The sequence below is a fragment of the Capricornis sumatraensis genome, chromosome 14 (genome assembly GCF_032405125.1).
Source record: "Capricornis sumatraensis isolate serow.1 chromosome 14, serow.2, whole genome shotgun sequence".
Lineage (NCBI taxonomy): Eukaryota > Metazoa > Chordata > Mammalia > Artiodactyla > Bovidae > Capricornis > Capricornis sumatraensis.
Window position 1 is genome coordinate 70,959,327 of NC_091082.1, and position 72,089 is coordinate 71,031,415.

The window sequence follows — 72,089 nt, forward strand, 5'->3', positions numbered from 1 at the left end:
TGTTTGCTCCTTGGAAGAAAAGTTATGACCAATCTAGACAACTAGTAGAGGTGATGGAATTCCAGTTGAACTATTTCAAATCCTAAAAGATGGTGCTGTTAAAGTGCTGCACTCAATATGCCAGCAAATTTGGAAAAAGCAGCAGCGGCCATAGGACTGGAAAAGGTCAGTTTTCATTCCAATCCCAAAGAAAGGCAATGCCAAAGAATGCTCAAACTACTGCACAATTGCACTCACACACTAGCAAAGTAATGCTCAAAATTCTCCCAGCCAGTCTTCAACAAAACGTGAACTGTGAACTTCCAGATGTTCAAGCCGGTTTTAGAAAAGGCAGAGGAACCAGAGATCAAATTGCCAACATCTGTTGGATCATCGAGAAAGCAAGAGAATTTTGAAAAAACAAAACCAAAAAACCATTTACTTCTGCTTTATTGACTATGCCAAAGCCTTTGACTGTGTGGATCACCACAAATTGTGGAAAATTCTGAAAGAGATGGGAATACCAGACCACCTGACCTGCCTTTTGAGAAATCTGTATGCAGATCAGGAAGCAACATGCCCCATTAGAACAGGGCACACATGGAACAACAGATTGGTTCCAAATAGGAAAAGGAGTACATCAAAGCCGTATATTGTCACCCTGCTTGTTTAATTTATATGCAGCGTACATCATGAGAAACACTGGGCTGGATGAAGCACAAGCTGGAATCAAGATTTCCAGGAGAAATATCAATAACCTCACATATGCAGATGACACCACCCTTATGGCAGAAAGCGAAGAAGAACTTGAGAGCCTCTTGATGAAAGTGAAAGAGGAGACTGAAAAAATTGGCTTAAAGCTCAACATTCAGAAAACTAAAATCATGGCATCTGGTCCCATCACCTCACAGCAAATAGATGGGGAAATAGTGGAAACAGTGTCAGACTTTATTCTGGGGGGCTCCAAAATCACCACAGATGGTGACTGCAGCCATGAAATTAAGACACTTACTCCTTGGAAGAAAAGTTATGACCAACCTAGACAGCAATATTAAAAAGCAGAGATATTACTTTGCCAACAAATGTCTGTCTAGTCAAGGATATGGTTTTTCCAGTAGTCATGTATGGATGTGACAGTTGGACTATAAAGAAAGCTGAGCACTGAAGAATAGATGCTTTTGAAGTGTAGTATTGGAGAAGACTCTTAAGAGTCCCTTGGACTGCAAGGAGATCCAACCAGTCCATCCTAAAGGAAATCAGTCCTGAATATTCATTGGAAGAACTGACATTGAAGCTGAAGCTCCAAAAGTTTGGCCACCTGATGGGAAGAACTGACTGATTAGGAAAGATGCTGATACTGGCAAAGACTGAAGGTAAGAGCAGAAGGGGACATCAGAGGATGAGACGGTTGGCATCACTGACTCAAAGGACAAGAGTTGGAGCTAGCTCCAGGAGTTGGTGATGGACAGAGAGGCCTGGCATCCTGCAGTCCATGGAGTCACAAAGAGTTGGACACGACTGAGCGACTGAACTGAATGAACTCCCTCCCCCACCATTCAGTTCAGTTCAGTCGCTCAGTCGTGTCCGACTCTTTGCGACCCCATGAATCACATTCCAATCCCAAAGAAAGGCAATGCCAAAGAATGCTCAAACTACTGCACAACTGCACTCATCTCACACGCTAGTAAAGTAATGCTCAAAATTCTCCAAGCCAGGGTTCAGCAATACGTGAACCATGAACTTCCTGATATTCAAGCTGGTTTTCGAAAAGGTAGAGGAACAAGAGATCAAATTGCCAACATCCGCTGGATCATGGAAAAAGCAAGAGAATTCCAGAAAAACATCTATTTCTGCTTTATTGACTATGCCAAAGCCTTTGACTGTGTGGATCATAACAAACTGTGGAAAACTCTTAAAGAGATGGGAATACCAGACCACCTGACCTGCCTCTTGAGAAATCTGTATGCAGGTCAGGAAGCAACAGTTAAAACTGGACATGGAACAACAGACTGGTTTCAAATAGGAAAAGGAGTACATCAAGGCTGTATATTGTCACTCTGCTTATTTAACTTATACGCAGCATACATCATGAAAAACGCTGGGCTGGAAGAAACATAAGTTGGAATCAAGATTGCCAGGAGAAATATCAATAACCTCAGATATGCAGATGACACCACCCTTATGGCAGAAAGTGAAGAAGAACTAAAAAGCCTCTTGATGAAAGTGAAAGAGGAGAGTGAACAGTTGGCTTAAAGCTCAACATTCAGAAAACTAAGATCATGGCATCTCGTCCCATCACTTCATGGGAAATGGATGGGGAGATAGTGGAAACAGTGTCAGACTTTATTTTGGGAGGCTCCAAAATCACTGCAGATGGTGACTGCAGCCGTGAAATTAAAAGACGCTTACTCCTTGGAAGGAAAGTTATGACCAACCTAGATAGCATATTCAAAAGCAGAGACATTACTTTGCTGACTAAAGTCCGTCTAGTCAAGGCTATGGTTTTTCCAGTAGTCATGTATGGATGTGAGAGTTGGACTGTGAAGAAGGCTGAGTGCCAAAGAATTGATACTTTTGAACTGTGGTGTTGGAGAACTCTTGAGAGTTCCTTGGACTGCAAGGAGATCCAACCAGTCCATTGTGAAGGAGATTAGCCCTGGGATTTCTTTGGAAGGAATGATGCCAAAGCTGAAACTCCAGTACTTTGGCCACCTCATGCGTGGAGTTGACTCATTGGAAAAGACTTTGATGCTGGGAGGGATTGGGGGCAGGAGGAGAAAGGGACGACAGAGGATGAGATGGCTGGATGGCATCACTGACTCAATGGACGCGAGTCTAGGTGAATTCTGGGAGTTGGTGATGGACAGGGAGGCCTGGCATGCTGCAATTCATGGGGTCGCAAAGAGTCGGACACGACTGAGCAAATGAACTGAACTGAACTGAACTGAACTGAATCTGTGTGATCAATAGGGCACCCTCTGACCCACTACTGCTGCTCCTTGCCCACCTGCAAACCCCCACCATTGCATCTGCTCAATTCCCCACCCCTATCCCCCCCATCCCCACATACCCCTCTGGTCCATTAGCATAGCAGGGGTTCTGGATTTATAAGGTTCTAAATCCCCATTCTGCCATCTGCAAGTTGTGTGACATTGGTTGTGTGCCTTAAACTGTTTTCTTATCTGTAAATGAAGATAATAACAGAATACACTATCTATCTGTATGGGATGAATTATACACCCCCCCCCCCCACCAAAATTCACATGTGACTACATTTTGAGATAGGTAGTTAGAGGAGTGAGTAAGTTAAAATCAGGCTGTTAGGGTGGGCCCTCATCCAATCTGACTTGTGTCCTTATAAGAAGGGACACCAAGGGCATAGGCACAGAGGAATGGCCACGTGAGGACACAGTACAAAGGTGCCCCTTGCGAGCCAGGGAAAGAGGCCTTGGAAGATGTTAACCATGACTGCACCTTGATCTTGGACTTCCAAACTCCAGGACCATGAGAAAATTGATTTCTGTTGTTTAGAGATCCCTCAGCCTGTAGTATTTTGTTATTGCAGCCCTAGTAAACCAATACACTACCTCATAGAATTATTGCTGTGATTCAACTAGATGAAGCATCTAAATTGCTCTTCAAAGTTCTTGGCTCCTAGGTGGTTTCTATTAGTACTGTCACAGTGACTATGCAGCCACTTACTTCCTTTACTATCCATTTGTTAAGTCCTTTGGTATCTAAGATCTGTCTTCTAGGCCTTGGGAAGGGTTGAGTTCAAGCTCTTTGATGGCCCAAGTTGTGCATTTCTTGCCTCCATCTCCAAACAGTCTGGGTGCCTAACCTGTAAGCACCTAACTTAAAGGAAATCAACCCTGATTGTTCACTGGAAGAATTGATGCTGAAGTTGAAGCTCTACTTTGGCTATTGGATGTGAAGAACTGACTCATTGGAAAAGACTCTGATGCAGGGAAAGATTGAGTGCAGGAGGAGAAGGGGATGACAGAGGATGACAGGGTATTTAGCATCACCGACTCAGTGAACATGAATCTGAGCAAACTCTGGAAGATAGTGAAGGACAGGGAAGCCAGGTGTGCTGCAGTCCATGGGGTCACAAAGTGTTAACAACAACCAGTAAGAGGTGCTCAGAAAACACTTATAGGTACAATATTCTTTCAATAAATATTTAAGGACTAGAGTGGGGGACAGGGCTGATATAGTCTCTACCCTCAGGGAGTTTATGGTTTAGCAGGGAGGGAAGAGATATTGACAGCTTCCCAGGGGGCGCAGTGGTAAAGAATCTACCTGTCAATGCAGGAGACACGGGTTTGATCCCTGGGTTGGGAAGACCCCCAGGAGTAGGAAATGTCAACCCACTCCAGTATTTTACCTGGGAAATCCCATGGACAGAGGAGCCAGTGAGCTACAGTTAATGAAGTTGCAAAGAGTCACACTACTGTGCAACTGAGCACACTCACAAGAGCTACTGAATTTGTATCATTTGGTTTTTCAATCAAGAAGGGGGTGCTGGCTAGGGCCTTGGTGTTCCCAGTGTGAGAGAAGATGACAGCACATATTGTGTGCCTACTATGTGCCAGGCATCATAATAAACACTCTTCTATGTTAACTTACATGATGTTCACAGCAGCCCCGTAGTCGGCTCTGTTAGGTACATTTTACAGATGAGGAAACAGAGCCATAACTTTCCTAGGCTCATACAACTTCTAAGAGTTAAAGCTGGGATTCAAACTCAGAATCTGCATCAGAGCCCCAAATATGACAAAGAGTGTATGATGACACCCTGATCAAAGAAAGCTCTCCCAGACTTGTGACTTTGTTTCACCCCCTGCAGCCTCAGGGTCATGGTGGTCCCCGTGACTCATTCCCTCTCTGCTGTAGAATGAGTCATAGATGGGGAGGCAGAACCCGTGATGGATCTCCACCCTTCCCCACCAGCTTTCATGGGGGCTTTGTCCCACAGCTTCTGGGCAGGGGACCAGGAAAGACTCCAAACAAGAAATGTATCTGTGGGAGGCTATTATCTCAAGGACCTCTGCTCTGTCTCCCTCTGACTATGGCTCTCACTTTGTCGATGTAGACAACTGGACCAGAAGAGCTTTGTTTTTTTTCCCCCACACTTACTGTGTGTAATGAGATGCCCGGCATAGATTTAAGTGTTTCCCATCTGTAAGAGACTTCTTTCAAGATCTAGGAGATAGATCTGAGATCCAAAGTGTTGCAGATCAAGCAAACACTGCAGGGAGGGAGTGGCGAACCAGTGGCAGGCACTCAAAACCTGTCTCCAAGGGAAAACGGTCAGGGCTAGAGAGAATCTGTGAAGGTTTTTGCAGAGAGCTGTGGGTGTACTCTAAGTACTACCCCACGCACATGGGGCTAAATGCCCGTCTGTCTCACCTTGCCCCCAAGAACAGTGGTTCCCTTGGAGAGCCTGATATGTGGCTCCTAATGTTTGGGGACCTGACTCCCACCTGGAAAATAGAAAACTTGAGCAGGGGGCTGGATGGAGGCTTTGGCTGCAGAGCACAGACAGAGTAACTGCTGCCTTGTAATTCTCGGGCCACATAAGGGCCTGGTGCTTCCAATGGGCCAGGTGTGTGCCAGGAGCCAGCACGAGGAGTCCTGCCCGTGGCAAAGGTTGTGAGGTTAAGGGGCCCGACAGGCAAAGGCAAGTCTGGCTTTAAGGGAGCCTCGTTGGATTTTCTCGAGCATCTTCCCCCAAAACCAGAGTCTGCCTGCCTTACTGCATTGTGCTTTTTGCCTACTTTTCTAACATCAACAGGGGGCTGTCCCCCCACCACCTTTTTCTGGAAAAAGTTTATTTAGAGCTTTTAGATAATAAGTCTCCTGGGCATAATAAGAGTGTTTCAACCCAAAAACCCCTCTCATGGCTTTCTAGCCTGCCTACAGGACTCTTACAGCTGCGCATGATTGTTTGAGGCCTCCCTACCACGAGAGGCACAGGAAGCTTAAAACATCCTAGGAATGTAGGGGCTTCCGAGGAGTCAAAGTCATTAGAATAGGACTGATCAAGGGTTTCATTTGTTGAGCCAATACTTGCTGCCAAATTTTCATATCTTTTGTTGATATAGTTGGTATATAGAAAAAAAAAACAAGTAGCAACATAGATCTTTGAGTTAAGTACCTTCTTTGTTATAACCCACTGCACCTTTGTTCTATAGGGATGTAACTTTAGTGCTTTGAGGGTGATGCAGATTAAAGAAAAACACTTCAGGGGAAATGAGATTAACATTCATTAAGGAAGAGAGCCATAAAGTGTTAACAGGCCTCTTGGCCAGAAGTTAATGTAAATCACCTGAGACCTTTTGTATACAAAAAGATATACGGAAAGGGTCAGGACTGCTGCCCCTGCATGACTCTGTATCTTCCATTATGTAAAACTTAGGGTATATAAACACCTTTTCAAAATAAAGTTATGGGGTTTTTGCACAAGCTTGGCCTCCCCCGTGTTGACTCTCTCTCTCTCTTTCTCCCTCTCCCTCCCTCTCTTTTTCAGGCTGATCCCTTGGAATGCGGAGGCCCTCCATGTCTACTTATTTGCCCTGGCTTCTAAGACACACGCGAGAGGGAGCCCAAGGCAGGGCACCCTCCGCTATTCAAGCGGGTGCCTGTGGCCTAACGTAGACGGTGCAAGTTTCTTGTCTTGAGACTTTATTACCTTCCTGTGTAAACCAAGGAGTATCAGCCTCTTTTCTCCACTAATTTTCCTACTACAGTACTCTTTCCTAATCTCTCTTCTCTAATTAAATAGTCCTTTCCTAGACGCTGACTTCATCCCTACTTCAAATTCCCTGGATCCACCAGGGCTGGACCCCGGCAGGTGTGGGTCTCTGAGGGAAAGAGACTGCCATGGGGTCATCCTAGAGGCTGCCCAAGAGGAGGTCCTGGAGGGACAAACAGACTGCAGCAGAGACACGCCAGGGTACCTCCTAGGAAGGTGCAAGCCATTAACCTAGTGGGGAGAGCTGCAGGGGGGAGGAATCCCCCAGAGACAGGGTCCCCCATGAGCCCAGGAAGGTCCCACCTGAGTCTTCTAGGTTCCGAGAGACAGGGGCTTGTCCCAGGAGGCATGTGCGCCAGGTATGAGCCCCATGCTCCTTCACCTCGCCTCCTGCCCTGCTCTTCTCCTACCTGGGAGTATTAGGGTCAGAAAACCCAGCTGGCAACTGGGGTAGGAAAGCTGGCAAGGCAGGAGGAGGAAAGCTGCCAGCAGGGCAAAGTGGCAAGAGAGGAGTCAGTCCCACCCCCTCCCGAGGGGTAGCATTCCCATCTACAGCAGCTGGGCTGTCCGCTCCCGTGGCCAGTCCACAAAACTGGGATGGGGGGTGGGGTGGATCGCTTCCAGGCAGAAGTCTTCTTCATTTAACCCAAAGCAATTACCTGTGAAGAAACATCAGTTTTCCTTTAAAGACAGACCACCTCTGGTGCATTTTAATTATTTTAGACGATTAACATTTCGTGTATCTCTATCTCATCACCACCCCTGAAAAATGAGCTTTTGCGAGCAGGTTCTCCAGCTCTTTCTCCTGCAGGTCCCCTCCATGGGACTCATCACCAGAAACTCTGGAATATTCAGTGACTCACCCAGGCCTTTCAGGGGCACAGCGATTGTATAAAGTGAGATACAGGCAGAGGCAAGATCAACCCACTCCATTCTCAGATAGCTCCAGCTGAACAAATATACAAGCCATGCCTCAGTCTTTTCTCTCCCTGAGTTCTCAAGCAGTAGGTGGCACTAATAAAAATACCACCTCATGTTTGCACAGCACTTTACAGTTTCAGAGCCACTCTTGCAGCCCGAAGTCACTCTCCACCCACCCCCACTCATCCCAAGTCCTTCCCATACTGTTTTCACCCACACCACTGCTTTTCCTCATGGATAGCCCCGTGCCAGCCTCTGCCAGGGAGAAGCCGTGTGCCCCCTCCTGGGGCGTCCATGTGTTATGAGAAGCGTTTCCTCACAAAAGAGTCAGCCGGCCAGAAATGTGGGCAGAGAGCGAAGGGCAGCGTGTTCAGGTTCGGTTTATTATGTTCTCACAGCCTTGTTTATAGTAGAGGTGAATGACATTATTCCACTTTGCACGGTAATGAAACAATTCAATGACGATGAGCTGCTACAGATGCGCTCGAGCCCCGTGACTCGGCAGCTAACGCTGCCTCGCCTGGAGGGCACACAAGCCCAGCCACTGTTTCAGTCTTTGGAAGAGGGGAGGGAGCCGAGGGGCAGAAGGGAGGAAGAAGCAGGAAGGGGACCAGTGTATCAACAGGACCCGGCCCCCACAGCTGGGACAGCCAGCGGCCCCATCCTGCCGACTTGGACCACGGCATCGCATGATTCGGTGAGGTTGCAGGGACAGGAAGACATCTCCGCGCTTGGCTTCTCCCTTCACAGTCTCATGCCAAGTGGCACAGGCTCCCTGTGCTGGGGGGTGACTTCGCCACCTCTTTTGCTTTCAAAACAGAGGATGCAGATTTAAAGAGGGCTGATGCTTGGCAGATTGCAGGAGAGCCTCAGATGGAAAATCATTAATTCCTCTGCCAGGCTGAGAAGTGGGCACAGACAGGGGTCAGGAGAGGTCTGGGTGCTCTCGATGAGGGGAGACATCCTGCCTCTGAACTCACCACTCACCACCTCTCCTTTCCGGTTTATGGAGAAGCAGATGCCACAGGAGCAGCTTGTCTTCATCCCACCCACAGCCCCACTGCTCTCAACCACAGTGAGTTCACACCTTGCCCTCACACCTGGACACCCGGCCGTGCTGGGGACAAGGGCCCAGGGCCTGCACCCAGAGGCTAGGCCTGCAGGTTGGGCAGAGAGCCATTCACAGCTTTGGTTAATTCAGAGCAGCAAGTTCTGCAGAGAGCACCAGAGAGTAAATTCAACTAGGAACTTCCCAGCTGCCCACCCGGCTTGAGACCAACAAGGGAATGGTGAGGGCGCAGAGCAACAACCCAAGCCCCACTGCAGCCTTGGCAGAGAAACCCTCAAAGAGCTTTCAGTACTGAGGGTCTGACCCCCTCCACTGAGGAATCTGAAGTTGTCATGCTACCACTATTATTACCGCTATGCACTCCTCACCCACTACCTAAGCCCAGCTCCCATGTTTCACGGCCTTGGGTACAGAGGCACAGCCTAACACGAAATGAGCAAGCACATGAGTGCATGAACACAAACAGAAAACAGAGAAGCAGCCCACCAGGCAAGCTTGGAGGAAGCCCTGTGAACAAGAGCCAGGAGCCATAGAAAACCCCAAGGACCCCTTCAGCCCCCACCATTGGCATACCCCATGCATGCAGCTGGGACAGAAATATTTTTATCTCAAAAGAGCAAGTCAGAGAGGGCACAGAGACAGCCACCCTAAGAGTCAGATTCAGGGCTGGCAGGTTCCTGGTTGTTGTGCTTGATTGTGGCTGGGTGTGCTCTAGCCCTCTGGGACCAGCTGGAGACCACCACCCCTCCCTCCCCATCCCTCGGGTCCAGCTTCCCAACCTCATCTGCACATTGGATTCACCTGTGGAGCTTTAAAAACTACTGATGCTTGAGTTCCAACCCCAAGCTGTTCTGGGTTGGGATCTGGACATTTGGGTTTTTCAACTCCCCAGGTGGTTCCACTGAACAGCCAAGGGGGAGAGCTTAGGTCTTAGACCACTGTCTTAGACCATCTTTTTTCAAAGTATGGTTCACAAGCCACTACGTACCTGGGAACTTATTAAAAAATGCAGATTTTTGAGTCCCACCCCAGATCTATCAGATTAGCATCTCTGGGTGTGGAAGCTGGGAATTAGCAATTGTAACAGGCTTCTGGGTAACCCCTGCACATCCTCAGCTTTCATAATAGATGCTGCTCGGGGATCCTTCCTCACCCCAGAGGTGCCCAGAGCTCTGAAGGGTTGTCATTTATGATGTTCTATTTGGTTTAGACAGGGCAACAGGAAATCTCACACCAGCCCCCAGATCGGTTACTACTCATGTGGGGCTGAAAGGCCACTCAGGGATGAGAGCAGCCCTAAATGTCACAGCTCTGCCCGGCCCACTGCACGGCTTGCACCCGGAAGGCAGTCCACAGCACAAGCCCGGCACAAGGCGCCAAGGAAGACGGCAAATGGGAGAAGCAGCCCCTGGGGGTGCCCCCGCTAAGGAGGCAGAGGAGGGCTTGTGAAGAGGGCAGGGGAGCGGGTGGGACAGGGTGATGGGGAAGGTCAGGGATGAGGTATGCTCGGATATTGCTCTAGATGTTGTAAACATTTCTCTTTGTTTCGTCACAGACCAGAATCTGGGTTGGCATGACCAAAGTGCCTGAAAGTAGCATCAGAGCAGAGAGCTCTGTGCTGCTTGTGGGAAGCAGAACATAAAGGGTGCGAGGAAAGCTCCACCCATGGGAAGATCATCTCTGTGGTGTACTAGTCTAGTGCTCTTAATTGTCTCTCTCGTTCTCTCTCTCTCTCTCTCTCTCTCTCACACACACACACACACACACACACACACACACTCCACGGGAGTACCATAAACATAGCTATCACGTTCCTCTACACACAAACACAAACCCACCCACCCTCACTTAGTGGCAAATTTCGGGATACCCAAGCTGGGTCCTTCACACCTCCCCGTCGTGAGAGGAAGTCACCGGGCTCCATGACACCACCATCTGCTGCCTTCCTTCCACCAATAGTTTGGCAAGAACCCTAGGCTCCCCCGTATAACATTCTTGTTCAGACTTTTCTCCTGGGGACAGTGGAAGTGGTAAAAAGGCCCCTCTTAGAACATTTCATGTTTCCATAACTCTGTGCTGTTCCAATTTACCTGCCCTTCGTGTTCAACAGTAGAGTTGGCAGCAGATGCACGTTTTGTATGTAAACAACGTTGGAAATACCCTGTTTGAGAATTTGATCATTAAATTAATTCTGGCAGCGTAAGCTAAGGATGGTTTTTCACCAATGGGGACGGGGGAATACTACCCGATCTAACTAGGAACGCCCACACGAGGCTGCAGAGTCCTTGAACATGAAACTCCACAGGTCTCTTCAGGATTCCTGTGTTCTTTCTCTCCTTGATGGTTTATACAGACACATCAACTCTCATTCACAAATGCTCAGCAGGGCAGTGGACCCCAACAGCCAGTGGGACTCAAGAGCCTTCTTGGCCTGTTGTAGCTGTAGCTGAGGAAGGAAGAGATTTATGAAGCTGCTGGACGAGGATGCAAACGTGGAACACTCTCACATTTCAAGAGGCCCATCCTTCCCCCAGGAGGAGACAGCTTCCACCAAGGCCTCAGTCAACTGCACTGCAGAATCCACACCTGTGTAGCTTCATTTAATCCAGCTGAAAGCTTTGGAACTCTGCGCTAAATCCAAATCCATCAGCTGTCAATCACCCCGAGCAACCTCCAGCCCGTTCTCTCTGATTCAATCTACCAGGAGACCAGCACCTCCCAGGCTCCTCTTCCACTTTCTGGTCTCTCTGCTGAGGCTTCATCTCCCTGGAACCACAATCTTGACCCAAAGTCAGCTTCTTCTTGGGCAGCCGAAAAAAGGTTTCCTGCATCTCACTCACCATTCCAAGGAAGAGTTTCCTGATGTACTTCCAAGAGCAGTGCCAGGGTACCATGAAGTCATCTTGAAGGAAGGTTCTCCATAAACCAGATGTTCACAGTGATCTTCTCAGCTTCACTTTCGCTTCCATGTTCAGTCCCAAAACATCAAGAAGGAAGCTGCTGATCAGCCAAGATGGCCCTCATGAGAGGGACCTTTCTAAGAAAGCATAGTCTCAGGAAGCAAGCTGGGAAGAGAGTGACAGCCTAAGTTCCCATTCTCCCCCCATCAGAATTACATGACCTGCATGGAGGGGGGGAAGAGGGAGACAGGGAAAGTATTAGGCACACGAGAGCTGTCCATGCTAGGGGAATTCACCTCCCTTTACCAAGCCGTCCATCATTCTATGGGGTCAATGATGTGTGATGCCACAGGGAGGCGAGGGCAGAGTGTACATTAAGCAACAGAGAGGTTATATGGTGCCCCGCTGCCCAAAAGTCTACCGGTGCTACATTCCCTGCTCATTCAACTGGAAAACTTCTTGGTAGAACTGAGGAAGACTTGCAAGCTGCCTATTTCTCAATAGCAGCTCTGTATCAGAAGTGGTGAAGGATGTCTCCCAAGATCCTTCCTGGATTTGCAAGTGTATAGGAGTCTTGTGAATTTCCTAGGTTGAGATGGGCAGTGGTCACGGCCTTTCATACTGGTCCTATGGAAATGGAAGAAATAGCCAGCTTCATGGAGTTTGTCCCTTTCCTCAGAGGCCACCTGTCGGTGACAGTGCTGAAAACCCCAGATAACACTGAGGTCTCAGCACCCAGGACTGGCCATTACATTACGACAGCAAATCACAAATGTGATCCAGAGTCTTCTAGCCCTTCCTCACAGGGGTCTAGGACAAGTTCAAAGAGTCGGGAATCCTAAAGGAGGAGTGTGTGGAAGTGGTGGAAATTGCCTTTGCATTATTTACAGATTAGCCCAGCACAGCAAATCTCCCTTCTTGGTGGAGATGACCCAAGGCCCTATGAAGGGTAAGCTGCCAACCCAGAGAAGGGTGACAAAGTACGACCACTAACCAAAACACAAACACGGGTAAAGGGGGCAGGACAGAGTCCGAGCTGTGGTGGCTGAATCAGACTTTGGAATGGCCCTTCATCCGTTCCTCACTCCTGGCCTCCCAACCTAATCACCACTGCTTTTGAACACCTACAACACTTCACATTAGAATATGGTCTTGGCAGCAAGGGGAGGGGGAAGCCGGTGATCTCCAAGAGTCCCCATCTGAGTTCTAACTGAGCCGCCTCTGGCTTTGGGACAGCAAATCTAAGTACATTTTGGACCTCAGGAACCGGGGGTAAGAGTCTTTCTCCATGAGACTGTGTACTTTGCCCTGGGCTTGGTCAAAACAAGTCAGGGATGGCTCTTGCATGTTCTTCCTCGTGGCTTCTCGAGTCTGGAAGTCTATGTTTACCTGGAGACACAAGCAGAGAACATCATCACAGGCCCTCAAGGGCCAAGGCACCTGGCAGCTGGTCCTACTTAATAATTATTCATGACAGCATCTTAAATACATTAAGGTTATTCATACTTTTCAAACTGCTTTCATGAAAGTCATCCCTTTTGACCCCAGGAAGAGTCCTGTAAGGTCTAAAGACCAAATATTCTTCATTCCAATTTATAAAGATACTGAAGAAATGAGTTATCAAAGCTGGTCTGTGGAGTAGGATATGGCAGCCCACTCCAGTATTCTTGCCTGGAAAATTCCATTGGCAGAGGAGCCTGGTGGGATAACTATAGTCCATGGGGTCACAAAGAGTCACACACAACTGAGCGACTGAACACTCTTTTCCCACTCACTTCCCCACTTTTATTCCCTGTTGCTATTAAAATTTAGTGTGTAATGTTAAAAAAGAAAAAAAGCTGGTCTAATGTACTATGGAAAGTTAGTAACAGTCAAGGTAAAAAAAGCCCAAATTACTCAACCCTCAATCCGGAAGTCTTCCCAATGTCAGGCCAAGAGTTAAACCAGAGACTAGCATTAATGTGGGTTCCCTAAAGTAAACTTGCCCATTTGTCCTTTCTCAGCTACTAAGGAAACAAATGCCCTGGGGAGAAAGACTATGTTAAGAATGTACATCTGTCATCCAACCAACATTTATAAGAAGCCTGCTGTATTCTGGCCATTGGCCAAAGACCTCCTGAGTCCCAAGTCAAAGCATAATTGAAGACTTCTACATATATAATGCATCTAAATTCATAGACAGCAAATATTTTTCTTCTATAAAACCCTCCCAGGTAAAACCCTGGTTTATAACTCAGAATAGCAGTACACAGAAATTCATATTACCATTATAAGTAATTATAATAAATGAAATACCATAAAATAATATGTGACTGTAATCACTCATTAATAAGCAATGGCAAATATTGGCTAGGTATTTGACCCCTAATACTCATAGTAATCTTGAAAGGGAGGTGATATTATACCCTTTTACACTTGGGAAAATGTGATTCAGAGAAACAGGGTAAGTTGACCAAGATCACACAGAAAGTAAGTGGTGGAGCTAATGTTGCAACAAGATTCCAAAGTACATGCTTGTTCCATCAAGCCATGCTGCCTTCCTCTAGGAAAACTAACACAGATTTATTGGCATCTATCTTGCAGAATCCCTATAGAAACACAGTTCCTGCTGGCACACATTTAACTGATAGACAGCTAAAATACTCCTAATAGAGCTCCTTTTTATAGAATCCCTGGGCTCTGCACCTTAAAAGTGATCCCTTTTTTCATCAAGAGTCATCAGAGCAGTGAGGCTCAGTTCAGAAGAAAGCCCCCGTCAAACCTGGCTCAAACCCCTTCAAAGAGAGAGGGCTATGGATTGAGGTCTGACAAGACCCCACCGCCAACGCACCTCCCGCGGAGCCTGAACATCCACAAACTCCTCAAAGATTCTATGGGCCTTGGAGACCAGTTTGGCAGTGGACCTGGTCTTCTTGAACTCCTCACAGGCCAACCAGAACTCCAGGTTCTCTTCACTGAACTCCGTCTTCAGGAAGGCGCGGAAGGCAGCCACTCCATCTGTGGATGTGGAGGGGTGTGGAAAGGAAGAGAAATAGGGAGAGGCTTCAGTTCAAGAACTGCAGGAGAAAGAAAGAAAGGTGGTCAGAACGCAAGAGTGGCCCTAGCTAGGCCACTGTCCAGCCCCCATTGATCCTCCTCCACATCCTCCTGAAGATTCTCTTCTCTTAAACACACAGGCACCCTCAGAGGCGAGCCGTGCTCCGCATTAGAGGATCACCGGGATGTTCCAGAGAATTGATTAGGCTGCTACAGGAATAACGACTCTGGGAAGGCCTGGTCACTTCTAATCAGCCCTCAGTGGTCACTGCCTGTCCCGTAACGCAGAGTTGGCTGTCCCTTGGGTCTACTGGTGAGCCTGTGTTTCTAATGAGGCCAAAGTAATATATGGAATTCATTCTCGCCCAATCCAAGTCAACCAACCTGAAAAAAACAATCTGTCACAAGACAAATTGGGTGGGCCGGGGTGTGTGAATGCCTCAGGACAAATCCTTTATTAATATCAGAAAAATGTCTGAAAATAAACACCCCACTGCTGTGAAGTCAGTAAAACCATCCTATTATATGGAAGGGTTGCTCAGCCTCTTTTTACAAACTTTTGAGGTCCCATACTTTAATGATTAATTCCATGGATCCTTTATTTTAAAAAAGCTTGCCTATCAAATTATATGTTTTAATTAAGATCAATTATAATTTTTCTACCAAATGGTTTAATGATTAACATAGCCTTTCTTAATTTTTCTTAATTAATGTCATGCATATTGCCAAATGGACCTTCTGATCAGAATCAGAGCAGTGTTATCACACATATTTGGAAAAAGAAACAACATTCATTGATAGTCTATGCATTCGGCTGATATTTTCATCTTCAAAGAGTTTTTATAAAGTATCCTAACCCTTAACGCACACTCCTCAAATCAAATAAGACCTATTGCTTTCTACCAACTGTCCCCAGAGAAAGGGCAGATACAACTGAAAGCAAAGGAGAGACTGTATTTGGTAAAAAATGATTCTGGCTATAATGTTTCATTTCTTTTCTAAAGTTTACTAGAAGGACAATATGTTAACAAGTTTTTATTCACTCTTTTTTTTCAGTTTTTAGTTGTTTTTTTTAATTGGATTTTTTATTATTTAGTATTATATATAGTATATAGTATTATAATCTTTTTATTATAGTTGGCTTTACAATGCTGTGTTTCTGCTGTTGAGCAAAATGAATCAGCCGCACATATACATATATCCCAGCTTCCTTGGATTTTCTTCCCATTTAGGTCACCACAGAGCACTGAGGACAAGTTTAAGTGGTCTACAATCTGTTCTCATTAGTTATCTATTTTATACATGTTGTTGTGTAGTCACTAAACAGTGTCTAATTCTATGACCCCACAGACTGTAGCCACTAGGATCCTCTGTCCATGTGATTTCCCAGATTCAAGATTACTGGAGTGGGTTGCCACTGTCTTCTCCAGGGGATCTTTCCGACTCAAGGATCAAACCTACATCTCCTACTCTCCTGCACTGGCAGGCAGATTATTTATCCCTGAGCCACCAGAGAAGTCCAATTTTATACATAGCAGTATATATATATATACCACTTGAAATCTCACGGTTCATTTCACACCGCTTCTCCAACAAGTACCTATGGACTCCCCTGAGCAGCCTAGGTCCAGGCTTATGTACTAGGATTGGCCACTGCCCAGCTTCATTCCATGGACCAGTGGCACCAGCCACATGGGTGACATATTTAAATGTTTGTTTTACTTTCCTGAAACATTTTTATTTCTAATTAAAACATCTATTTCAAAATAGACATCTTATTGCCCACATTGGAACCATAGTTATAAATACCAAAACTTTTAATTGTAAGAGCCAGGAACTTGGGAGAGAAAAGGGTTCCCAAACCTAAACCTTAAATCACAAAGAAATACAAGTTTGGATGCCTGACCTTAAAGTGTTTAACAAAGGTAGAGTTGGCCATGATGTTTACCACCTAGCCAGGACATTTCTGAGAGTGAAGGGGACCACTTTTGTTAACTACACAGGAAGAATGGGCATACACCATGACCGCCATAGGCAAACACCAGGACACACGGTCACCTTAACAGTAAGATAAGGAGCCTAGAGAAAGCAGAACATGAGATAAATTTGTTTTGCATCAGGCAGGATGGAAATAAAACTGTTGCTATACCAGGCAGGAGGAGAGTAACACAGTTTAGAGTCAGGTAAGAGGCCTACTCAGGGCTCCACTCACCCTTATCCCTGCCTTGGGGTCAAAACCCTGAGAGGAGGGAATAGAAAGGCGAGATAACCCTGAGGATCAAAGTGCATGTGAAACAGTGGCCTGGCAATGATTAGGCAGAGAGAGAGAGAGTCTAAAAATCATTCATTCGACTCAACAACTTTTTTTTAAAAAACTATTTATGTACAAAGTACTATTAAAAGTCTTGGGATATGTTAGAGAACAAATCATAAAATTCCTGTCCTTAATATCCCTTGTGGGTGCTCTCTTTGCCACATCTTGTCTCCTCCAAGGTCTCAAAGAGGTGTTCAAGAGGTTTCCACACCCACCTGTTGCCGTGGGAGCCTCGGGGGCGGGGGGGGGGGGGCGGCGGTGGGGAATCAGTGCCCATGAGAGGTGAGGGGTGGGGGGTGGGGGGTCTGCTCCAGCAAAGTGACCTCGGGGCAGAGATCAGTCCACATGTGACCAGAGCCAGGGACCCTATCCATGGCGTGAGGAGGATGCAGGCCAGAGGCCCTGCCCTTGTGCCTTCCCACTGTGGTCAGGGTATGGAAGGAAAAAGTTAGGGGGACCCTAAAACATTGCAGTGATCTAAAGCAGCAAATGTGAAGAGACTCAGAAGAGTGACTAGGAAGGGCCTGGGTTTTTTTCTTTTCTTTTTAATTGGAATCTAATTGTTTTACAATGTTGTGTTGCTACTATACACTGAAGTGAATCAGCTATATATATACCTAAGTCCCCTCCTTCCCATCCCACCCCTCTAGGTCATCACAGAGCACCAAGTTCCCTGTGCTGGACAGCCCGTTCCTTCTAGCTATTTTACATATGGTAGCGTATATATGTCAATGCTACTTTCTCAAGAGCCTGTTGTTTTTAAACCAGAAGAGGCTAAATTCTTCTAATTGAAAAGTTTGTGGCTCCTGTTAGATTTTGTTTTGCTTTTCATCAAGCAAGAACAGGTGCTTGTGAGCAAGCAGAGATAAAGAAAATTACCTCGCCACCTTCCTCAACGGTATCAGCGAGAATCACCCTCCCAAGGAAACTGTCTGGCCTCATACTACCCAAGGTACAGACCTTATCTCCTTGCATCAGAGCTCAGCTTTGCTGGGTCTTTGTGTGGATTAAAGGAGATAACACTCGCAAAGTATTCTCAGGATCATTGCTTTACTTCTCTCCACTTAATCGATGAGGAAATGGATGCTTAGAGAAGTGGCTAGACTGAGTTCACACAAGTAATAACACGCAGCATTAAAAAATATAAGATAGGTTAACTTCCCATCTAATACAACAGTAACACCATCTCTACTCATTCGCTCATTTATTCTTGCACCCATTATGTGACCCAGGCATTCTGCTAGGAGCCTAGGCAGAAAACATAAGCACAGTTAAGCGCCACAGAACTTGCAGTAAAAGAGCAATTTGAGCCAAGATAACATAATTATGGTAATTATGGTATAGATGATAAGTGATATGATAGGGAAAGCGTAGGTTGCTGTGAAAGTACCCAGGAAGAGTGCCTGTGCCAGAGCTGGGGAGAAGAGGGCAGTCTTGCAGGAGGAAGAAGCTTCTAGGCTGAGATGTGAAGCTGAGAAGGAAGTTAAGTGAAAGCAGAGGGGAAGAGGGAGAAGAGACTGGCAGGAAAGGCAAGTCACACAAGCAGAGGCCTACAGTTAAGAAACATCGTTAGAGTAACCAGAAATAGTTAAGACTAATATTTACTACTACTACTAATGCTAAAATTATTGAGCCTACTTAGAAGATACACATACACCAAGAGGCCTGTGAAGGAGCCAGAAAGAGAAGTGCTGCAGAGAAGCAGCCAGTTCTGACTCCACACTGGAACTGTTTCGTTGACTTGCTTTTTGTTCCTTTTATTATCATAACCACACAGAATGGTCTGTCCCCAAGAATCCTGCCCTTCTGCCTGATTGTTTAAAGTGCCTTGGTTCAGAACCTTGTCCACCTGTGGATGGCAGGAAGGAAGAAATGAACACATCTCCTGCCTAAGGGTTGCATTTCTGGGAGATGTTTGCAAGATTAATGGACTTTTTGCTTTGCTTGCTCACCTCCCCCATCTCTGATCTATAAAAGAGACTGGCTTCCAGACCACCACCATCCCCATAAGATGGTCATTTGAGGTGCTAGACTGCCGTCTTCTCCGTCAGCCAGCTCTCCAGTTAAAGTCTCTTCCTTGCCTCAATCACTGTCTCTCGGGTTCATTGGCCTGTCATGTGATGTGCAGAGCAAACTTGCACTTGGTAACAGAAGGATGACACAGGCCTCCAAAAGACCTGGGGAGCCACCATTTCAGGGGGAAGGTAGCCACCATGTCCAGTGCTACCCAGAGACCAAGGTAGAGATGCTCTGAGAAGCAGTGCTTGGTAGACTCAGCAGCAAGATTCAGCAACCACTGGCAGGAACGGTGACAGTGGTGTGATGAGAGCCCTAGTCATATTGTGGTTAAGTACAGGGGTGAGTGAGAGGGGAGGAAGTTGAAACAATGCATTTAGATGCCTCTTCCAAGAAAGGGAGTAGAGAGATCAGAGAGCATAGCTGGAGAGAAACAGGAAGTCTGAGGGGTGTGTCTGCCTGTCCGTCTGTCTGTCTGTCTGTCTGTTGGGGTTTTGGTAAGATAGCCTCGGTGGTGGTTTAGTCACTAAGTCATGTTTGACTCTTGAGACCCCCACGGACTGGAGCCCTCCAGACTCCTCTGTCCATGGGATTTCCCAGCCAAGGATACTGGAATGGGTTGCCCTTTCCTTCTCCAAGAGAGCCTGCTGCTGTCTTGGGTATGATTAAATGTTGATCTGGCCAGAAAATACTTGTTGAGCAGGAGGAATTGAAGCTAACAAAAAGAGTTTAATTGAGGGGACTACCCTGGTGGCCCAGTGTTTAAGAATCTATCTTCCGGTGCAGGAGACATGGGTTCAATCCCTGGTCAGGGAACTAAGATTCCACATGCCGCAGCTAAGGAGATACCCACATACTGCAGTGAAGATCCCATGTGCTGCAACTAAGATCTGATGCAATCTAAATAAATAATTCTTTTAAAGAAAGTGTCTAATTGATAAAATGTTGTCTCCAGGAAGGCAGGAGAAAGGCCAGAGAACAATGTCATGATAGAGAGAAAGAAGAAAAGCTGTGTGTGGATGCAGGGAAGTCTGTAGTTTGGAAGCAGGATACAGAAGGAGGTCCTATCTGATGTTAGCTGGAAAAGTGGTATGAACTGAAGATAAGTTTCTTACTTATTTATCTAGCATCTGCGGCAGAGTTTCATGTATTTACTCCACACCATGCTTTGGGCTAGAGATTTCACACACAGCAGCTCAGTGTAATTTCACAGCAGTGCTGACCCACAGATAGCACAAATGACCCACTCTCCATTTTCCACATTAAAACGTACGGAGATCAGATAAACTTCCAGTCACACAGTTGGTAAGAAGAGCCAAGTTTCCCTACCGTCCATATGGCTCCAAAGCAGGATCTTTCCAGATGTGTTTGCGGGCAGAAGGGAAAGAAGAGCAAGGGAAGAGAACAATTAAAGGGGAAAAGCATAGTATCTGGTAAAGGCAAATTCTAGAGAAGGAGAAGGATCAAGAAGAAGTAGAAGAAGTTGACTTCCTAAGAGTCAAAAGTAGAGAAAGAGGGGCAGGGGTCGAAGGAGACAAACAGTTTAGGGAGGGACATATTTGAGATGCATCGATTTGAACAGCCTTGATATTCTTCTTAATTTGGGGGAGGGGGTGAAAGCCCTGCAGGTGGTCTGCCTCCATGCACTAGATTTTGGAGATATGGTAGAAGCAAATCAGATAACGTCACAACCTCACAGAACTCCAAGTTAGTCTGGTGCAACAGACACTAAGCAATCATTTAAAATAATTAATTCAGGGCCTTCCCTGGTGGTCCAGTGGTTGAGAGTCTGCCTGCCAATGCAGGGAACATGAGTTCGATCCCTGGTCCTGGAAAATTCCACATGCCTTGGAGCAGCTAAGCCTGTGCGCTGCAATCACTGAAGCCCACACTCTAGAGGCCAAACTCTCCAACAAGAGAAGCCACTGCAATGAGAAGCCGGGGCACTACAACGAAGAGCAGGCCCTGCTCAGAGCAACAGAGACCCAGGGTAGCCAAAAATAAATAAGTAAATAAATAACAAAATAATCAGTTGAATAATTACAAGTGTAGTGTGTGCTGAAGTGGGAATGCCAACGAGAGTAGAAAGAGTTTAGAACAGCTACTTGGGAAAAAAGAGTAGGAATCTGGTAGGAACTCTCAAGTGTCTTCTCCAACACCGCAGTTCAAAAGCATCAATTCTTTGGTGCTCAGCCTTCTTTATAGTCCAACTCTCACATCTATACATGGCTACTGGAAAAACCATAGCTTTGACTAGACGGATCTTTGTTGGCAAAGTAATATCTCTGCTTTTGAATATGCTGTCTAGTTGTCATAGCTTTTCTTCCAAGGAGCAAACCACTGTGAAGACATAGATCTCAGTTCCTGGAGAAGGTTATGATGCACCGGGAAAGGAGTAAGACCTTTTAGTTCTGGGGTGTGCCCATCATTCAAGGACAGGAGCATCAGCTCCAGGCCGGAACCTGGAGAGCAGAAAGGAACTAGCAGTTGGGACACTTGAAAAGGAGGAGGCTAAGCAGAAGGTTAAAAAGAAAAAAACTTTTTAGAAGTTAGAGGAGGAATTTTTAAAATAACCCCTCAGTTCAGTTCAGTTCAGTCGCTCCGCCGTGTCTGATTCTTTGTGACCATGTGGACTGCAGCATGCCAGGCCTCCCTGTCATCACCAACACCCGGAGTTTACCCAAACTCATGTCCATCGAGTCAGTGATGCCATCCAACCATCTCATACTCTGTCATCTCCTTCTCCTCTTGCCTTCAATCTTTCTCAGCATCAAGGTCTTTTCTAATGAGTCATTTCTTCACATCAGGTGGCCAAAGTATTAAGAATTTCAGCTTCAGCATCAGTCCTTCCAATGAATATTCAGGACTGATTTCCTTTAGGATGGACTGTTTAGATCTCCTTGCTGTCCAAGGGACTCTCAAGAGTCTTCTCCAACACCACACTTCAAAAGCATCAATTCTTCGGTGCTCAGCCTTCTTTATAGTCCAACTCTCACATCTATACATGACTACTGGAAAAACCATAGCTTTAACTAGACGGATCTTTGTTGGCAAAGCAATGTCTCTGCTTTTGAATATGCTGTCTAGATTTGTCATAGCTTTTCTTCCAAGGGGCAAGCATCTTTTAATTTCATGGCTGCAGTCACCATCTGCAGTGATATTGGAGCCCCCCAAAATAAAATCTGTCACTGTTTCCATTGTTTCCCCATCTATTTCCCATGAAGTGATGGGACCAGATGCCATGATCTGAATTTTTCTGAATGATCATGATCCTGATTTTCTGAATGTTGAGTTTTAAGCCAACTTTTTCACTCTCCTCTTTCACTTTCATCAAGAGGCTCTTTAGTTCTTCTTCGCTTTCTGCCATAAGGGTGGTGTTATCTGCATATCTGAGGTTATTGATATTTCTCCCAGCAATCTTGATTCCAGCTTGTGCTTCCTCCAGCCCAGCATTTCTCATGATGTACTCTGCATAGAAGTTAAATACACAGGGTGACAACATACAGCCTTGATGTACTCCTTTCCCTATTTGGAACCAGTCTGTTGTTCCATGTCTAGTTCTAACTGTTGCTTCCTGACCTGCATACAGATTTCTCAAGAGGCAGGTCAGGTGGTCTGGTATTCCTATCTCTTTAAGAGTTTTCCACAGTTTATTGTGATCCACACAGTCAAAGGCTTTGACATAGTCAATAAAGGAGAAGTAGATATTTTTCTGGAACTCTCTTGCTTTTTTGATGATCCAACAGATGTTGGCAATTTGATCTCTGGTTCCTCTGCCTTTTCTAAAACCAGCTTGAACATCTGGAAGTTCACGGTTCACGTATTGCTGAAGCCTGGCTTGGAGAATTTTGAGCATTACTTTACTAGCAGGTGAGATGAGTGCAATTGTGCCGTAGTTTGAGCATTCTTTGGCATTGCCTTTCTTTGGGGTTGGAGTGAAAGCTGACCTTTTCCAGTCCTGTGGCCACTGCTGAGTTTTCCAAATATGCTGACATATTGAGTGCAGCACTTTCACAGCATCATGTTTCAGGATTTGAAAGAGCTCAACTGGAATTCCATCACCTCCACTAGCTTTGTCCATAGTGATGTTTCCTAAGGCCCAGTTGACTTCACATTCCAGGATGTGTGGCTCTAGGTGAGTGATCACACCATCGTGATTACCTGGGTCGTAAAGATCTTTTTTGTATAGTTCTTCTGTGTATTCTCACCACCTCTTAATATCTTCTGCTTCTGTTAGGTCCATACCATTTCTGTCCTTTATTGTGCCCATCTTTGCATGAAATGTTCCCTTGGTATCTCGAATTTTCTTGAAGAGATCTCTAGTCTTTCCCATTCTGTCGTTTTCCTCTATTTCTATGCACTCAACACTGAGAAAGGCTTTCTTATCTCTCCTTGCTATTCTTTGGAACTCTGCATTCAGATGGGTATATCCTTCCTTTTCTCCTTTGCCTTTCACGTCTCTTCTTTTCACAGCTATTTATAAGGCCTCCTCAGACAGCCATTTTGCCTTTTTGCATTTCTTTTTCCCTGCCAATTGTATTGCGCACACATTTTGGGCCAGACACAGCACCAAATGCTTTGTGCGCCTCATGGCATTTGCTGTTCCTAGCAAATAAACAGCACAGGTCCTGAGAGTTTCTTCATTTCACAGCAGAGAAAGATGAAGCTTAGGGAAGTTAAATAACTTGCTGAAGGTCGCATGGTTAGCAAGTGGCAAGGAGGCCAAATTGCAGAGCCAGCATTTTTCTGTGGCTGGTGGTCCAGTCCCCAGCCCTGCATGATGGTCCCAAGGGATGCCTGCCTGCGCCAGTGATGACTAGAGAGGACAGCCACCACAGTGCAAGCCAAGGAGGTCTGGAGAGCATGGTGGTGACGACATTTCCAGGAGTGAAGACAACAGAGGAGGTGGAGAGAAGATGAAAAAAGTCACCAAGGGAGGCGGAAGGGTATGAGAGATGAGAACAGCACGGAGAGAGGGATGTGCTTTGGTAGGAGAATCCAATGGAGTTACAGCAGCTCAGACTCCATGGGGAGGGGGGTTTGGAGTAAAATGCATGGTGGGCTCATACTCAGATTGTCAGGCAGCCTGGTGAGTCCGCCCATCCTACCTAGGGTAAGAGCACTGCAGTCTCAGCTAGAGCACCAGTTCGGGTCACAGGCAGGCCGCTGGTAATCAGCACATTCAACCTGACCGAGCCTCGGCACCCTGGTCTGTAAGTGAGGGTGGTGGATCTGATGAACGCTCCCAGGTAGGCTAGTGCTCCACCCCAGGCTTCCACCACAATCACCAGCCTGCATCACACACAGCTCTCCGTCGATGGCTTTCCATCCTCCTCCTCCTCACCATCACACATCGAGAACTTAGCCCAGGCCAAGTTCTATGGTGCCCAGGCCAGTTATCAATTCACATAACCTCTACACCAGGCCTGTTACTAAGCCAGAGGCTCTGGGGTCAGACAGCCTGGGTTTGAATCCTGTGAGACCTTGGAAAAAACACCTTAACATCTGGAAGCCCAGGTCTTCTCATCTTGGAGAGTTTAAGTGAAATGACTGTGGTCATTTGGCCCGTGAGGGGTGGAAGGTGGATTTACACACACATCTACATGACTTCAGAGCCCACTCTGCCTGTTGTCCTCTCGTGACCATTGGTGGGTCCCACGTTATCACTTCCTCCAAAGGTGGGATGAACAATAACCCCAAATTGGACAGTATGATGAAAGAGCGCTCCACCAGGGCAAAGGCACCATTTGGCCCACAGAGCTGGGGATTCTCCAGCAAGACAACGTCTGCCACCTGCTCCTCTGTGTTTCCCACAGAGGCTGCCAGTTACCAGCCATAATCTGAATCAGGCTGAACTCCGATATCCGCCCTAGGTGTCCCTCCCAGGATGCAGGGGTGCCTCACAGAGCAGACAGACACACTCCCGCACCCCGGCCCCAGGACACGATCACACAGCACAGCTGAGTGACCTTGTCGAGTGCATCCTTCCAGGTGACCTTGATCCAAAATGTGTTTGCCTGCATTTCAGAGGCTTCAGAGGGCGTGGGAGGGGAACCAAAGCAAAATATGGTACTTAAAATTGCATGGCATTCCGAGGGAGGAGCTCAGCGAGAGATGGGGGAAGAAGAGAGAAAGGCCTGGGAGGGTCTGGACCCGAACAGCAGTACTGTAGCAAAGATGTCCCGAAAAGTGTCTTTGAAAGAGGCCTGCACCCACCCTGGGGATTGCAGCCCTCCTCCTTTCCTTCCCCTCCCCTCTCAGCACAGCCTATCACCCCCCTTTTACATTCCCAGGGCCGCCTCTGAGCAAGGTAGGGAGGAGGGTCACTGTGCTAAGAGAAGTTTCATCCCGCAAAAAGGACCCTGAGATGCAGGTGGAAGCCTCCCACCCCCATGACTGCAGGAGCCCCTCCCCTTCCCTGCTGTGTACAGACCGCTTGACCCCGAATTGGCCCACCTTTGCTGATCTCGTGACCTAGCTAGGGAAGCTTATGGGACTACAGCAGGGTTTCTTCTTCCCATCTACATCCTTTCCTCCCACTGCTATCACCTCCCACCTCCTCCCAGCAATCTTTTGTCTGGCCCTCTCCCTGATTCCTCAGCATCTTTCCCTGCCTTTTCCCTTCTATTCTGTCTTCCATCCCTTTTTGATCCTCCTTCCCTCTTTCTCCTTCTCTCTACCAGGACCCTCTCCTTCCCTTCTGCTTGTCCATAAACTGCAGCTGGTTAAAATGCAAGATGCCACTTCATCTCTGAAAGGCTCATAGCCTCCACTGGCTTCTGAGAGTGACCTGCTTTATTAGCCGTGCTTCCTCTGCCCTCCCCCTACTCCCGCCCCAGCCATACATCCGCCCCTCCCTGGGGCCTCCCAGACCCATTTCCCTCCCCAGTACCCATAGAAAGAGAGTCCCCCCTTCACTACCCCCACAGATTCCAGGCAGCCAGAAAGAGTGACTTCTGAGTCCTGAAGCTATTCTGCCTGGGACTGTGTTCTGGCTTGACACACACTAGTTAAGTGTGACCTTGAGCAAGATACTAGACTCTCTGAGGCTCAGTTCTCTCCTCCGTGAAATGCAGATGCTAATAGTACCTACCCCGTGAAACTGTTAATACGTGTAAAGAGGATGCAGAGTCTGAAACCAAGACAGTGATTGCTCCATACATGTTTGTGACCATTATTCCTGTACTTTGCTGGCTTAAGGACTCATTGGACAGAACATAACATGCCTGATGTATACTCATGGCTGATTCACATTGTTGCATGGCAAAAACCAATACAACATTGTAAAGTGATTATCCTCCAATTAAAAAAAAAAAAATGCCTAACACAGAAAAACGACCCTGGTAACTTAAAGATGATGGGTGAGAAACAGTTCAGGAAAATGAGAGAGAAACAGGCGGATCCACCCTTTTCCTTTTTCCTTTTTCCTTTCATACTGGGTTTTCTCTGTATAACACTCTAAGTCAAAGTTCTAAAGACATCAGACACATTTGAAATTCGTGTCTATCAAGTCACAGGAAAGGAAAGGCTGGTGACCAGAATTCCTGGAACATGGGACAGAATTTTGACGTCCTCCCAAGCATGCACAGCATCTCCAAGAACACACCCGTGGCCGCACACATTGCCTGCTGCCGGCACCCTCCCTCTAGTTCTTTGATGCAGGGTGCTTACATAAGAAAAGAAACTGGGTCACTATGAATGATCAGTGCAGCTGGTGCTGCGGGGAGGGGGGCTTAGGTAACAGTTCAAGGTCCAGGAGTCCTGATTTAGCTGTCAGTGGGGGTGGGCTGCAGCCTAACTCAGTCCCCAGGCTTGGAAAAATACAAGATCACAAGAATGATTTTTTTTTTAAGCTTTCTGTTTGCTAAAGTGTAGTAGTCTCAAAGACCAGAGTCCTCTTGCATCCCTGACCAATTGGAAAAAATAAGCTCATGCATGAGTCCAAGGTCAGACAGGAGAGGAGAGGAATATACATTTATAAAATCTAGGATACATACACTAACGGCAAATCAAAACCTCTTTGATTCAGAGCCAAGCTTACTAATTTGAAATTTGTGATGAGAATACCACCAGGATCAAAGCCTTCCTTTTATGTTATCTACAGAATGAAGGTTTTAAAGCAAATAACTTTGGCTAAGAAGATTTAGGTAGGAAGATTATTTAGAGAACAAACTATTTCCAGTTCTTGACATTTATTGGCAAGCAATTAGTATGCTAATTGTACTTCAGTCTTGTGAGTAACGTAATTTTCTTCAATGATCTCCACTTTGTTAGTGTATATATAGGAAGATGATAGATTATGAAGTAGCAGGATTTAGTTGCTAGAGTCTTTGAGTCAGGAAGGACATGGGAGATACTACAATCCAGCCCTACACTGAACACTAGGAAATGGTGAGGCCCTGGGTCCCACAGTTTCTTATTCCTAGGATGTGGTCACTGAAGAGAAAGGAGAGCCTGGGTCTTGAAACTTCTAGTCCAATGTTCCTTCTTATTTTATCAAGCAAAAACTGAGTCAAGTAACAGAACATGATAGAACCTGTATCTGCAACTATTATAAGAAATTAGCAAGGAATATTTTTTTATTAAATATGCGAAAAAGGAGATGTGCCCCAAATAGAGTAAACGTTTAGCACCCACAAATAACTGTAAAGACAAGAGAAATATTGTCACATCCCATGTACACAGTCCACAGCTTAAAAGATTTCCAAAATTAAGTGTTTGGGAATGCTTGTCTAGCTGGTTTGATATAACAATACTGCAAAGACTCTCAAAGAGGAAACACAGCAGATTCACCTACTGGGCTTTTAAAAACTACCTCCCGCTAAAGGTGTGGCACGTATATACACTAAATACTACTCAGCCATAAAAAAGAACAAAAGAATGCCATTCACAGGAACATGGATGGACCTAAAGGTTGTCATACTGAGTGAAGTAAGTCAAAGACAAATCACATAATATCAGTTATATATGAAATCTTTAAAAAGGATACAAATGAACTTATTTACAAAACAGAAATACAGTCACAGAAGTAGAAAACAAACAAATGGTTGCCAGGGGCTAAGGAGGGGAGGGATAAATTGCGAGATTGAGATTGATACACGTGTTACTATTCATAAAAGAGGTAATTAATAAGGACCCACTGTGTGGTACAGGGAAATCCACTCAATATTCTGTAATAGTCTATACGGAAAAAGAATCTAAAAAAAGGATAGATATATGCATACGTATTACTGATTCACTTTACTGTATGCCAGAAACTAACACAATATTGTAAGTCAATTATACTCCAATAAAATTAAAAATAAAATCAATACTTTTGTTAATAAATGTTATTTAAATTTAAAAAAGAAAAAACTACATCTCCAGGCAGATTCTCTCACATACATTGAGAGGAAATTGGGATGCTATGAGGAAAGGATGTCAAAGCCTCATGTGGCAAGTAGAGGGAGGTAATATGAAATCTAAATAAGCCCACTGGTGATACTAATGTGACCCACATCCTACCCACCGAGTTCAACCTCAAGCTGCCTATGGGATCAAGGAGCTTACACAATCTCTAGCATATAGGAGTCATAAAATGCATTTGTTCTCAGTGAATTTAATGTTGAGTTATAACAAAAATAATAATAGTTATCCTTCATGGAGCCCCACTATGCACCAGTCATCACGCATAGCATTTCACAATCACATTTAATTCTCGCCATAACTCTACAAGGTAAGTCTAAGCATTCCCCTTTCACAGATGAAGAAAGCGAGGTTTATACAGGTTATGTAATTTACCAAAGGTCACAGCTGGTAAGCAACAGAATGAGTGTCCAATCGCTTTCATTCAAACCTTTTCCAGTGAGCTTTTAATAGCTGCCTTATATATTCTTGGCACTTCTTCTATAAAGGCTAAATGCACCCATACTCCTGGGTGGGTGAAAGTAAAAATTATAGCAATGTAGAGAGGGTGGCAGGCTTCCCTGGTGGCTCAGCAGTAAGGAACCCACCTGCCAATGCAGGAGACATGGGTTCGATCCCACATGTCTGGGAAGATCCCCTGAAGAAGGAAAAGTTGACTCACTCCAATATTCTTGCCTAGGAAATCCTGTGTACAGAGGAGCTTGGCAGGCTACAGTCCATGGGGTTGCGAAAGAGTCAGACACAGTTTAATGACTTAACAACAACAACAGAGAGGGTACTAAGGAGGAAGAGAAGTTTCTTTTCCATCCATCTCTAGTTCGAGTATCTCTTTCTAACCTTTATCCTCACTTTATCCAGAAAGCACACCTGCCGTATTTATTTATTATGAATACCCTCTACCATGTCTGCTATATATGAGGACTCTGCAACACATGGACGCTGCCCCATTAAATGGATGTGTTGCCTGAGAATCTTGGAGAACTGAAGTCCAGTCTTTAGTGTTTCTCTTGGAAAGCACTAACCACCTGCCACACCAAGATGTTCCAGGTTCATAGTTTTCCCTACTTGTATTTGAGAGCAGTGTTGCCCAAGCTTCAATGCACATCAACATTACCAGGGGCCTAGAGAAAAAATGGGCTTCCCTGGTGGCACAGTGGTAAAGAATCCACCTGCCAGTGCAGGAGACGCAAGAGACGTGGGTTCCATCTCTGGGTTGGGAAGATCCCCTGAAGGAGGAAATGGAAACCCACTCCAGCATTCTTGCCTGGAGAATTCCATGGACAGGGGATCCTAGTGGGCTATAATCCCACCAAGTTGCAAAGAGTTGAACATGACTGAGCACACACGTGTATAGAGAAAAAACAGATTACGGGCCCCTACTTGCAGAGATTCTGATTCAGTAGGTATGAGCCAGGACCCAAGAATTTGCCTTTCTCACAAGCTCCCATTGAATCATCCCCTGCTGATGCAGCCTTCCATGGATCCCACTTTGAGTAACACTATTCTAGAACCTTAGGGCTTGGAGAGGAATGAGGGGAGGCCTGTGTGACAAGTGGAAATCTGATTATTAAACTGTACATTCTAGAGCTAAAGGCCACTTGGACGAACCAGTGTGGAATTTTGTGAGCTGATAATTTTAGTGTCTGCTTGTTTGGGGTTTTCTGCTTGGGTGCCATGTGACCAGGTCACATCATTATTTTTCTGTATCTCAATCATTATTCCAAAGGGGCTAATTTTTTCATTAAACTAAAAGCTTCTTTACTGCTCTCCTTTGCTCAGAGATGAATACTAACTCTGCAAATGTAAAAGAGCTTTCAATTATACTATTCCATGAACCTCGCTTTCCCTAGGCCTGCTGGGGACAGGTCAGTCTGGACCCTTCATGCTCTGCAAACAATGAAACCAAGACAAGGGCCAAATAGAGACCCAGGATGGGGAGCTCTGTCATCCAGGTTGGGGATCAGGCTGAAAGAAGTGAGAGGAAGGGGAAAGGAATGCGGCCTCCACCTTCACCTTAAAACTGGAATGAATTTCAACTTTCATGTCAAAAAACAAAAAACAAAAAAAAAAGGAGGGAGGGACAGAGGGAAGGAGAGAGAATCAATTCAGAGTTAAGGACTGAATGTCCTACTAAAAGCTTGACAAATAATAAGCATATGTCTGAACCTCATGAGGAAGAAAAGCAGGAGACACACAATTCTGTACTCTCCAGCAACCTGTCAGAGATTTCCCACAAGCTGGGAGGCTTCATTCTCCCAGGTCTGATCTGCAGAGGTGGGCGCATGCACACACCCCCAGGGACAGACTACGTGCACACTCACAGGCACCAAGTCTAATTGTCACTGGTTGAACAGGAAAAAGATGCCAAATTAACGCACATTAGAAATCCCTCTCTATCTAATGAAGCCATCAGCAGTTTCAATTTCATTTTTCATTTGTTAGTTAAAAAGAAAAAGAGCACTTAGCAAATAGTTATCTCCTAGACCGCCACGGGTTCTTCTTCAGCTCTGTACTACCTTTGTAAGCAAATGTAATTGGAAATAAAACTGCTTCAGGTATTTGCATCCCAGCTTTTTTTATTCTACGGTTTAAGATTTAGTAAAGTTGTTTTCTTTTTTGCCTGAGATTTCAATCCATGAGGTGCAATCCTGTCCAGTGGGATCCTGCCAAGGAGAGAAGGCTTCATAACACAGGTGCCCTCGCCTCTCATCTGCTTGCTCAAGCCATTTCACCTCTAAAGCATTTTTATATAACCCTGCAGGCAGTGCTGACTCAAACCACCTGCCGTAGGTGACGAGTGATTGCCAATCCTGGTGGTTGCTATAGACAGCCTCCTAGAACAACAGGGCAGAACTCAATCCAGCCATCTAGAGTTCAGATCCTTCACTGTAGAGATGAGGAAACAGATTTTCCAAGAGAATGAAGGATTACATCAAGGCCATCCTGCTATTTAGCAGTAGAGCAGGGTCAAAATTGAGAGGTCTAACTACCAGTTAGTGTGAGCAGAAACACGCTCCCCAATTAAATGGAACAAATCTCTAAACTAGGGGTCCCCAACCTCTGGGATCTAATGCCTGATGATCTGAGGTGGAGCTGATGTAATAACAATAGAAATAAAATGCACAGTAAATGTACTGTACTTGAATCATCCCCAAAACAACCCCTCCACCCATCCATCCACTCCAGTCTATGGAAAAATTGTCTTCCATGAAACCAGTCCCTGGTGCCAAAAAGGTTGGGGACCGCTGTTCTAAACCGAAAGCAGCCCTTCTACTCTGGATTGGTAAGGACCTCTAACACAGATTAGGTAGCTTTTAAGAGGAACACTGGATGCCAAGGTCCTATGTGAAATCTTGAACTCCCCCCTCACCCCACCCAAGTCTAAGCACACTGCCTGTATCTTTATTGTCTGTTTTCTCAGAAGGCTGCATTCTCCACCAGGGAAGGACAGTCCAGTTCATCTTGCAGCACCTTGCCCATCAGCAACTTAGCACAGATTTTGTCCGTAATGAGGACTCGGTTCACCTTTTGGAGAGAATGAAAACATCCAGGCAGGGCAAGATGGCAGAGATGCTCTGTCGACTGAGAATGGGAACAAGAACAATTATCTGAGTTTTCTGAAATAGAATATGCAGGGAGGACAGCTGCCTGGAGAATTACCAGCCAGTGTGTTCTAGACCAACACAAATGTTCCTGGAGCCCAGTCATTCAGTCATTCTCTCTTCTTTTTAGGACATTTTGTTGTTTAAATTCCTGTACACCTCTGATCAACTGCTATCCCTCCTAAGAGACCAGCACACATGTAATCCCTTTGGAAAAGCTTAATCAGGCCTAATTGAGTCATAATACTAACCCAAATTAATTAGACTTTTAGAAAGTTGCACTCTTGGAGATAGGCTGGGCTCTGACTCCGCCACAGATTCATGGGGAGTAAGTGTTCAAGTTTTAAAACCTTGAAATTCTGCCAGAGGCCCCTAAATGAAAGTCCCTTGCTTCTCAAAGACATTCACTCTGTCGGCTTTTTATTTCTGTAGTGAAAAAAAAAACACACACACACACACGAACATCAGATTCCAAGAAGGATCACAGAACTTCAAAGTTCAAAAAGCCTATTTCTGTACCGTTTTTTTCTCTTTTTTTACACAAAGAGGCAATCTGGTGTCACCTTGTAACCCCTTAGTGAAATCTTCCTCTCAGAAAATTGTTATTTCATTCCTGGAAACCCAAAGTATCTGTGAAAGGAGCAGAACCAAGTGTCTTTAGCTCTAAAAGTAATTGAATCAAACAAATACAATTAAATCTCTCAATCTCCGAGTCTCACCACTAAAGCAATCCAAATATACCCTGAGCATCCATCCACTAGCTTTAGTACCATAAACTCTGTCTGTAAAGGCTTCTCATTAATCATTGGCAGCAAAATTTGCAGTCTTATTCTCAAGGCATGTTTATTTCTCATTTGAGAAAAATTCTTTTAAAATTCCATTCTTAAAAGAAATTCCACCGTATTCTCACAAAACACCTTTGCATAGAGACTCCCAAAATCATCTAAAGGTGACCTCTCGTGAAGATTCTCACACCCGGGTGACAGGTGGCACACAGGTATTTCCATCCCCATTTAAGAATGAGGAAACAGCCTCAGGGACTTAAACTGAGTCAGTCATGAGGCTGAAATAGAAACCAAACTTCAAGATGACCTTGAATCAAATCCAGCCAGAAAAGAAGGCATAAATTGATCGTGACACTTGTTTAGCCGCCTAATGTGACTCCAGAAAATAAGTCAGAATTGCCCCATAAAAAAACGGCCGTTACTGTCAAATCCTAAGTATTATCGCGCATACGCCATTGCCTTGGCATATTCACCAAAGAAGTTTGCTGTTTGGGGTTACAGCCATATGTTATACTTGCTGTATCGCCTCTGCTTTATTTTCCTTCCTAACTATAATCCATAGAACACTAAAATGACTATTTGTCTCACAAAATTACTCGCTACAATATGTGCTTGTTCTTAAATTTTGCATTTCACTTTAAAAACTATTCAAAAGCATTTGTTAATTAGTATTAGGGCCAAGGATATGGTTAGAAGGAACTGCTCCTCTAGATGAAAGCGAAGTCACTTTTAAAGACATTTTCTAAAGACCGAGCAACCCCGTCAAGGCCATCAACAATCTGGTAGCCGAGCTGGGTCAGAATCCGGAAAACAAGTATATATCAGCTAATGCCCTTCACTTTGCGGTGCAAAATCGTGTTCCACACTCCATGCCAAAAGCTTCCCTCCTGCTCCCAGATCAGTCAGGATTCCTAATACCAACAAGACAAATTCACGGGGAGCACTGAATGCCTGTGTAAAACCTTATTTTCTCCTCAAAAAACCCTTCCATCTCCTTTACCTCTGCTTTCCCACTTCCTTGTTTTTCATGCCACTAGGACGTGAAGCAAAATGAACTTGGACTTGCTTGCGATGAGAAAAAAAGCAAGAGCTGAAAAGTCTGGCTGCCATCAAAATGCCCTTCCTTCATGGCAAAATGCACAACTCTTTCTGTCTTTGTGGCAAACAGAAGGCCTATGAGATGAGGCAACAGGGCAACAGAAGAGGAAAGATGCCAGAAGTGTGTACTAATAAAACTTACGGCCAAGTTGCGGGTATAATACAGCTGGGGTAGTAAACCCCTCAAATAAGGAGGGATAAGAAAACTCAAAATTCTGCCAACCCAAGTCAATAACAAAATGCACAAAATATTCTTTCGACTGATGAGTAACCCCAGGCTCTCCAGAGACTTGGGGGGAGGCCATTTAATTTTAAAAAGCAAGATCTGCATGGAATCTAGACTTTCATTCCCAATGAACCCATCACTCCAACTCTCCAAGTCAAATTCTTTCTTGCTGAAGTCGCTGAGACATGAAGGCTTCTTGGGACCAAATTTTCAGCTCAGAAAACAGAAAATAAGGGCCCTCTTCCCAGAGCATTTAAATTATGTTTTCTTGTCTATACTCAGGCTCTCTGAGGGTGGAGGCTGGAGCTGTCTGGAATACCAGGCACAGTACCTGGATCATGGTGGGTTCATCTTTTACAAAATGAATGATTTGTCGAGACATGATGAAGCCTGAATTTTACTTACACTTATGGGAGAGAAGCACATCAAAGGAATCCGCCCACCTTGTAGCTTCTTCTGTGGATAGTCTCCTAGGAAATAAGAAACATCTGTCTTGAATCTTTCTGCAATGACCTCCTCTCCCTCAGCCACCACTGAGATTTGCTCATGAGAACAAATCAAAACAATGGAGGGCAAATGAAGACCACGTTTGGACTCCTGCAATCCTGTTGCTAGAAATGTATACATTCTGAAATAGCTGATAGAAAAATCTCAGATTTGGGATTCCGTAAGTTTAACAAGTTGGCTTTCAGTCTAAAAGGCAAAACTAAGAAAGTACATCCTCTAAAGATGCCACTGTAGGGGAATTCCCTGGCAACCCAGTGGTTAGGACTCAGTATTCTCATTCCCAAGAGCCCAGGTTCAATCCCTGGCAGGAAAACTAAGATCCCATAAGCTGCACAGGGCAGCCAAAATAAATTAAAAGCAAACTTAAAAAAATAAAGAAAACAGATGTCATTGTAAACCAACTATGAAAGTTAAAGTGTTAGTTGCTCAATCATGTCTGACTCTTTGTGACCCCCTGCCACAATCCTGTCCATAGAATTCTTCAGGTAAGCATGCTGGAGTGGATTGCCATTTCCTTCTCCAGGGGATCTTAATGGCCTAGGGATCAAAACTTGCATTGCAGGTGGATTCTTTATCATGTGAGCCACCAAGCCAACTATACCTCTCCTTAATAAATTAGTTAATTAACATATCACAATCACAAAGAAGAGAAGCTGGACTTGGAAACAAAAACAGTGAGGCTGAGTTCCTGACTCCATCTGTTACTGTCAGCTTTGTTTCCTCGCCTCTTTAATGGGGATAATGGCACCCATCACAGAGCCCCATGAGGGTTAAATGAGGTACTGTCTGTGACGTCATTTAAGACAGTGCCTGCACAGAAAATAGGCACTGAAATCAGATCATCTCAACCTAAGCAGATTTTTAAGAGAAGATTTGAGTGTTTCCAAACTGAGAAGCTCAGGTTGACAATTAAGTAGAACAAAGAAGTATTCTTCACTGCAGTTTTATAAGAGTGGTGCTTAATATGGCTTTCTTAGGAGAAAAAGGAGGGTCCCTATTCTGAATTTTGAAGCCATATGCTTTGAAAAGGAAAATATTCTTTCACTCGTGTTCAAAGATAGAAAAGAAGCCGCCAAGAGACTGGAAGTTACTGTCACTCGGCTCATCTCTTCAGCCATCTACCAGAGAAGAAGGGGTTGTATAGTCCCAGCGTGAGCATCCCACGGCTGACACTCTGGGGATGCAGTGTGGCCCTATTACTCACTTTAGAGCACGGTTGGGTTTGTCGGGAAGAATGGCTGTGAAATCGCTACAAGAGTCAGACTTGTGAGACAGGCATCCCAGTCGAGTCCTCATCCCTTTATTCCTGCAACAAACACAGGGGCAGAAAGATGGGGAACTGTCATGAAAATATTGTCAGCCCCCAAAAGGGGAGCTGCTGTGGCAGAAGCCAGCCCTGCCCCGCTCCCATCCTTCCCCAGGTGGCCCCTGAAGATTTCATGAGCGAGAGGAGAAACACCAAGAGGATCAAGGGCAATACTCACTCCCTATCTTGACGACCGGAATAGTAATAGGTCCCCTAGCCCTAGAGGCTTAACGCTTTTTAAAGCTGACATGCAAGTTGATGGTAAGTCAATGAAGGTCATTAGCTTGGAAGAATTTCTAAATTAGGATTCTCTGTGGGGAAAGGAAATACAGTGATGACAAAGTAACAGTCCACATTTTGCCCTCCCTCTAGGAGGACAAAGTAGCAGCAGCAGCAATAACTCCCGACTGCAGAGCCCGTGAGAGCCATTGAGAGCAGAGAGATGCTTGACGGATACAGTGATGCCTGTCACAGGATCTCAGAGCACAAAGTAGGGACCTTCAGGGCAGGTCAATTCTACCTCAGGTCTTTCCCATTCATCCCACAAACCTGAGGATACACGCGAAAGGTGACAGACCAGTGAGGACTGATGCCTGTAGGGGGGAAGCCAAAGCAGTGGGTACAACCAGCAGCTAAGAACCAGGGTACCCTCTGTCAGCAATTTCACTTACCTAAGCCCTCATACACTTATTTGTATTTTGGCTAATCTCAATCAACATATTTAAAATTTTAACATGTGTGCTTAAATTTCTCATATTTTTTATTTTCTTAAGGACCAGACACTGCAGTTATTTGACAGCTCCAAGAGAAATGAAGCTAATATCTCTTTCTGACTCTCAATATTAGCCCCCTTTGACCTTTCAGTGAGACTGGAAAATTACAGCCCTGAGAGATACCTGTTTGTGTAGATTAAATTTTATTGGAACTTTATTTATTGGAAACACCCTGCTTGTTTATATCTGGTCTGAAGCTGTTTTCGAACATCAGGGCACAGGTGGGTGGTTAAGGACAGACTGTATGGCCCATGAAGTTGACAATATTTACTCCCTGGTTCCTGATAGATTAAGTTCATTGACGCCTGACCTCTAACCATGACCACTCCTTGGGTGGAGGGCGAAGGCAAGAGGGAGGAGTTTGGGATGAGCAGGACTTAAAAGTGACTGATAAAAGGGGACCGCCACGTACACACTGGTGACAATTTGCCGTGGAAATAGTCCAAGAAGACGTTATTCTCCTTGTCAAAAGGAACTTCTTCCATTCTGGTTTCCCTCCCTCATTTTCACAAATCCTGGACCTGGGCAGAGATGTGAGATCCAATTCAAGCTCTTTTACTTCAAATAGCTTTTCATCTCTGATCCTGGTCATTGTTCACAGAAATCTCATCCAGCAAACTTCTACGGGGATGGTATTACCTTTGGCGGGGGTAGACAACACGTGCACAGCCCATCTCCGAGGAGCCTTTTAAGGCCAGAACATCCAAGGCCCAGGAAATATCTCCTCTCCTACACGTCCTGTGCCCCCAGCTCTCATCTCAGCCAGGCTCACTGTACAGCCATTGATTTCCTTGCATTTCAAAACACTGGCTACAGCCATTCTCTCTCCCTCAACAGTGAGCATGTCATGTCCACTCGCTCTTACAAATCACAGGGTGTCCTAGCACCACGCTATTGGAGCAACTGATTAAGGGCCCTTGAATCATCACATTCCATGAATTCAAGTGCAGGTCCTGCCCAGGCTGCACCACAGGCCAGAACCAACTCAGAGTGAGTTGGCTCATTCCTCGGTGCCTCAGAAACATCAGTCAGTGAATAGTCAGGTCAATGCCCCCAAAAGAGCAATTAAGAGGATTTCAATAAATGGAAAATCCATGCAAACCATCTAACAAAGTTTAGCAGGGGCCAGTGTAAAGGGTGCTGCTTGTTACCAAGACAACAGTGAGTCTCCCAAATAGTTTGCAAAAATCTTTCATAAAATATCCTTTGGGGCAAAATAGTTCTGACTTTCTATCTTGTCTAACTGAGACTTAACCTTTTCATTAGGTCTGAAATAACAGGAGCAGAAGCGAGAGTCAAAGGTTAAGGCTACTTTAAAAACAAAGGACTTGCCCTCATCTTTCTTCTCTATCCCAGTAACAAAGAGAGACCCCCTAAATGGTTCAATACAAGCTCACGCACAGTTCCACTCTCTGAGTCCCATCCCGTAGGGCAGGGCTTGGTGCTAAGGTAGTTTCTGCTTGCAAGGCCCCAACTCTGCAAGAAGCATTCAGGCAAACACAGTACAGTCCACACAGGAGGCCTGGGGGATGGAGGCCAGTGATCCACCCACAGGATTAGAAGGTTTGGGGCCGGCTCAGACAGCAGGGCAAGTGGGAAAGTGGAAAAAGAGGAAAGAAAGATGAGAAGACATGTTAGCATCAGTTACCTGCGTGGCATCAGTAAAGCGGCCATACGGGCGCCCACTTATGGTTAACCCTCTGGCTGATGTGCAGGGACGACAGGGCGGGAGATAAGACTGCAGGGCTCAGGGATTTACCCTTTCACGTCCTCACCTAAAATCAAAGAATCTGCTGTAAGAGGGGGCCACCCTCTCTGACTGCTCTGCAAGTCCTCTCAGGTGACCGTCTGCCAAGGAAATACCTCCCCACACACCCCCGTCCCCCACGAACATCTGCTAGTCCTGAGCAAGGGTGACCAACCAGGGTGGACGAGGACCAGGTGTTGGGTGGCTTCACACTGCTTGGTCAGGAGTCCCTGCTTCCCTGGCTACTGACCATCAACGTAAAGTGGGACGCGAGCCCCTCCTTGGGGAGGAAGGCACGGCATAGCAAGCCCAAAATGACTGTTCCCTATGTCTTATTCGAGTGGGGCCCAAGTGACCAGCCAGCCCTGGGTAGGGGAGGAGGGGTCAGCACTTGCTCCAGAATCCTTTGATTGACTGTTTCTCACCTCCCTCCAAGGGGACCTGTCCCAGAGGTGGTGGGAGTGCCAGAGCCCGGGGAGGGCGTGAGCGGGAGGAAGGTTGGAAGAACTCCAAGGGAGGCTCATCAGGCACTTTCACCACTCAGGTTTGCTTCTTTGCAGGGATCACAGGCTCAGGCTGAAGAAATGAATATGCAAGTCACTCTCTCCAGCCCAGATGGAGACTGCCTGACCTTCCACACTTTGGGGACTGGCCTGTCCCTGACCTGAAGCAGGAAGCGCATCAGGGAAATGGGGGTCTCCAGGTAGACGGCTGATTGACTGATCCCCTCTCTCTCCTGGGGGTCCCACTCTCAGGGTGTCAAATCCTTTGTTCCCACAGATAGGAAACTGATAGGAAGAAACACGTGAGGAGAGCAGCCTATCCATTAAGGGTTCCCCTGGGAACCCTGACACCAAACATAGAATCCATTTTCAAAGAAACCTAATTTAGATAGAGACGGCTCCAACAAGATCTACGCAGGGTAAATTATTTTGATATCACCGGGAACATTTCACCAATACTTTAAAAAAAAAAAACCTTCTCTCATACTACTATAATTAATCAAATTAAAAGACTGCTTTCTTAAAACTGGGGGGAAAAGAATTAGACTTTGTGTGCAGGGGACTGAGCTAGGGCTGTGTTCCTGGCAGGGACGTTTCCTCAATCTTTGCCCTAATGGTGCGTATACCTGCTTGCGCAGAAGTCAGGAAATCAAAGTCCTTCACAGCCATAAGGGTCACCAGGAATCATTACTTGTGGCATCTTAGCCTCGTTTTCATTGACTTGTGGGTTAGAGCCCCAGAGGAGGGGGACGCCCAGGCCAGGAGCCTTTATTAGCTTGGGGCCGAGCAGAATCAGGTACCACCCACACTCACAGCAGGCAAGGTCACCTGGGCTGTATTACCTGGCCTTCTGTCCCTGCCCTGCGGCTCTTCGGTCCCACCACCATCCATGCCGGCTTCCCAGGGCTGCTTAGACGTCTGCCTCTCTCTCTCTTCCGCATCCAACACTGGCCGCTATTGCCCTTTAAACCCCTCCACCACCCCTTTTATCAGCTTAGAGTCAAGTATGTAAGAGTTTGCAGGATACCCTGACCCCACCTTTCTCATTCATCCCAGCACCTAGGGGCTCTTACCCTACTTGGCCCTTGATTTGAAAAAGAGTTTGGGGTTACCCAGAGCCCAGGAAGGTCAAAGGTATGATGGTACCATGCTCCATGTGCCCTAATAAGTGGGCATCAAGTTACAGGTGACTCTGGGGCAGACAGGCTGAGACATATTGGAAAGTGAGGATACTCAAGGGGAAAGAAAAAAAAAAAGGTTAAAAGCAAAGAGCAAAGATTTATAAAGAGGGGAAGAGGAACTAAGAGCCTCAGCAGGAAGAAAGCAATCAATATGCATGGAGAGGCAGGTTAATTAAATATGGATAATGCAATCAGCCCACACGGGCACCCCAGAGAGGAAAGAGAGTAACCCAAGCAATACTCACTGTCTTTGACCAGTCCTCATGGCCTGCGGGTCTTTGCCAACGGGATGGTCAGAGAGGCTGCGGGTAAGGAGCTCTGGGGAAAGAGTAGATCTTTCTCTTAGCAGTCAAATCCTTGGCGGGTGAAGGGCATGTGTGCATGAACACGGAGGCACACTTGCGCACGTACACACACACACACACACATATCCACACGCCTGCATGCACAGCACACCTCCCACCACTTGAGCCGGGCAGCAAGCGGCCCCGCTGAAAGCTCTTCTCTCTGCTTGTCACATTCGGTAAATACTGAAGCAGCCTACACCCAGCGGGCGGTGGCTCAGCTCCCGGGCACAGGCTGCACGCCCATCCTCATTGGCAGGATGAAGGAGGTGCCCCTGAGCGGAGCTCGCCTGGCACTCCTCCCGCACCTCCGTCTTCAGCCTCACTAACCTGCTTCGCTGCTCCTCTGGCTGCAGCTCAGCAGCTCAGGGAGAAGTTCCCACAGCCCAGAGCTGCCTCCCTCGGCACCCAGAGGCTGCCCAGGGCGGGCAGCGAAGCTGGAGGTATTAACTCTTTCCCGCCACCAGTGAGCTGAAAATCAAGGGTCGGGTGCGGGGTGGGGGGCGTCTTCTAATGAGCCCTGCTGCTGGCTGAAGGCTGGTTGCTGCTTAGGGAGCAGGAAGCATAAAGATTTTGCCCCCAGACAGCTGCTGACAGCAGAGCCAAGCCGAATCAAATCTCCTAATGAACCAGGAGGAGGGGGGCTGTCTTGCTGGGTGTGATGTGATGTGATAAATGCAGAGAGCAAGAAAGCTATGGGGCAGGTCACACATCTAAATTCCACCCCCTTTCTCCCAATTTCTATTGTGCCGCACTGCCAAGCCACACCACACAGTGCTGAAATTACCCCCACACTGCCACAGCTCAGCTGTCCCTCTTACCCCACAGCGGCGTTGGTCCCCTGTAACCCATCCCAGTCCCCAGAACCAACCACACCACTCCTCACTTCTTAATGAGAAATCTCCACCTCCCCAGACTTGTACATTTCCAAATCGATGCTCTTGCCTCTCACCTGGGTTTCCCTACACTGGAAATTCACCCCTCTCCCTCATCCATCACCTAGCAACTTCCCCTGACTTGCATTTGTCACGGAATGAGACTTTTCCCTTTGTTCTGCCCAATCCGCACATTATCTCTATTTTTCTATCTTCTACAGTCTCTTTTTTTCCTTTCAAATCGCCTTACCCACGTGGATCTTCACACTGCCCGGTTCAGTTCCACAAGGAGGACTCTCTCTTCCTGCTTGCCCTAGTACAGTAATTCTCTGAGTGTGGTCCCTGGACCAGCAGTGGCAGCAGCACCTGGAAATGTATTCGAAATGTAAAGTCTTAGGCCCCACCCCCAGACCTACAGAACTGGAGACTCTGGGGATGGGGCCGGCCTTCCAGGTGATTCCAATGCATGCCAAAGTTTGCAAACCGCTGTCCTGGGGTAAAGCTTACTTACCTTCTTTCTCATTCCACTGCAGGTCTCTAAGGCACCGCCTCCTGCTCCCGCCCAGGAACTGGCTCCCAATGCACCTAGACTTTGCTGCAAATCATTCCTGAAACCCAGAAGGCAGCACTCGCTGGAGATATCAGCAGATATCACTATGGAAAATGATGCTTTTATTCTAAAGATACCAGACTCTCTTTGTTGACCCATTCCCAATGTAGAAAGCATGGTCATATGTTGTCACTCAACAACCCCTTGCACAGTCAAGAGGCAGTATTATCATGCCTGTGACACAGATCAGAGAACTGAGGGTAGGAAAGGTGACCTGCCTTTTTCAAAGTGACACCACACGTCAGAGGCACTTCAAGGACCAGAACTTGCTTCCTTATGACTTTTAGAGCAGAGCTTTTCCTACTACGTCACGCCAGAACCCAGTCTTTACAGACAGATCTATTGGTGCAGAGCCTGGACCCTTGCAGTGCAATGACTCTGCCGCAACCACACTGATGATAGGATGAAATAAAAATTCTGAGGCTGCCTCCACAGTGACTCATAGTCTCTCTCTGAAAATGTCCACAGTGCCCCTCTGTTAGGTAAAGGGAACTTCGCGTTATAAAAGGAAATGCAAATGAGCGTTTTCTATCCCTCCGAATTCCTGTCTTGAACCCCGAGGCAAACTGGGGTTTCAAATTAAAGCATAAGGAGAATCATTCACTTCTGGGCATTTTCCTGGTGAACTGTGCCATCAGAAAGAGGCGCACAGATAGATCGGTGAATAAAAGCCCAGCGATAAGCACTTCCCTAATCCAAGGTAAGGGAGTAAAGTTGCTCAGTCGTGTCCGACTATTTGCAACCCCGTGGACTGTAGCCTACCAGGTTCCTCCGTCCATGGGATTCTCCAGGCAAGAATACTGGAGTGGGTGGCCATTTCCTTCTCCAGGGGATCTTCCCGACCCAGGGATCAAACCTGGGTCTCCCGCACTGCAGGCAGATGCTTTACCCACTGAGCCACCAGGGAAGCCCCCGAGGTTAAGTTTATACTGTAAGGTGGATCCACCCCTGGACTCCTCATCCAGGGCTAATGTTTAATGAGCACTTAGTATGTGCCCTTTTCATACTGTTCATACTCCTTTCATACTGCAAGGAGATCAAACCAGTCAATCCTAAAGGAAATCAGTTCTGAGTATTCATTGGAAGGACTGATGCTGAAGCTGAAGCTCTAATACTTTGGCTACCTGATAAGAAGAACTGATTCATTGGAAAAGACCCCGATGCTGGGAAAGATTGAAGACAGGAGGAGAGGGGACGACAGAGGATGAGATTGTTGGATGCCATCAGTGACTCAATGGATACGAGTTTGAGCAAGCTCCGGGAGTTAGTAATGGACAGGGAAGCCTGGCGTGCTGCAGTCCATGGCGCTGCAAAGGGTCGGACACGACTGGGTGACTGAACTGACTAGTATGTGCCAGACACTGTGCTAAACATTGCACTTTGTTATCTTATTAAACTCTCACCAAAAACGTATAGGCTACTCTGGTGGCTCAGACGGTAAAGAATCTGCCTAATGCAGGAGTCCTGGGTTCCATCCCTGGGCCCAGAAGATCCCCTGGAGAAGGGAATGGCAACCCACTCCAGTATTCTTACCTGGAGAATTCCATGGACAGAGGATCCTGGTGGGCCATAGCCCATGGGGTCGCAAAGAGCTGGACATGACTAAATGACTAACACAAACTTACAAGACCAATGTCTTTATCATCTGTTTTATAGACGGGAAAACAGAGAAAAGCCATTTATAAGCAACAGAATTGGGGGTCTGATACCAAACTCAGTGCCTCCAGCCTATTCCACCTTTTGCCTGAACACAAAGGCAGGGTCAGCGTGGGACCCCTCTACCGGTGCTAACACAGGGGGCTGGAGGCCTCCTCCAAGTCTTACACTGCCCAGTCCAGCATCCAGGATTTAAAGGCACTGAGGAGGCAAGGGAGTGCTATACGGGAGCCCAACTCTCAAGTGAAAGCTGACCCATATTCACCAGGCATCAGAATCTTCAATTAGTCTTTAGAGAATTAATACAGTTGCAGCAAGTCAATAAGCCAACCCAAACATTTAAGGAGAGATACCGTAATTAATAAAGTTTTAAAAGAAAGGAATATAAAGAGCAGAGGGATGAGGGTGTGTAGACATGACTCTAGAAGGAGTAAAAAGAAAATTAAAAGCACTGCAAACTTTTTATTTTTTTATCAACTCTCCTAAACACCAGGGAGTAAGCTCACAGCACCCCAGTTTGAGCAGCACAGACCTAGGACAGGTCCCTCCCAAGGGAGGACTCTAGGGATTTCCCTGGTGGCCCAATGCAGCAGGCCCAGGTTCAAGATCCCAAGTGGTGCAGGTGTGCATGCTCAGTCGTGCCCAGCTCCTGGCGACCCCATGAACTGTAGCCCACCAGACTCCTCTGTCCGCCCCCAGGGGATCTTCCCGACCCAGGGATCCAACCCACTTCTCTGGAGTCTCCTACATTGGCAGATGGATTATTTACCACCAGCACACCTGAAAAGCCCCCAAGATCCCGCATGCCCCAACCAAAACCCAGTGCAGTCAAATAAATAATTTTTTAAGGGAGGACTCTTATCTTCCTTCCTGTAGAGGCAGGTGTATAAAGAATTTAGGGGCAGGAAATTAAGTTGAACCGAGGGGATATGTATTCTGGCATGGTTTTCTTTCCCAAAGGAGAGAGACAGGAAAAGGCAAGCGGGTTGGAGGGCTAATGAGAAAGGCCCTTGCTACTTGAACTCTGGTCCAGGGATGTAGAACCCTGGATTCATCTCTGTTTACAGCTCCTGAGCTGCTGGCTGAAAACTAGGCATAGGACAGCATCTCATGTTGCGACGCATGGTTTTTCCCGGGAAAGCAGTCACTGCAAGCCCTGCTCTGGCTTCTCAGCATTTCTGGCTGCCGGGCACCTCGATGATCGTCCCTGTCTGCCCTTGCTCCTCTGTGGAACTCCATCCTCCCAAGCACCGTGCACGGCTTCTCTCCAGAATCAGGCCTTTGGTCCTAGCTCTCTTGAGCTCCATGCTGCATTTTGAGAGGTCTTCTAGACAGCCCCACCCCTCTCAGACCCTGCAGACTCTAAACTGTCTCCAAAAAAAACCACCTTCCCCTCCAAGTCCTCCATTCTTGCTGGGCTCCTGTGTGTGTGCATGACATCACTCTGTTCCAGACCCTTAAGGGAATAAATGCAGGTATCTGGGGTTTCCTTACCTCCATTCCTGTTGCCGAATTGATGTCTAAACCTTGTCATTGTATTTCTGACTTATTTCTGAATTTCCTCATCTCGCATCCATTGATGCTACCATGTCAGAGGTTATCAGCACCCAGCACGATGCATGCCCTTCCACCTCCCCTAAATAACTGATCTTCCTGTCCCTATTTCATCACCCCCATTCCCCAACAAGCCTTCTAGCACACTCCACTACTACAAGAGTAACCTACTGAATAAAGCAAATCCTCTGTGGTGGCTCAGTGGTAAGAATCCACCTGCAGTGCAGGAGACACGGGTTTGATCCCTGGGTCGGGAAGATCCCCTGGAAGAGGAAATGGCAACCCACTCCGGTGTTCTTGCCTGAAAAATTCCATGGACGGAGGAGCCTGGCGGGCTACAGTCCACGGGGTTGCAAAGAGTTGGACACAACTCAGCAACTAAACGGCAACAACCAACAACGAAGCAGATCACCTGGATAATGGGCTCCACGGTAACTCCCTGCTCTGCCTGATACTCCAATGATTTGGTCTCACTTACCTATCCCATCTCATATCCTGTTGTACACTCAGGCATGTGCATGTGCACACACACACACACATGCATGCATGCAAGCACACACCTGATTCCTCAGCTAGTCTCTCTGAATGTCCCCACTCTGGGTCTGTCTCTTAACTCCCAGTTCCTTCCTGAAACCCAATATCTCCAAGCTAAACTTCGCCTTTCCAAAGCTTTTTCAGAGTTCCCTCAATCGGGAGGAATTCCCCCCATCCCGACATCGCCGCTGTGCTATGTGATTCTCTGACAGCCCGCATCACAGCCTGTAGTTTATCCTTGAGATTTATGTTTTCGGATCCTCCCAAATGACTGTGTGCTCCACAAAGACAGACTCTCTGACTTGTTCCCCCTGCTATCAATTTTCATTGCCTGGTATGGAGCAGGTGTTTAATAAATGTCAGCTGCATTTGATTTTCAGTTCATGAGAAAATGTGAAAAATCACCGAGGATTCCTTATGGCAGAAACACACCAGACTTCTGCAGTCTCCAGGTCAAGATGGAAGTCAGCCTAATGTTAATGACGCCCAGGGGCAGCCGTCCAGGTACCTACGGCATCTGCAGACTATTGTTCCCAACTGCCTGGTCGGGGCAGAGTGGAATTAATCAAGAGCAAAAGGACACCTGGCATTGTCACACAGGCTACAGAAATGTAATTACATTGAAGATAAAGGGAATTAAAGACTGCAATATAATATTTTTAAAAGCCACGATAGTGGAAGTGGAGGTTTATTGCCAAATGCCCCCTGTGTGCTTATTTCATCAACATACCACCTAGGATAGGACCACATTAAAAGCTTTTAATAAAACAGTCATTTGGATATTAGATTTGAATTCTGGTCAGCATGCTAAAGCTCTTCCACAAATCTTTTAAAAGCAATTTCCAGTTTGTAGCTTCCTAGTAACAGTAGAAACATGAATCAACATATGCCACATTGATTTGGGGTTTCCATGGAGACTGGAAGGACACAGGGAAGGGAAGGACAGAAAGAGGCCAGTTGGCCCAAAATTCTGCTAAAAAAAAATGCATCTCGATTCCATTCCTCTGAGCATTAGCAGCCTCATTTCCTTCCTGTTCATCAGTTCGAGCTTCCTGATATTTAATTTGTAATAAGCCTACTCGACTTTGCACAAGGAACATCAGAGGGGGCATGGAAAAAAAGTCAGCAGCTAAAGGTGTGGGCCCAGGAGGTTTGCAAAGAGGACCCGAGAAACACGGGCTCTGGAACCAGAAGAGCCTCTGATCCTCACTCTGCTGCAAACTAGCTCCGTGACACTCACTGCCCTCACTAGCTGCATGATTACCAACTAACATAACCAAGAGCTTTGAATTTCAATTTCCTCATCTGTAAAACACAAATTAACACACCTGCCCTATTTTTCAAGGTGGTTATAAGAAAGAGATGAGACAGTCTGTGGGAAGGAAAATGCTTTGCAAATTCCAGCACACTGTACCCTGTTATTATATTTGGTGATGCTCTGTGCTACTCTGTAAATGGAATTTTGCCAGTGAGCAAGTCTATGCAGAACAAGATTGATGACTTAGTAGAGAGTAGACTGACCTGGAAAAAAAGAACAGTGGGTTTGACAGCCCTGAATCTCCATCTCTGCTCCTTGATTTCCCCAGATCTGTAACTGCGAGCAAGCTATTCTCCCTCTCCGAGTGTTATTTTCATCATGTCATCAGTTTGCAATAAAGATTAGAACGATCCTTGTCCCAATGTCATCAGCCTGTTAAAAGGATCCAATTAGATAACATCATCAAGTTCAGCACAATGTTTGATGAATGGCAAATGACTGTGAGCCACTATTATTAGCTGTATTAATTGTTTCATCATCTGTAAAATGGGAATTAGAATTCCTACCCTTCCCCACTTTACATAGAGGATGACTTCAATGATACCCACTCGGCTATTTGATAAGCTCTCTGGGAAAACACGCTAAATAGAATGTTATTGTTTAAAGATTCATGTTTGCCACTTATTAAGCCAGGTGACAGCAAAAAAAAAAAGTATGAAACACATTTGTAAGGATTTTCAATCTTCTTGGTGGATGGGCGTTACTCAAGTCCCTGATACGAAAGCCCTTTTCTTTTGTCCCCCTTGAACCTTCGTGTGTCTCCTTGTGACTCCCTCCAGCCTTTCCTTCTTTCTCTGTTTTCTTTATTCATTATTTTTATACTTCTCCTTCTAAGTGTGTCTAGAAGGAACTTTAAAATGAATCTCTGGAGGCTTTGTTGTCTAAACTGCAGTGGTTCCCTAGAGCTCCTAAAATTAAATGGCAGACCTACACTGGGAGAAATGACACGAAATCAGGAGTCGTTGTGGAATTACAGGATTCTCAGACAGTCTCATTCTCAGTTAAAAAACAAAACAAAAACTTAAGAAGCACATCAACCAAATACAGTGTGTGAAATTTAACTTGGACCCTGATTTGAATTTAAAAACATAAAAAAAATTATGAGATAATTGGGGGAAGTGGGAGCACTGATTAGATATTATTATTAATATGATATCAATACTGAGGGTTTTTTTTTTCCTTAAGCAATCTTACTCTTTAGAAATACACTTGGAAATATTTAACATTGCAATGATATGCTATCTGGAAATTGCTTAAAAATCATCCAGGGTGGTGAGTGCAAGGGAGTCAAAGCTGAGTTGTCCTGTTTTCTTGACTTGTGTATTTTTGATAGTATGCCTAATTTTTGGTTGTTTTTTAGTGTGACAAGATATGCTTTAGTAAAAAGAGCATACAGTGTGTAAACTGTTAGTGCAAGGAAATCAAAATATGAAAGATGCGACTGGAATAGAAATTGATTTCCTGTTTATTTTCCATTGTAAGCTTTCTTCCCCATGGATAAATCAACTTAAACAAAACAAAACAACTATTATTTGACTCCTAGGGAGCAAGAGCTAAAATTCATAGAGGTTTAGAGCAGGTTTGACTCTCGGATATCACCTACAGAACCTAAACTTTAAAGACTTTGCCCAAAGTCACATTTCTTAGAGCCATAGTCAGGACTCAGCACAGAGCTATTAGAACAGCAGCCAGCTCCTTACTTCCTTTCCTCCCACTTCTGAGCTGCCCAAACATCCAGAATGCAGGGCCACAAGTCAACCTTGGATGAGGATGCAAAGGATGACCTTTTCGCTTACATCACCAACCCTTCCCTGCCCCTATTGTGACCTGAGCCTTACACAGTGAACTCACTATTTACAAATGAGCTTCCCAGTGGCCAGCTGGCTTCTGCGAAGGCAGTCAAAGGGCAGGAAGCCAGGGAGTAAGGAAGAGCACGCATGCTCCTTCTCCATTGCTCAGTCATGTCCAACTCTTCGTAGCCCCAGGGCCTGTAACCCTCCAGGCTCCCCTGTCTGTGGAATTTTTCAGGCGAAAATACTGGAGTGAGTTCCCATCTCCTCATCCAGCGGGTCTTCCTGACCCAGGGATTGAACCCGCATCTCCTACATTGCAGGCAGATTCTTTACCACTGAGCCACCTGGGAAGTCCATAGAGAAGAGAGGGCTCTATAATGTGATCCTTCACAGGTCCACAGCCTCATCTCCTGGTTCATCATGATCATCAAGCCGCCAGGTACGAAACAGCCACGACTTCCTCTCCGGTCTCCTCATCTGCAAGTCTATGCACATCCACCCCTCGCAGGAGAGTCTATCAGGGCACATTCTTCCTCGAGGCCCTGCTTCCCAGCTTAACCCTCCCTGCTCGATCAGCTCTCTATCTTTATTCTTTCTCTCCCCCATTACACTTATAAATAAAAGTACTCTTCCATTTTAAAAAATCCCCCTTGGGCATTCCTCCCTTTGTCAGCAAAGCAGTCTGACAGCGTCTCCCGTTTCCCCACTTCCTATCCCATCCTCAGTCCTTCACAATTGGCTTCCATCCCCACCACTGCCCTGAAACAGGGACCACCCCATCCTGTGAAGTCCAATGACGCTAGTCTTTAAGGACCTCCTCACTGCATCCACCACGGTGGCTCTCACTTTTAGCATCCCTGCTCCCTTAGCCTCCTCGACCTGACACTGTCCTAACTGCCCTCCCCCTTGGTCTTCTTTACTAGCTCCTCCCCTTCTCAAAGCATAAATATTTATATTCTCCTGCTTTCTAACCTTGGCTTCCTGCTAACCTCCTCTCCTTAAATGCTTCTTGGGCAATCTTATCCTTGTCCGCACTCCTAACTACACAGATAGACTGACCATTTCCAAATACTTTCCTCTAATTCTGGCTCTTTTCCCAATTGTAAACATTCTTATAGCCCATGGTTGCGGAATATACCTCTCAGATATTCCCCAGGCACAACAGATGCAGATCTATCTAAAAATTGAACACATCATTCCGCTTCCTCTCCCGACCCATTTCCCCCCACCCTTCCCCCAAATACCTACAAATCTTGGCTCTCTCTGCCATCCTTGGTTTCAGCTTCTGGCACCAACATCCACTGAGTAGCTTGAGCCAAAAATAGGGAAGCAATTAGAGATGACACCTTTTCTTTCATCTCCTATAGTCAAGCAGTTACCAAACCATACTGATTAAATCTCCTTCACAGTTTTTACACCTGTCTCCTCTCTTTCCTTACTACCATCGCTCTGGTTCACCTCCTGGCTCCTAGTTCCTGGTTCTTGTTCTCCGGCTCTGTGATCCAGCCTGCCTCCTTAAATTCAACTCCAGTCTGCAGCCACAATCACCTGTTTAAATCACAAACATGATTATGGTCCCTTCACCTCACAACCTATAAGCCCAAGCCTCGGGATAAAGTTCAAGCTTTAATAAAGATTCTGACACATAAAGTCCTCAGGAGCTGGGCCCCACCTACCTGAGAGTTGCCCACCACCCCAGTGGCTGATGCTTCATGCTCTAGTAACTCCAAACTGCTCACAGTCTTGAGCACACAGCATGGTTCCAAATCTCTAGGCCTTGTTTCTGCAATTTGTTCTGCCTCCTCACCCTTCTAGCTGCACTCAGGACCACTTCCTCCAAGCAGGCTCCCCCGCACAGCCAGGTTTTGCGAGTGTCCTACTCTGTGCTCCTGGACATACTTCTCTCCCTCAGCCCTTGGCATGATTAAGTGCCTACAAGCCTCAGCTCCTACCCAGTCTCTTAAATTCACCAAGGACAGGAAACTGTATCCACTCTTTCATTCATGTATTCAACTAACCCTTAAGTATCTCCTATGTGCCAAGCTGCGGTGTTGGAGAAGACTCCTGAGAGTCCCTTGGACTGCAAGGAGATCCAACCAGTCCATTCTAAAGGAGATCAGCCCTGGGTGTTCTTTGGAAGGAGTGATGCTAAAGCTGAAACTCCAGTACTTTGGCCACCTCATGTGAAGAGTTGACTCACTGGAAAAGACCCTGATGCTGGGAGGGATTGGGGGCAGGAGGAGAAGGGGATGACAGAGGATGAGATGGCTGGATGGCATCACCGACTCAATGGACGCGAGTCTAGGTGAACTCTGGGAGTTGGTGATGGACAGGGAGGCCTGGCGTGCTGCAATGCATGGGGTCGCAAAGAGTCAGACACGACTGAGCAACTGAACTGAACTGATGCTCCAAGCAATGTACCAGGCAGCATAGGTCCATTTCATGACCTATACAGATGACACAGGTAAAAGATTTTTCCTCTCTACATCTCTGATACACAGCCCAGTGCCTGGGACCAAGAAGATGCTCAGTAAATGTTTGTTGAACTTAACTGAACCAGACAACAGGTGAGTGAGGGAGGCTGTTTGGAGCAAGGATGATGACTGGAAGAGGCAGCAAGGAATTACAGAAATGGCATGAGCTATCAGGTCTGGTAAAAAGGGTTCAAACTCCAACTTATCCCCTTCGTGGCTGAGTTATCTTGGCTTAAGACCTTGCTGTCTCCTCTCTGAAATCAGAATACTAAAGCAATGCCAACTTCCTGAGCTACTGTAAGAATTCAATAATATCTAAGCAAACATGGATTGTAAATTCTTCAGCCTTATCAAAACATGAAGTCACACTGAGAGCATCAGAGTCACAGAAGACAGAGGCCCAACGGCACACAGCAGTAGAGGGGAGGCTGCAGAGGATGGGGCAGCAGGGCAGGAGATGGAGAAGCAGCGGGCCCTAGTTTTCAAGGCCCTGGGGCTGAGACGTGAGTGCACGAGGCCCTGCAACAACAGGAGTGTGGCTCTCCTCCTATCTCGCAGTGCCAGGGTGCTGGTATCAATCTCTTCCCATTCATGCTGCTGCTGCTGCTAAATCGCTTCAGTCATGTCCGACTCTGTGCGACCCCATAGACGGCAGCCCACCAGGCTCCCACGTCCCTGGGATTCTCCAGGCAAGAACACTGGAGTGGGTTGCCATTTCCTTCTCCAATGCATGAAAGTGAAAAGTGAAAGTGAAGTCGCTCAGTTGTGTTCGACTCTTCGCGACCCCATGGACTGCTGCCCACCAGGCTCCTCCGTCCATGGGATTTTCCAGGCGAGAGTACTAGAGTGGGGTGCCATTGCCTTCTCCCTTCCCCTTCATAGACAGTAACAGCTTTACCATTTGCCATCAGGGTATACAGCTGTGGACAAAAAGCAGCTTCAGGACTCTCCCCCTCCTCTGAATATAAAATCAGCTGTTTCTAATCCTCCATTTTTAATGACTTCAGCCAATGGCTTTTATGTCCTCCCTGCCAGGTCCAGTCCAGCCAACTAGCCAGATTTATGCACAAAGAAAGCTCCACAGCCATCAGACCCAGGCTGGCCACACCAACTGTGGCACAAAATGGTGGTGTGGAGACTGGGGGCAGCTCTCCTGCTGGGATCTATTCCTACCTTCACAGAGCCCCCTGGAAAATGAAATGCTTTGCTTTCAGGCCTGTGCCGGGCGCACATGAATGTCTGCACTGGGGGCGGGAGGAGGGACCAGGGCTGTGTGGGTGCGCTCTGATGCACAAAGATGCTGAGCAAATTCTGACACTTTTCCTTGAGAGACAAGGCCCTGGTAGGAATCTACCTTAAGCCATTCAGCTTTTCTGAGACCCTCTTCTTTTTAGGACCTTTTATTAAAGGATTCAAAAGCTTTTCGGAAATTCCAAACAGAGAATAAAGGTCCTGATAAAGGTTCTGGTGAGAATGTTGATGCTTCTTGAGCAGTGAAAGGTATTCTAATTTTCAAGACAGAGGAAAAGCAAGGAGCATTTCTAGTGGCTCTGGAGCTGTAAGTATTTGGACAGAAATGAAATGAGCAAGCATATGGGATGGGAGAGCCTAGGAAAGGATTAGCAGGATAAATATCCTAAGCCATGAAGTCGTGATACACAACAAAACTTCCAAAACCTAAAAATTGCTTTCACTTCTTTAGCTGATCAGGTTTCTTCAGCTCCTGGAGACTAAGTTTTAGGGAAGTCGGAAGGATTAAACAGCATCATGTAAGGAAAATACCTAGTAAAGTTGCCCAGCACATCTTGATAACCGGCAGCTATCATCATCTTTTAGTTGATTCTCATAAAAACTTTTGGAGGTAAGTTGGGCCCTTGTTATTGTACCCATTTTACAGATGATAAAAGCAAAGCTGTACAGGATCCCTGAGTGAAGGGCACAGGGTAATTCAATTAATGACCCTAGGGAGACTCGAACCCAGGACCACCAGGGCTTTTTCCACTCTATACAACACTGCATCACATTCAGTACTGCTGCTGCCGCTGACTCATCCCTGAGACCCACATTTGGAGGATTTTTTAAATGGTAATATGATGGATCTTGTGCAGCCAACCATCTACCTCTTACTCAATCCCTTGGGAGTCCCTGGCATTTGTGAAATGACTCTTGTGGTTGAAGCTCACTGACCCATAGGAGAAAGACCTTGGCTTCAAGCGAAAGTCTAATTCAAATGGACAAAGAATATGAGAAAGTTTTAAGATTCCTTTGTGCGTAAAGCACTGTGTGAGAAATAATTTAACGTCAAAATACCAGGGTCTCCAGGAGCAGCTTACCTCGGCCAGGCCACGGCGGACTAGGGGTCACCCAACACTCTCCAATCCCCATTCACCCCTCTCCCATCAATCTTCTACTAGGACACCTATTTTAAGGACTGAGCAAAGAGCAAATGGTTAATAAAAACAGTTTGCCAGACTGACTGAGTGCTCACAGGGATACCATTCCCAAACTAAAAGTAAAAGCCATCATCAGCATAATAACACATTGCCAGTTAGAGCTCTGAACTTTCCCCCAAGCACGTAGATACTCTCACGATAACCGTTATCTCACTCCCCCACTTTCCAGCACCTCCTGCATCTTCCCCAAAACACCTGGAGTTTTCCAAAACTGTGAGAACAAATAATCCAAAAATAACCCAAGTTGCAGGAAGGGGTAGGCTTTCCTTCCTATTTCATTAGTTTGAAAGCATCCCAAGATAAACACCTATGAGGACCTTCAGCCAGGTTTTAAGTATGGAGTGAAACAATAGACTGACATGGAATGACTCTAGCACCGAGAAAAGCCGCTCTCCTCCACGCCCCCCTAGACAGCTCTGAGAAGCTGACGCCAAGAAAACACCTCCTGTAGACGTTTACTGTGTCCTCAACTCACTGCTTAGAAACTGGTGACCTGCCCTCTCCTGAAAAAAACAATTGCAGCTACGTGTGGTGATGGAAGTTAACTGGACTTACTGCGGTGATCTTTGCATAATACATGCATATATCAGATTATTACGCTGTAACCTGAAACCAAAACGATGTTAGATGTCACTTGTATCAGTTAAAAAAAAAAAAGACCATCCCCGAAAGTCTCATTTTAAGACTATGTCTAAGAAAACAATCCAGAATGTGAACAAAACTTGATGATATTCTTCCAACATTATAATAATAAAAATGTGGGAAAATATTTGAAACTAGAAGTTGGTGACCTGCCAGCGGATGTGTTAATTAACTCGATGGTGGGAGTCCTTTCAGAATGCATACATGTATCAAATCATCCCATTGGGCACTTTAAACATAGTACAATGTTATCTGTCACTACATCTCAATAAAGCTGAAAAAGCAAAAAAATCAGTGACCTCCCATGTATTTTGATCTCCCTTGAACCCACTGTGATCGTGAGTTCTCCTGCATCGGAATGTGTCACCAGCGTTAGTCACCAGCAGCACAGGGGACCTGCACGCTGTCTGGAAACAGAACAGATGCTGTGAGCAGCCAGACTGCTGTGCCGGCGATCCGCCGAACACAACAGCAAAGACATGAATGAAACGAACAAAAAACAGTGTCACGGTCCAGGCAGCAATCTACCATAATCACAGAGCCCCCGAAGGGATCTGCGGGGAGATACTGCGTCCCCTTGGACCAGAAAGGAGGTTTCAGGGGAGGAGAAAGAACCAAAACAGGATATTGGCAGCTTAGCACCCACTGACCGGGAAGAATGGGCATGTTCCTGCATCCTTGCTCCTGGCAAGAGTGACCGGCTTAACCCAGTCTGTCTAAGGAGCTCTGTTAGAAAATGGGAGGGTAGGGTTATGACAGGCAGACAGCGCCTTTTCTGCACTGGGGTGTCCTGCACTTCCCAGCAAGACTCATGGCTCAGGATGGCCGGCTGGGGAGGGCCAGTTTGGGGACCCTCTCTCCCGGCTGGAACAGCAGCTCTCTCTTACCTGTCTGGTGAAGGGCAGTGCAGCTGGGAAGGTTTGGCTGGCGCCGGTACCAGCTGGGCATGGCTCGGTGAAGCCCAGAGTGACCGAGTCAGCCACTTCCTGGTACATGGGAGAGGGCTGCCGAGGGGCGGCTCACCTCACCTCGGCGGGTGGGGGGGTGCCCCTAGCAGGGCGGCTGTAACATGCGGCTCCTGCTGGCTCCTCACCCGCCTGCCGGGCTTTGCATCTCATGAACCGGGAAGGCGGCAAGCGCCCGGGGAAGGGGGTGGGGAAGCGGAGGGAGGGGAGGGGGCACTCTGACAGATGATGCGCGCTGCCACGCAGAGTCGGGGGAGGACCGCAGACTCTAGCAGAATGGCACTGCCTATGAGGCTCTCCCGCTGACAGCGTGCTCACTGGCAGCTGCCTCCGAGGGGCCAGTGCGCTGCAGAAGGCAGGGAGAAGCAGAGCCCCCAGGGGTCTGAGGGTGGAAGTGGAGGTAGAGGGGGTCCCCCAGGGTTGCACAGCAGGGAAGGGGGTGAAACAGGGTAACTGGCCTCAGGAGAGAGAGGAGAACCTGCCTCGCCTCAAAAACAGACCGGAATGGATGCAAAAGACAAAGGCTCAGCCTCAAAGAGCTCTTTCCTGCCATAGCCAACAAGCAAGGATACTCTGGCTTTGGGATGGCTGGGCAAGGTAGAAGAAGCCCAGTTCTAACTTTCTCAATGAGGATTAAAAATCAGCCAGGGAAGAGTATAATGCATGAAACGTTTCGTGTTATTTGCCACTCCACACCACAGCCCAGCCTGGGTGCCCTTCAGTCAGCTGCCCAACCTCTGATGGGGGTATGGTGGCAAGAACAAGGACCAAGAGAGAGGGCTAGGAGGGGACAGAGAGAACATGTCATGTGATGCTTCTGTCTGTAAAGTTCCATTTGGATGATCAGGAGAAAAACTTTGTGGACAGCTTGGGCCAGTGCCTGGAGCAGCTTCTGAGGGTCAGGGATAAATAACCGTTGGCATCGGATTCTAGAGTCTATGAGACCTGCCGCCCCCACGTGGGCAGCAGGTTCACCACACAGGCCCTGGAGCTGACAGTCATCGGCTCTGTTTACAAGCAAAGCCAGAGAAAGAGGCTGACGGGGAACAAATAAATAAACAGCAAAGCCAGAAAAGACCAGAGGAAGTGCAGCTGGGGAGACTCGATGAGCACAGCTAATGAACGGAGAGAGATCTCAGATGAGGACCTTCTCTGGAGGGCGGGGAGGGGGATGCAGGGGCCAAGAACTGCGACGGGTTTCCAGGGACCCGTCCTCCCGCTACAAGCTAGCTCCTTTCCTTCAGGCCGGCGTCCACACGCCCTGACCAGCGCCGCCCCAGATGACCCCCAGGGGACAGCTGCTCTCGTTAGGACAGTGTCACTGTGATCCATCATGATCACTAACCGGTTCACTGCAGCGTCAGACATTGCCCCAGTTCAACAAAATCAGGTCAATTCGGCCAACAATCCTTGGCGCCGACTGTGCGCCGTGGGGGTTGCAAACATGACTGAGATGTCTTTGTCATGTCTCAGGTGATCCAGAGGAGAGAAAGATTTAAGTAAGTGATGCTAACTCATAGATAAGGGGGCTAAGGACTTCAAAGGGTGACACAGAAATGCTGGAGCAGGGAGAGACCAAGTCCACCAGGTCCTCTCCCAGGAAGCCTCATTGATCTGCATGTTGAAGGTGACCAGTGGATTTTGACCCATGGAGTTTAGTGAGAGGAGATTCAAGGCTGAGGAACAGCCTGGGCAAAGACAAAGAGTCTAGAGGTGCCCCCAGGGGGCTGGGGAACAGTGAGCACTTTCAAGGGAGGCCAGAGTAGAAAGTAGCGTGTGATAGGAGGCCGCAGAGGAGGACATAAATTAATGGGTACATTGCAAACAGATAGTAAAAAAAAAAAAAGAGAGAGAGAGAGAAACGTTTAAACAAAGCAATGTTGGTCAAATCATTTGCATTATCAGATCCAGGTTTGAGGAGATGCTGTAGAGAAGGACTGGAGGAAAAAAGAATCTTCTTCAACGCAGGAGATGCAGTTTCCATCCCTCGGTCAGAAGGATCCCCTGGAGAAGGAAATGGCAACCGACTGACCTATTTCTGCCTGGAGAATCCCATGGCGGGCTACAGTCCGTGGGGTGGCAAAGAGTTGGACACGACTGAGTGACTAAAAAACAACAACTAGGTGGAAGAGGATGGATAAATCACAGAGATCAGCAACAGTGCAACAACAAGCATTAGGCTAAGTGAAATAAGTCAGATGGAGAAGAGTAAATACCACGTAACCTTATATGGAAACTGAAAAAAAAAAACCTCATAGATACAGAGAATAGATTGGTGGTTACCAGATTGGGGGTTAAGTGAAATGGGCGAAGGGAGTCAAAATGTACAAACTTCTAGATATAATATAAACAAGTCATGGGATATAATGTATACTATACACCATGGTGACAGTAGATTCATATTTTTAAAAATTTCATTGCAATTTAATTGACATGTAACACTAGTTTCAAGTGGACAACCTACTGATTTGATATTTGTTTGTATATCGAATGCACCGAGTCCACCAACTTGATGGACATGAGTTTGAGTAAGCTCTGGGAGCTGGTGATGGACAGTGAAGCCTGTGTTCTGCATGCAGTCCATGGGGTCACAGAGTCAGACACGACTAAGCAACTGAACTGAACTGAACTGACTAATGGTGACAATAGTTAATCACACTGTGTTGTATATTTGAAAGTTGCTAAGAGAGTAAGCCTTAAAAATTCTACTCACAAGAAAATAATTTTATGACTATATGTGGTGATAGATTTAAACTAGACTTACTGTGCTAATCCAGAGAAGGCAATGGCAACCCACTCCAGTACTCTTGCCTGGAAAATCCCATGGACGGAGAAGCCTGGTAGGCTGCAGTCCATGGGGTTGTGAAGAGTCGAACACAACTAAGCGACTTCACTTTCACTTTTCACTTTCATGCATTGGAGAAGGAAATGGCAACCCACTCCAGTGTTCTTGCCTGGAGAATCCCAGGGATGGGGGAGTCTGGTGGGCTGCTGTCTGTGGGGTCGCACAGGGTCAGACACGACTGAAGCGACTTAGCAGCAGGAGCAGCAACTGTGCTAATCAACTCACAATTCATACAAATTTCGAATCAGTATGCTGTGCATCTGAAACTAGTGTTACATGTCAATTATATTGCAATGAAATTTTTAAAAATATGGATCTATTTAGCAAAAAGATCGATAAAAGAGTTCATAACCTTCTCAAGATTTTTTTCCTTCTGAATCTCAGATTTTGCATGATTGAATAGCAATTTATGAGAACAATGAATCACATTTGCATTCAAAATATAACCCTTTTCTCTTGGGTGTCCTTTCTGCAAAGTTCCAATAGCATCTCCAACCTGTGAGAGATTTCTTCTTTGATTGTATTATTCTGATTAATTTCTCTAGGTTATTTGATATAAATATAATTACTTTGGTTGTCAAAAAAAATTTATATGGAACACTGGAGAAAGTGGGGTCCACGGCCCTGCCACACTGCCCAAATGTTGAGGGAAGAAATATTTGAGCACATCGAAATATACACTAGGCAAACAAGTTGGGAAGATTTTGCTTAGAGGATGAAACAAATAGGATGCAATAGAGGTTTTGAACACACTTGCAAACTGGGGCTTGCTCTCTCTTGCTACTTTGGATTGCTATGGTCTTCATGTGAAGAGCTTACTGGATGAATAGAAACATGTGATCCAGTCACTACTGCTGGCCCAGTCAACAGCCAGTCAGCTATCAGTCAGGTGAGGTCTTAGTAGATAGCAGATAATCCATAGTAGATAATCCAGCCATCATCCAGCCCACAGCTGACTTGATACATGAACAAGCCCAACCAAGGCTGATTAAACTGCACAAACCTGAAGGATTGCCCAGCTGACCCATGTAATTATGACCCAATAAGGAATTTTTGTTTTAAGCCATTTTGGTTTAGTTTCATATTATATTACACAGCAAAAGCTCACTCATACATCATGGAGTAGCCCAGATTTCAAACCCATTCTAGGTATTTCCAGCTCCTTTCCTTGCACATCAGCCAATTTTAATGTATCTACTACCCCAACTTCATTTCTAATATTAATGAATAAAATTGACATTGGCAACTAATGAAACCCAGGTTTTATGACAAAGGTGATTTGTGTTAGTCTCTTCTGAAATCTTCATCAACCATTTTTTTACCTCAGATCAGTTAATATTTTTTCTTGAATATAAAAAGTATATTAATTTACTCACCTATCATGACATAGTCCATTTCCTGAGTGTAGCTTTGGAAGTTAACTTCTTGCCAGCTATTCAATATTTTGCTCAAATGTCTAATTGTCTCACAGGGATTGCTTGCTTTTAGAGAGCAAAGAGGGGCTTCCCATGTGGCCCTAGTGGTAAAAAACCCTCCTGCCAATGCAGGAGACACAAAGAGTGGTGGGTTCAATCCCTGAGTCAGGAAGATCCCCTGGAGGAGGGCATGGCAACCTACTCCAGTATTCTTGCCTGGAGAATCCCTTAAAGGAACCTGGTGGGGTACAGTCCATAGGGTTGCAACGAGTCAGACACGACTGAAGTGACTTCGCACACTCACACAGAGAGCAAGGAGTCATCCTTCTGTGTCTTTTACACTGCCTAGTGTAGCCTTTAAGTGATTTCCACACTGGTAAATCATGGTCCTGGTAAATTTATAAAATTCCCAGGCAGCAACCACAGGATCATCAATCTTTATTTTTCCAAAGAAGAAAACATTAAAAGTGGTTATCTGCTATTACCATTATTTTAAAAAATAATCTTACTGCCAAAAAAGTATGAAGGACATCACCTTAGAATGAAGGATAATTCTTCCCATGAAAGCCCAATTGGAAAATTTTAATCCACTTTTAGGTACTTAGGAGCTGAAATAAAGAAATACATACACACATACACATGTATACACACAAGTACGCATGCATGCATATACACACTGGATCATTAGATTATTCTCTCATTATTCGTGATGAGTGATAACTGTACCTTTGACTGGATACAATCAAAAATGGATTGGGCTTTCCAAGTGGTAAAGAATCTGCCTGCCAATGCAGGAGATCCATGAGACACAGTTTCAATCCCTGGGTTGGGAAGATCCCCTGGATGAGGAAATGGCAAACTGTTCTAGTATTCTTGCCTGAAAAATTCCATGGACCGAGGAGCCTGGCAGGCTACAGTCCATGAGGTCACAAGAGTTGGACATGACTGAGCAACTGAACACACAGGCATGCTTAAATGGGTTGAATCTGAAACCTACAGATGGGCTGCATCATTGCATGAAACAGTAGAATAATAAAAGGCCGTAATCAGAGAAGGTGCTTGACAACAACACCTAGGAGCTACCGGAGTGTTCGTTGTTGTTGTTCAGTCGCTCAGTCGTGTCTGACTCTTTGAGACCCCACGGACTGCAGCATACCAGGCTTCCCTGTTCTTCACCATCTCCCAGAGTTTGCTCAAACTCACGTCCACTGAGTCGCTGATGCCATCCAACCGTCTCGTCCTCTGTCATCTCCTTCTCTTCCTGCCTTCAATCTTTCAAAATTTTCCAGCATCAGGGTCTTTTCCAAAGAGTCTGCTCTTCAAACCAGGTGGCCAAACTATTGGAGCTTCAGCATCAGCATCTGTCCCTCCAATGAACATTCAAGGACTGATTTCCTTTAGGATTGACTTGATCTCCTTGCTGTCCAAGGGACTCTCAAGAGTCTTCTCCAACACCACAGTTCAAAAGCATCAAGTCTTTCAGCATCCATTAACTTTGCTAAAGAGATTAGTCCTTTTCCATATTGACTCTGGAAACCTGCCCAGGAGCAGGTCCCAACCCCTCCCATCATTGCAGTAGATCCCAGTGAGATACATTCGCAACATCACAAAAATAAACATGCAATAACTAGCCACAATTCACACTTCATAGAGCACTTTGAAGGCAAACAAACTTTCCTACATTTCAGTTCACTCAGCACTGTGCAGCTCTTGGAGCTCAGGAATCCTATCCGAATGTTGAGCAACTGCAAAACTACCTACAATCATTCTTGAACAGCCATTTAAGAAAGCATTTGCTACGTCCCAGACTAATATCTGACATGAGTATCCTGGGACCCAGATATGGTCCACAGGCTTTGCAGAAGTCAAAGAAAGAATAAGAGAGTTCTAGCCTGAACAGAGGGGCTTCCCCTGTGGCTCGGTGGTTAGGAATCCACCTGCCAGTACAGGAGATGCGGGTTTGATTCCTGGGTTGGGAAGATCCCCTGGAGAAGGAAATGGCAACCCACTTGAGTATTCTTGCCTGGGAAATCCCATGGGCAGAGGAGCCTGGTGGGCTACTGTGCATGGGGTTACAAATCATCAGATATGACTGAGCCACGAAACAACAGCCTGAATAGAAGAGACATTTCCTAGTCCACACCCAGCCCTTTTGGAGGTAAATATCAGAACCCACTACAGCTTGATGTACATATGCACATGCTTAAGATGAACGTTTAGTAAATTATTTACATACATTCTGTGGTAGACACAGAATTTCAAAACTTATATAGGATCATGCCCATATGTCTGCTCACTTATGAGCATGTACACCCATATATGGTGCTTAATATAAAATCCATTGAAAGGATGAATGAAAGAACAAGTGAAATTTCTACTAGAAAGAGGATTTACTTATTAATTTAATCAATTTGTATTTATTTAGCATTTGCTAGGGTCAGGCATTATGCTAAGGATACCAATGTTAGGCATACTTCTATAAACAAAGCAATCTTGGTTGCTTGTCTTGGGTTTCATTCTCCCTACCCTGCCTCTGTCCCTGTATCAAAACTTATCTAATTTAATCATCTACCTGCTATTTATGAAGTTAAGTCATATATATCGCAAGGCTGTTCTCAACAATGACCCTCTAAGCCCATCTTTTGTTTCTGAACAGCTGTTGCTCCAAACCTAGTCTCTGTTATTCTAAGTACCCTTAGATCTGATGCCCTAATTTCAATCCTGTATTTGGTCTTTGTCATCAGTTAGTTACTTCTGTGTAACAAGCCACTCATTATCTTAGCAACTTAAAATAATCACCATTGGTTATTGATTACGGATCTCTGGGTCATCTGGCTGATTCTGATGATTTGCGCCAGGCTTGGCTGATCTTGGTTAGGCTGGCGCATGAATCCAAAGTCAACTGGTGGGTCAGCAAGGCCTGGTTGGTCTAGGATGGTCTCACCAGCATGCCTGGCACTTGAAGGTCTGTTGGCTATGGTGAGGGACACATGTCGCTCATCGACCATGTGGCTAGCCAGGCTTTTCTTGGCAGAGGTAAGTTCCCAAGGAAAAGACCAGAAGTGCAAAGACCTTCTGAAGCCCAGGCTTGGCACTGGTACAACCTTACTCTGCCATACTTTATTTGCCAAACCAAGTGTCATAAGGCCAGAGAGATTCAAGACTCTATAAATAGACACAACGCTTGATGAGAAGGGCTGCAGGTCACATCATAAAGGCACGAGTATAGGGAAAGGCTGAGGAATGGGGCTGTTTTATGACAAATCTACCACATTCTTGGTACTTGAATTTATTTCTGGAATTTGAATCTTTGCTTTCCCTGATCTCAAACCTGGCTCACCTCTCTGAGGTTTTCAACTCTTCTGCCTCAGATAAGACTCTCCACTTAACTTCTACCTCATTAGGAAGGCAACCCTTGAAGCCAGTCCCTTCTTAACAAGAGAGAAACTCAGACCCCTTCCACGAGTCAGTTCTCTTATTCTTAAGTAATCCTCCTCTTGTCATGAAAAAAAAAAAAAAAAGAAAGAAAAAACCCTTCAGCTATTTCTAAAAATAGATATCTGAACCAGGCTGAACTCCAGCTGAAAACTGTAATCAAAATTCTGATACCCAGAGAGGGCAGACCACATAAGAAGAACCTTTACAAAATGCTACCTTAACAAGGTTTATTCCTTGTTGAACAATAAGAATAAAGTACTCTATTTTTTCAATTCTAAAACACATTCTTGCTCACATTTTAACATGTCTGTAGCTAAGATGTCTTACAATCAGCAAGTATGTCTGATGGGGTAAGACAGGTAATCCCCCACTCCCACCAACGCCCCTCAAAAAATAGATATATTGGAACATGCTTCCTTTTTCAATTGATGGATGGAGCTTTGTAACTGAGAAAGCATTGCTGTGGGTCACCACCTTGTTTATGAAAATGATCCAAATGAAATCAGAGAAAAGTAAAGCCTGAGAACTGGTAGGGTTTCCAAAAAGTTCAGCGTGCTATTGTCTCTAATTAAGGGAATTAGAGGTACTACTGAAAAGGATAATACAAATTAACCAATTGTTTTTCTCAGTTGACATTTGCTAGAATGACTAATAATCACTGAAAGTGATGGATTCGAGTTCCCTATCTCTCCTTTGCCCTGCTACCCTCTGGTACAGGGGCTGCTGGACAACAGAGAGGAGAAAAATTTAAAATCAAGGAGAAGCCAAACCCATGAAAACCTACAAATGGGTGGATAGCCTTTGAATAAAGAGCTGCATCATCTGATCGTTACATGGTTTGTTTCTTTGCTTTTGGTTTGTTTGTTTAACTGTGTTCGTTATAGGAGTTAAGCGGGCAGACTCTGGAGCCAGGCTGCTTTGGTTTGCATCCCAGCTCCACCAATTAAAAGCTGTGTGACGTTAGGCAGGTGACTTAACCCTGCTGTGCCTAAGTTGTTTTTGTTTCTAAATATTTATTTATTTGGCTGTGCTGGGTCTTGTGGCATGCAGTATTGTTGCAGCATGAGAACACTCAGTCGTGGCATGCAGGATCTAGTTCCCTGACCAGGAATCGAACCTGGGCCCCCTCTATTGAGAGAATGGAGTCCTAGCCACTGGACAGCCAGAGAAGTCCCTGTGCCTCAGTTTTTATATCCATAAAACAGCTCTCACAAGTGGTTACACTTGCAGTAATGCCTGCCAAACATAGATGCTCGATAAAGTTATTATTATTATTACAATCTCCTTGAATTTTCCTGGAAGAGCAGATGATCCCTTCTCTCTGGAAAGCCAAAAAATATTTCCATAAAGTCCAAGAAGAAACCTAAGTCCTTCCCTGATGTGTAACTATTTTCCCCCTAAAATTAAAGCCATATATACCTTTCCCCAAGATATCTCCTTTTTGTAGATGTAAAGAATCAGCAGTATTGTTTAGGTGAGGGTGAGTCTGCTAACTGAGCAGACTCTTTTTCTAGTGTTCAAAGTCACACCGGTCCTTAAAAAGAAAAGGACAGTGTTGTCCCAGCACTTGACAAGGGGAAAGCGAAAAACCTTTTACAAAACAAGGCTAGATCTCCGCCATGCGGCTGTGTCCACAGAAACTCCCATACAGATCCCTGTGGGAGGCCCTTCTCCCTGCGCTGCCACCTCCCAAAGCCAGCTTCCTTGCCGTGAGGACCCTGAGAATCGGAAGGGGATTCACAGAACCTGGGGATGGGGATGCGGGGAAAGTCCCTGGAGTGGCCTGTAGCGTGCTGCAGACTTGGGGCCTTCCTGGCAGCACAGATATCTCTATTCCAAGAGCCATGAGGTCTGGAATCTAGAGAAATGAATCCCCTGAGGACTATAATGAATGCCGTGCTCCAGCAGTGCCGGCTCGGTTCAGCAGCTTGATTAATGACACGTGAGAGGACTCGAGGCAAATGTAATGGGAGAGCAAACCTTTGCAGGGTGCCTGCCCTGGATAAGATCCGGTGCCTCACACCCACCGAGGAAACTGCAGAGGGGCTTAGGAGAAGCTCCTCCTGGAGCGGTGGGCCAAGGGCAAGAATCTGCCCTGGTCTGAGCTTCTGAGCTCTGACTGCCTGCATGCCCTGAGAGCCAGCCAAGGGGAGGAAGGCCTCCATCTGCTCCTACCCAAGTCTCCGCTCCAGCGAGGGGGTCCCTCAGCTGCCAGGCTGGTCCTGCCTGCCTATTGGCTGACACATTTTTCAAAGCTGTTCTCAAAGGCTTTGATGAACCGGCTGTTGCTGGGCAGCAGCTGAAGTCATTTGCCCTGGAAAATGGAAGGAAGCAGGTGTAACCACTCACCCCAACCTGACCCTCTGAAACCCCCTCCCCACACTCACTCTACAAATCATCGCGTCACTTTGTCCCTGTGTATTTTAATAAGCACACTAATCTCTGACCCCTTAGCATTTCTGCGCTAAAATGTAACCAAGAGCATCACTCTTTTCAGCTTCCCTTTTGAGAGAAAGAGGTGCCAGTCCTGGCTGATATTCTAGCCAAGACCCCAGGGCCCTCTTCAGGTGGACTCTGCCTACAGAAGCTCCAAGATGCCTCTCTCACCCTCTAAGTTCCACGTGTGTGTGTGTTTGGTCACTCACTCATGTCCAACTCCTTGGAACCACAGGAACTGTAGCCCACCAGGCTCCTCTGTCCATGGGATTCCCCAAGCAAGCATACTGGAGAGGGTAGCCATTCCTTTTTCCAGGGGATCTTCCCCACCCAGGGATCAAACTCACGTCTTCTTCATTGGAGGCAGATTCTTTACTGTCTGAGCCACCAGCTTCCATAAAATAGCAGCATTTCTGGATCCAGAGGTGTCTCAGGAAGACTGAATACTTTTTATTCGATTTCTCATTTTATCAAGTACAAAAAAAACTGAAATAGCACTTCACTTAAAAATTAATGAAATCTCTAATTTTTGTTAACTGATGTAATTTTGTGTTTGAAAGTACTTTGAATTGAAATTTTATCACTTGAAAGGACTCTTTTTCACTCATCTTCTGTGATCACCACAGCAATCCAGTAGGTTAAGTAAATAACTTTGAAGAAATTGAGACACCAGAAGAAAATGAAATTATCTAAGAATTTGTTGAGTAATACAGCAGAGGTAGGATTCATATTCAAGTTTCCCCAATCCCAGTCAAATATTCTTTCCAATCTTTCCCATTCTAATGAATAAATTAAGAAATACTGTGAATGTCAGAAATTTGTCATGTACATGTACTCAATTTTCTTGAAAAATCTATTAGATATATCCCACATGACTTTCAGGCCTCTTCTTCCCCCTATCTGTTGCTCTAACCCAAATAAGACGACAAAAAAGTTTGACATTAGAGGCATAGAGTAGAAGAGTGGGAGTTCGAGCTGATTGACAAAAACAAACATTGGGTGTCTTTGAGCAGAATTATGTTATGTCTTTGAGCTGTTATGTTATAATATTATAACAGCTGCGTTTAGAAAACTTCACCCAGGTGTCAGAAGAAAAGGCAGATTTGAGCTATCACTTCTCTCGGGCCATCTTCCAATCTTCCCTTGCGACAAATGCAGCTTTTTGCCCGTCTGGGTGTACCACAAAAGAGGTTCCTGCAACGCTTACATTGGAGGGAGGGAGTGCTCCTCAGAGGAGCTAAGATTACAGGGTTGACCTCAAGAATACTCTTAGAAACATTCCTCCTGTCTGGCAGCCTGGAAAATTGAATGTTACTTGCAAAGGATCTTGACTTCCAGCTGAGGAGGGGGCACAGTCTGGGTAAAATCAGAAAGCAGGACACTCTATCTAAAGAGGCAGAAGCAGAGGTCTCCCCTTCAGAGTCCAGTCAACCTTTGAGCTGAAACCCTTGAGCTGTCTCTGTCCTTACATCCTTCCTGATCACTGCTGGTTTCTCTGCTTGTAAAGCTTTTGCCTTATATCTCATGTACTTGTTAGAAAAGGGATCAACCAGCTAACCTGGGAGAGAGTTAAAAGTCCAATCCTAAACAAAATATTTACATTATCTGTGTCTTCCTAAATAAATAAATGTTAAAGTTTTCCAGTGACTTCCTAAAGAAATTCAACTCTTCAGCTTTGTTTCCTAACCCCTTTGATAATCATGATAGGAATTTCAGACCAGGTCAAAGGAATGGATCAGTGGAAGATGACCCAATACTTTGAAGGAGATTAAAAACTTTTGTCCCTTGATTTACACCAAATAGACAGCCAGCTAACATTAGAGCACAGTCCACTAAGCACAAGTACATGGCCAGTAAGTTACCTGTGCTAAATGGGAGTGCACTGGGTCATTGGGATGTACGGATCCATGACAAAGGGCAGGAGTACTTGTTTCCAGCAAGTTCATTCATGCACTCACCTGTTCATTCTTTCATCGTCAGTACCTGTCAAGTGCCATGCATGCACTCTGCAAGGCTGGACAAGATAGAGGGGTTCTGAATGGTCCAGACTGAGTATCCAATTCCCAGTCAGAGCCCTGACCTTGCCCTCCAGGCTTCAACCTCTACAGATCGTCCTCTGAAGGGGGAGGGGCACTTTGTCCTACAACCCAAATTTCTGTGAGAGATGCTTGGGTGATAGCAAAGGCATAAACCAGAACTGCTCCCTGGAGGCTGGCGAAGTTTTATCTTCCCCAGAGGAGGTGACACTAGTCTGGATAACAAACTGCTCTGGTCTCACAAACTCTACCTGCCAACCACTCCCCCTGCCCCAACCCTGAGTGAACCCTATAAGACAGAAAATAGAATCAGAGCTTGTGGAGGGGAAGACGAAACGTAAATTGGCATAGACTTCAGCTAAGAAAAATGCTATCCCTTCCGTTTTTGTGTCTTTGACTCCACACAACTCCGGGGTTTTTCTAACTTTATTTTCTCCTGATCCATGCTCACAGCATCCTCCCACCTTCCCGCTCTGTTCTGAAGTGGAAATACAGAACCAATATCAGCTCTAACCTGATTATCTGTAAAAATTGGGCCAGCGCAGGGTCAGGGATAATAAACGCAGGCAATTTGGAAAAACTATTTAAATTTGCCTTTGGCCTACATTTGTTTGTGTGTATGCACTCCGCAGTAGGTTTGCCTTCCCAATTACGTTTTGTTTGCATTTCCTCAGCACACATTGACTGGGAAGTCAGGGCGGGGTTCAGAGAGTGGGCTGAGTGTTGAGAAAAGCAGGCTTGAGATTAAAATTTGTAAGAGTTAAGCCATAAATTGCATCGTTCATTTAACAAATATTTATTGAGCAGCAACAAATGATGGCACACAGCTCTTGGCTTTGCAGGAGTTAGAAAGTAAGTGTGAGAAACAGGGTCTGCCTTAAAGAAGCTTGCCATCTTCTCAGGAAGGGTATATACACATTTGGTGTTCATACAATTGAGATTTCACTACAGCTTTAAATATGAACCTAAATAGCACTGATTTTAACCCAAATTATCAGCAGACCCTAAATGGCTTTTGATCTAATGAGACTCAGATAAATAGGGATTCCTCCAGGAACTATACTATGATTTTCTTTGTTTCTCTGATTGCATAAAACACACATTTTTCGGCCTATAGAAGACAGCAGAGGAATCACTTCCCAGGGTACACCAGCGTTCACAATCATGGGTTGGAGAGGTTTCCCCTTGAGACGGCGTGTCAGAATTTACTGATGAGTTCATCACTGAGGAAGCAAACATTCGATGTGTCACTTGTCCTCAGTCCAGGCGCTTCCTGGCAGGCCCATCACAGTCACAGCTTTCCTTTTGGTTTACATTCCGAGGCCTGAAATCTGTGACACTGTCCCTCGAAGGACAGGCGTGCGAGCTCAGTCACTAAGTCATATCTGAGTCTTAGCAACCCTATGGACTGTAGCCCAACAGGCCCCTCTGTCGATGGGAATTTCCAGGCAAAAATACTGGAATGAGTTGCCATTTCCTTCTCCAGGGCATCTTCCTGACCCAGGGATCAAACCTGCATCTCCCACATTGGCCGGCAGCTTCTTTACGGCTGAGACACCTTCAGGGGGCAGGAGCCTTCCTCAATTCAATCATCCAGGGAAGAAAAGTGTGCCAACATGGGAAACACAGTGAGGGGCAGGAGCCATGTTGGACCCAAATGCAAAACTGGGACAAAACTATGACTCCATAACACTAGCCCTTCACCCAGATTCTCCTAGTAAAACAGATTCCTTTCTACCCCCTTGCTGCTGTTTCCATGATGGCCAGAGGAACTGGTAAAGTGGATTGTGTGTGCGTGGGAATCCCAGACCCATCTTCACTGCCCCCACTTCTAGGAAAGCACCCTGGCTGTCCGTGGTCTGTTGTGGGAGAGACGGCAGCCCCCTGTTAGGGATGAGTGAGGGGCTCTCAGAAGGCACCTCTGGCCAGGCTTACCCGGTCACGATCAGCAGCAAGGTCCGAGGCACCCAGCACACAGGCTCACTTGTACACGTGCCAGCCAGGTGCCTCCTCACTGCAGGTGACCTAGGAAACCACTGAGCTCGGTTCAGAGGTCAAATAACATCTTTTACACATAGTGGAAGTAAGGGTTGTTATGTGAAATGACACATATATTAGGTATATTCGTACTCTGTATCACAATTTTAAAAAAAGGTCTACTTTAGGACATTCTGCATTCATGTGGATAGACTTGAAGCCAAAGCCTTAGAAATTATCCCCTAGGATTCATGGAATAAATACTAAGGTAAGAGTCGATGTTTGCATCATGAAAAGCAAGTGACAACATAAATAAAAGGACCAGAGACGTGGAGAGTGAAGTCCCTTCTAAAACAAGGCCATATCTAGGAGGACTGGAAACCCTTCTAGTTCCTGCATGAGTTTCCCAGAAAGGCCTCTTGTAAAGCATCACTTAGCAAGGGAAAAGCAGACACCTACTTTCTAGCTTCTCCTATAACTGAAGAGTTTTGGGAGCAAGGGAGGGAGAGAGGACAGGAGATTCAGTGCCCCAGGATCCCTGAGAAACTTTTCAGAAGTATATCTTATAAAGACTCTGATTCCTCTTTATAACTGGTGCTAACCAATGCCACCTGCTAAGCTGAGCAGGTGGAGATTTGAACACCAAGATTGAGCAGGTAATTAACAACCTAGGTAGGAAGACTTGATATCCCCAGAAATGCCTTCTCTACTCTTAAAATTAATGTGGGAGTATTTTATTTCCAAAGCCAAATTCCCCTGAAGAGGTAACACTTTAGACTGTCTGTCATTTACATCTCAGTGTGAATTTGTTTCAGATCCCGTTCTAAAACTAAGTATTGGTAAGAACAAGAAAAGAACATGACAACCCCACATGGCTTGGAGCAAGGATCCCCAGTCTTTCTGGCACCAGGGATGGGTTTCATGGAAGACAACTTTCCATGCACCGGGGCGAGGGGTGGGGGGTGCTTGGGGGTTGATTCAAGCGCATTACATTTACTGTGCCCCTTATTTCTGTTGCTCGTGTGTCTTCACTCCAGCCTCTTCCCTAATCAATGCAACCTGACTACAGAGTTTCTGCTCACACTACCTCCCAGGAGGTGGTGGAAAGAAAACCCTGGCCTGGGCCCCACAGTGTCCTTCAAGGAGGGGCATGCAGGAGAGATTGACATGTCAGCTGTCAGCCCTGAGCCAAAGAGCTGCCGTCTCCATGGAGGTGTGCCTGGGCTCCCCCACCCTGGGATGAAACCAGAGTTCAGACAAGGGGCTTGAAGCCATCCATGGACTGACAGCATAATACCCATGACTTTTGCAGTATGTGTCTTTCAGCTGCAGAAATAAGGGCAGGGTAATTTTAGCTCCGCATGTGTTAGCACAACTCCATCTCTCCTACCACCAGACTGGCTCCAGACAGAGACCCATTGTGTTCTTCTGCATCAGGGCACTCAGACGCTGAAGAATCACAGACTGGGGACTTCCCTGATGGTTCAGTGGCTCAGACTCCATGTTCCCAGTGCAGGGGGCCCAGGTTTGATCCCTGGTCAGGGAACTAGACGCCACCTGCAGCACTGAAGATCAAAGATCCCACGTGCTGTAACTATGACCTGGCACAGCCAAATAAATATTAAAAAGAAAGAACCACAGAGTGCAAACTCCGGGGAGTCAACTGGGGCTCAGGCGGAGAACAAGGCTCAAGGCTACCAGCAGTTCTCAGCCCACAGCCCAGAGCTGCGTGTCCTGAAGTGACGACCTCTGAACATCCAAGGAGGCACGGTGCTCCCAGCATCTGCTGGCTGATGCACAGCTCCCCTAAAAGCAGCTCTACACAAACAGAGCACAGTGGAAAGAGGACTCCCCTGTGCCGAACACTCGGCCAGGCAGCATCCTGTGACCTAGAAAGGAAGAGTGAGCTAACCGCCCTCCTTCTCCTCCTTTTTCTTTCTTTGGTTTGAGAGGTTCTTCTTTTTCCTGATTTTCCTCCTACTTCTGCAGATGTGCTTTTATGTATAAGTTGGGGTCATTTTTTTTATTCCTTATAGGATATTGTCTACTCTCACTTTCCTAATTTTATGGGTCTTATATTTTAGTGGAAAAACCTAGGATCTCATCATTTCCACTCTAACCAATTTTGCCCTCCTCAGCTGTTCTCTCTTTGCTCACCAAAGACCAGGCACAAGTGCTTAGTGAAGGGAAAGATTCAAGAATCTGAACTATGAAGTATGCACAAGTGCCCAATCTTGTGCTCAAACCTATCTGAGCCAGTTGAAGACAAAGACCTTTCCTCTCTTTAATTACAGTCTCCACATCTATGTGGCCCCTCACATCTGATCGCCTTTAGGATCCAAGGACTGCATTTCCTTCGCTCCTGGTGAACGGTAAGTTACTCCAAAGGGCCAAAGACTATATGACATACCATGGGATGACCAGGCTTTGGCCTGGATAACACTCACTGGCACTCCCCTGTCTACTTGGGACAAGCTACCTATTCCCTGACTTTAAGAAAAATATACTGAGTTGCAAACTATTGTCAAGTTAATTCTTATTTTTTCAAATCTCACCCCTGCCCCTTAATTGCTCTGGGAACTCAAGCAACTTCGACATT

At 46.0% G+C, this 72,089-nt stretch overlaps 1 protein-coding gene across 1 annotated transcript; it reads right to left on the minus strand.

Annotated features, from left to right (window-relative positions):
- Positions 1 to 12,832: 12,832 nt before the first annotated feature.
- Positions 12,833 to 38,368, minus strand: RGS8 (regulator of G protein signaling 8). The gene is made up of 5 exons (XM_068986275.1): positions 38,343 to 38,368; positions 35,820 to 35,921; positions 34,514 to 34,578; positions 14,457 to 14,623; positions 12,833 to 13,015 (listed from the first exon to the last, which is right to left on the minus strand). The coding sequence occupies exons 1-5, from the start codon at positions 38,366 to 38,368 to the stop codon at positions 12,833 to 12,835; spliced, it is 543 nt and encodes a 180-aa protein (XP_068842376.1).
- Positions 38,369 to 72,089: the final 33,721 nt, after the last annotated feature.

Excerpts from the sequence above, each read along its gene's own strand:
- RGS8 (XM_068986275.1), bottom strand. The coding sequence starts at position 38,368 with ATGGCCGCTTTACTGATGCCACGCAG. Across the intron at positions 35,922-38,342 it reads GCTTTACTGATGCCACGCAG|GAATAAAGGGATGAGGACTC; the intron begins GTAACTGATGCT and ends TGTTTGTTGCAG. Across the intron at positions 13,016-14,456 it reads ATGTTCAGGCTCCGCGGGAG|GTAAACATAGACTTCCAGAC; the intron begins GTGCGTTGGCGG and ends TTGTGTCTCCAG.